Here is a 64,432-nt window from a genome sequence, read left to right on the forward strand (position 1 = left end):
AAAATTGAGCGAGGTGGTGGGTAGAGCTGATTGTCATTGGCGTGCACTTGAAAGCTGAACTTATGGCTGCAGATGATGTTGCCGAGATAACATATAGATGAGGAAGAGACAGACAAGGATGAATCCTTTGGTCTCCATTAAAAACATTGGGGTGGGATTGCATTGCTAGAAATTCTGTGGCTATGATTGAATAGGTAAGAGCAGATCCACGTGAGGGCAGTGTCCCTAAAAGGAGCAACAGATTAAAGGTTTTACTTCAAGGGCTCAATCTTGGGCTTCGACTGAATGTTTTTACCTCAACAGTTGGAGAAACAGTTCAACTACATATATGCATTCTGAGCGTGTGCCATTTGCAGAATATCCCAGCACGCAGCATGTCGAATGTGTACCCTTCCTCCTGTACACATTTGAAAGTTCCTTTGCTTTTTCCAAAAAAATTTGAAAGAGATTGAATTCTTAAAGTTTTATTTTAGGCAAATGATTTAACAAATGCTGTTTCCTATTGTGAACTGCTCAGACGACATCTATGATCAACAGGAGCTGTGATTAGTAGCACGTGAGATCAGGTTTTGTGTGTTGCTGGTCAGAAAAAGATCGGTTTTAGGATGGGTATCTTTTTATAAATCACTTTCCACTATTTTAGTTGTACATTCAGCTAAAAAAATCTCTCACCTGAACCATTTGAGGTTTAAGGAATTTTTTATACATTAAAAACTGAGACACTGCATAAACATTTAATGTTTTATGAGGTTAGTTTTCTTTGTTTATGAAAATGTTATGTCTTTAAAGACCGTTTAAGCCAGCAAACGCCATAGAGTGCAGTAAAGTTTTCACTTTTGAGCTCCTGGCTATATAATTTTGCCACTTGGGAATAAAGCAATGTTAAATTAATACTTAGTGACCTTTATAACAGTCAAATACCTAGAAGCACGGAAGTAGTGATTGGAAACTGTGAGATGGGCTATTGCATATTGAAGCAGGAGCAGAGAATTGCAAGTGATGTAAAGATCTATAAATCTTAATTTATAATAGTGAAACAGAGTGGCAAACTTTGCAGCGAGCTAGGGTGAAAGAGTGATGTCAGCTAAAGCTGAAAGTGGGGCTGGAAAGTGAAAGCGGGCTGAAGCATATTTGTGTATCGGGAGATGGTTCGCTCTCACTCACATTTTGGGTATTGCGATCATGGGTGTAGTTGATGAATGGGCTTAAACCTATGGAAAGAGGCCAGAAACAAATTGGGGATTGATCACTTGGTACAAGGATTAGATCCCTCGAACCAGGAACCTGCAAACTACAAATTGTATACTACAGTACTGAGACGGATAATGATCAAGAGAGATCCCTAGTCCTCCTCTAGCCCAGAGACACATAAACTATTTGTTGCTCAATCATAGCAATCCTGGTTTGACATTTGCTAACTGAACAGACCAGGGATTGTACTTGAGAATTCCTAGTAGGTATGGCTAGCCACCACACCACATACCGGTCTACGCACTAAGCTATCGGAGAAGTGACTTTTGTGGCCTTTTTCATTGTTTTATTGTAGGCCACAATCAAGGGAGTTTGAGGGATATGCATAAGCAATCAAATTCTGTCCGAGGTAGATGGGATGTATGGGGTTCATATGCACTGACTGAACTCCTGTATTCAATCTCCTGCTATTGCTGATCCAGCAGTGGTGTGTACAGTGTATGCCTCTAACCTGGTAATCAAGCCACCAAAGTTTGGAATCCTATTTTTCAGGGTCCAAACAATTAGACATGTGGCACAAATCAGGTATTTTTGTAGGGGTAAATTCAGCTGTCAAAGGCTAGTTTACCCTCAGATTAATTTTTCCAATGGGGAAAGAAAGTGCAATTTTCTGAATGTGGTAAAGACTACATTACAACATACATAAGTTTCTCTCCCCATCCCAATGTTAACAGGAATGATTTTAAAAAAAAGACAGGACAAAAACTTAAATGCAAGATGCTGCATCACTCCATTTTATTTCCAACACTACAGATTAATACTCAGAATTTTAAATACACCCCAAATCAAAGTACTGTCTACATAATAACTATACATCCTGTTCTCAATTTTATTTGTACATTAAATACAACCAACTGTGCATTGTGAGAGACATGATTCCCATTTTATTAGGGGACAAAGATCAACAGGTCCAAATAATTTCTTCTGAAGTCTCAGCATTTTGATGTTTTATCATTCAATATAAGTCATTATATTCACTATGAAACAAGATTAGTTACATGCACTACAGGTCCTTCTTAGTTAAGTGGCTTGATACTTGTGTGAATACACATCCCCTTCAGGAGATAGAAGAAAATCAAGTATAAAAGTATAAAAGAAAATGACTGCCATCCTTCAATATATCTGAGGAAATTATGTAGGAAAAACCTTGAGGCACAGGAAGGCTAGTGGCAGTTTGTTTAAAAAACACCTTCAGTAATGTTCCCATTACCACCTCTTCTTCATTAAGCTGGCCGAAGCATTTCCCCTCAAATTCTTACCCACTTAAAATGGCCAAAAGCACTTTCCTCGCCACATTCTTTTTTTTTAAAAAGGGGGGGGGGGGGTGGGGGCCGGGGGAAACAGGCAGAGAAGGTGTAAAAGTGAAAAAAAAGTTCTCTGTATAGAGGTTTACACCATTCCCTCCTTTTATAAACGGATTTTGGGATGTGTAACGAAAGAACAAATCGACATCCCTAACTTAACACTTAAATAACCCCATTCAAGGCCAGAAATACGGGTACAAATGTTTTGAGTTTGGCAGTTTATAGTGAAATCAAATCAGACTGCTATTGTTTGGGTCATCAGTACAAACCTGACAATGAGCTGTACTGCTCTTCAGGGTAACTCAATGTTAAAATGACAAATTTAGATCAATTGAAAAAGGAGAAAAATATAAGGTTTAATATTACAATGAGGCTTCCTATCTCAACATATAGCTGGCAAATCTGTATTCTAAAAGAAGATTCTGTGTCTTCATTTGAGTGTGGTTTATGAGAACACTTGCATAGCCACGAGTTAATTACAGCATGCCAAAGCCTTTTGAGTATGTGATTGCCTTAAGAAGCCTTTCCTTGAGCTTGTCCTTGCTGGAGTAATCTGGAAGCAGGAGTACATTGAAGCAAGTATGTGTTGTTGGTAGCCTGTCAGGAAAAAAAAACACACCATGGACATTGGAAATGATTAATTCCAAGTTCTTATACATGTACAATTTGAATATTTTGGCTATGGAGGGTTTTTAGAAGTCAAAATGTTTTAAGTGGGAAATATAAATCTTATACTCTAATCCAGTGGTTCACAAAAAAAACTTGCATTTATGCAGCGTCTTTCACAACCTCACAATGTCCCAAAGCGCTTTACAGCACATGAATTACTTTTGAAGTGCAGTCACTGTTGTTATGTAGGGAAAGGTGGCAGACAATTTATGCACATCTAGGTCACACAAACAGCAATCAGATAAATGACCAGATCATCTGTTTTAGTGATGTTGGTTGAGGGATAAATGTTGGCCTGGATACGCTGTGAAGCACACCCCATTTGTGTGGCACAAGGACTGTCCAGGTGGGAGAGAAGAGAAAAAAAAATCACAGAGAAATCCACCATCCAATGGTAATTGCAAGACTGCACATTTCTTGAAACAAGCCAGACGGAAATCCAAAGCTGCACAGAAATAGAAAAATCCATAGGCTTTACATTTTATTTAAGCAAATGATTTCCATTTCGGGTCTTCAATAAATAGGAGAAACCTCCAGCTAATCGCTTGCAAGAGAAAGTTCTACCAGTGGAGCTGAATCTCAGAACAATTTACAGGCAGTGGTGGGAAACCATATGTGTTCTCTGTAATTAGTCATAGCATTCAGCTTAGCCTGTGACCAGGTGTTTGATATCAGCAACACCAGAGAATTTTGGAATCTACCTAAAAAAAACAATGAAAAAAGAAATGGCAGAAAAAGGGACAACAGCAACTAAAAGGCACTTTGAGTGATATCATAGCATGTTACAGCACAGGAGGCGGCCATTTGGCCCATCGTGCCTGTGCCGACTCTTTGAAAGAGCTGTCCAATTAGTCCCATTCCCCTGCTCTTTCCCCATAGTCCTGTAAATTTTTTCCCTTCAAGTATTTATCCAATTCTCTTTTGAAAGTTATTACTGAATCTGCTTCCACCACCCTTTCAGACAGTGCATTCCAGATCAAAACAACTCTGCATAAAGAAAATGTTCATGTTCTTTTGCCAATCACCTTAAATCTGTGTCCTCAGCACAGGTTCTCCTTATTTACTCTCTCAAAACCCCTCATGCTTTTGAACACCTCTATCAAATCTCTTAAGCTTCTCTGCTCTAAGGAGAACAACCCCAGCTTCTCCAGTCTCTCCACATAACTGAAGTCCCCCATCCCTGGTACCATTCTCTTCTGCATCCTCTCTAAGGTTTTGACTCCCTCCCTAAAGTGTGGTGCCCAGGATTGAACACAATAGAGCTGAGGCCTAACCATTGTTTTATAAAGGTTTAGCATATATTCCTTGCTTTTGTACTCTATGCCCCTATTAATAAAACCCAGGACTCCATATGCTTTTTTAACAGCCTTCTCAACTTGTCCTGCCACCTTCAAAGATTTGTGTACGTACACCCTCAGGTCTCTCTGTTCCTGCACCCCCTTTAAAAGTGTACCATTTAGTTTATAAAAACAGAAAATGCTGGAAATACTCAGCAAGTCAGGTGGAGAAAGAAACAGAGTTAATGTTTCAGGTCGATGACCCTTCATCAGAACTGGAAAAAGTTGAAGATTAAACAGTTTTAAAGCAAGTACAGAGCCAGGGAAAGGGTGTAGGGGTGGGGGGGGGGGGGGGAGGAAGGAGAAGAAAGAACAAAAGGGAAGGTCTCTGATAGGGTGGAGGGCAGGAGTGACTAAATGACAAAAGGGATGATGGTGCAAGGCAAGGAGGGTGGGAATGGGACAAAGAAAGAAACAAAAGATGGATCGTATGCAACTAACTTGATTGAGTTCTTTGATGAAGTAACGGCAGAGCTGTAAAGGACAACATCAGAACCATTAGCAGCACTTGTAAGAATTTCCAGTATTTTCTGTTTTTAATTCCGATTTCCAGCATCCGCAGTATTTTGCTTTCCGTTTAGTTTATATTGCCTCTCCTCTTTCTTCCCATCAAAATGTATCAGTCCACACTTCTCTGCATTAAATTTCAGCTGCCATGTGTCTGCCCATTTCACCAGTCCATGTCCTCCTGAAGTCTGTAACCAGCCTCCACATTCCTAAGTTTTGTGTCAACTGCAAACTTTGAAATTATACCCTGTATAACCAAGTCCAGGTCATTAATATATATCAAAAAGAGCAATGGTCCTAATACCGTTCCCTGGGGAACACCACTGTATACTACCCTCCAGTCTGAAAAACAACCGTTCAACACTACCCTCTGCTTTTTGTCCCTTAGCCAATTTTGTATCCACGCTGCTACTTTCCCTTTAATCCCATGGGCTTTAATTTTGCTAACAAGTCTATTATGTGGTACTTTATCAAATGCCTTTTAAAATCTATATACACAACATCAATCGCACTACCCTCATCAACCCTCGCCATTACTTCATCAAAGAACTCAATCAAGTTAGTCGCATACGATTTCCCTTTAACAAATCCGTGCTGACTATCATTTATTAGCTCATACTTTTCCAAGTGCCATTTAATTTTGTCCCAGATTATTGTCTCAAAGTTTCCCCAACACTGACATTAGGCTGACTGGCCTGTAATTGCCAGGTTTATCCCTCTCCCCTTTTTTTGAACAGGTGTGTAACATTTGCAGTCCTCCAGTCCTCTGGTATTGCCTCCATATCGAAGGAGGATTGGAAGAATGTGGCCAGAGCCTCTGTAATTTGTACCCGTACTTCCCTCAGTAACCTAGGATGCATCCCATCTGGACTGGGTGGCTTTTCTACTTTGAGTACTGCCAACCATTTAAGTACCTCCTCTTTATCTATCTTTATCCTAGCCAATATCGCTACTACTTCCTCCTTTACAGCTACAATGGCAGCATCCTATTCTCTAATGAACACCAATGCGAAGTATTCATTTAATACCTCAGCCATACCCTCTGCCTCCACAAGAAGATCTGCTTTTTTGTCCCTGATTGGCCCCACCCTTCCTTTGACTATCCTTTTACTATTTAGATGTTTATAAAAGACTTTTGGGTTCCCTTTTACGTTGGCCGCTAATCTATTCTCATACTCTCTCTTTGCCACTCTTATTCCTTTTAGATCTCCTCTATACTTTCTGTATTTATCTTAGTTCTCTACTGTATTATGAACACTACACGTCATAAGCTTCCTTTTTCTCTTTCATTATAATCTCTGTATCTTTATTCATCCAGGGAGCTCTAGCTTTGGATGCCCTTCCTCTCCCCCTTGTGGGAATGTGTCTATTCTGTACCCAAACCAACTCCTCCCTGAAGACCTCCCAGTGTTCAATTACTGTTTTATCTAGCAATTTTTGATTCCAATCCACCAGGGTAAGGTCCCTTTTTAACTCACTGAAATTAGCCCTCCTCCAGTTAAGTATTTTTATGCTTGATTGTTCCTTGTCCTTTTTCATAACTGTGCTGGAAAGGAAACGGCCTTACATGATGAAACGTAAAACTAAAAAACTTTACACACACCTAAAGGCTGCTACTTTGATCCATCTTTAGAGGAAAAACATGAATAATTCAACACTACAGTGAATTACAATAGACAATATTTATAGTAACAGGATTAATATAATGATGTACACCATTGCAGGATTAAATTCACATGTATGGCTAACATGATTAGGAAGCACAAAGGCCAGTTTGTAACAAAGTCAAAATGAGCAGCAAAGTATGAATTTACACACCATTGTTACATTATTACCGCATACATCTTTAAATAGGCAGATGAACTCAGGGCATGGATGGGTACATGGGACTGGGATGTTATAGCTATTACTGAAACATGGCTAAGGGAGGGGCAGGACTGACAGCTCAATGTTCCAGGGTATAGATGCGATAGGAAAGATAGAGCAGGAGGTAAGAGAGGAGGGGGAGTTGCGTTCTTGATTAGGGAGAACATCACGGCAGTAGTGAGAGGGGATATATCCGAGGGTTCGCCCACTGAGTCTATATGGGTAGAACTGAAAAATAAGAAGGGAGAGATCACTTTGATCGGATTGTACTACAGACCCCCAAATAGTCAACGGGAAATTGAGGAGCAAATATGTAAGGAGATTACAGACAGCTGCAAGAAAAATAGGGTGGTAATAGTAGGGGACTTTAACTTTCCCAACATTGACTGGGACAGCCATAGCATTAGGGGCTTGGATGGAGAGAAATTTGTTGAGTGTATTCAGGAGGAATTTCTCATTCAGTATGTGGATGGCCCGACTAGAGAGGGGGCAAAACTTGACCTCCTCTTGGGAAATAAGGAAGGGCAGGTGACAGAAGTGTTAGTGAGGGATCACTTTGGGACCAGTGATCATAATTCCATTAGTTTTAAGATAGCTATGGAGAAGGATAGGTCTGGCCCAAAAATTAATATTCTAAATTGGGGAAAGGCCAATTTTGATGGTATTAGGCAGGAACTTTCAGAAGTTGATTGGGAGAGTCTGTTGGCAGGCAAAGGGACGTCTGGTAAGTGGGAGGCTTTCAAAAGTGTGTTAACCAGGGTTCAGGGTAAGCACATTCCTTATAAAGTGAAGGGCAAGGCTGGTAGAAGTGGGGAACCTTGGATGACTCGGGAGATTGAGGCCCTAGTCAAAAAGAAGAAGGAGGCATATGACATGCATAGGCAGCTGGGATCAAGTGGATCCCTTGAAGAGTATAGAGATTGCCGGAGTAGAGTTAAGAGAGAAATCAGGAGGGCAAAAAGGGGATATGAGATTGCTTTGGCAGATCAGGCAAAGGTGAATCCAAAGAGCTTCTACAAATACATAAAGGGCAAAAGGGTAACTAGGGAGAGAGTAGGGCCTCTTAAGGATCAACAAGGTCATCTATGTGCGGAACCAGAAGAGATGGGTGAGATCCTGAATGAATATTTCACATCGGTATTTACGCTTGAGAAAGGCATGGAGGTTAGGGAACTTGGGGAAATAAATAGTGATGTCTTGAGGAGTGTACATATTACAGAGAGGGAGGTGCTGGAAGTCTTAACGCGCATCAAGGTAGATAAATCTCCGGGACCTGATGAAATGTATCCCAGGACGTTATGGGAGGTTAGGGAGGAAATTGCGGGTCCCCTAGCAGAGATATTTGAATCATCCACCGCTACAGGTGAGGTGCCTGAAGATTGGAGGGTAGCAAATGTTGTGCCTTTGTTTAAGAAGGGCGGCAGGGAAAAGCCTGGGAACTACAGACCAGTGAGCCTGACATCTGTAGTGGGTAAGTTGTTAGAGGGTATTCTGAGGGACAGGATCTACAGGCATTTGGAGAGGCAGGGACTAATTAGGAACAGTCAGCATGGTTTTGTGAGAGGAAAATCATGTCTCACGAATTTGATTGAGTTTTTTGAAGGGGTAACCAAGAAGATAGATGAGGGGTGTGCAGTAGACGTGGTCTACATGGACTTCAGCAAAGCATTTGACAAGGTACCGCATGGTAGGTTGTTACATAAGGTTAAATCTCATGGGATCCAAGGTGAGGTAGCCAATTGGATACAAAATTGGCTTGACGACAGAAGACAGAGGGTGGTTGTAGAGGGTTGTTTTTCAAACTGGATGCCTGTGTCCAGCGGTGTGCCTCAGGGATCGGTGCTGGGTCCGCTGTTATTTGTTATTTATATTAATGATTTGGATGAGAATTTAGGAGGCATGGTTAGTAAGTTTGCAGATGACACCAAGATTGGTGGCATTGTGGACAGTGAAGAAGGTTATCTGGGATTGCAACGGGATCTTGATAAATTGGGCCAGTGGGCCGATGAATGGCAGATGGAGTTTAATTTAGATAAATGTGAGGTGATGCATTTTGGTAGATCGAATCGGGCCAGGACCTACTCCGTTTATGGTAGGGCGTTGGGGAGAGTTATAGAACAAAGAGATCTGGGAGTACAGATTCATAGCTCCTTGAAAGTGGAGTCACAGGTGGATAGGGTGATGAAGAAGGCATTCAGCATGCTTGGTTTCATTGGTCAGAACATTGAATGCAGGAGTTGGGATGTCTTGTTGAAGTTGTACAGGGCATTGGTGAGGCCACACTTGGAGTACTGTGTACAGTTCTGGTCACCCTATTATAGAAAGGATATTATTAAACTAGAAAGAGTGCAGAAAAGATTTACTAGGATGCTACCGGGACTTGATGGTTTGACTTACAGGGAGAGGTTAGACAGACTGGGACTTTTTTCCCTGGAGAGTAGGAGGTTAAGGGGTGATCTTATAGAAGTCTATAAAATAATGAGGGGCATAGATAAGGTAGATAGTCAAAATCTTTTCCCAAAGGTAGGGGAGTCTATAACGAGGGGGCATAGATTTAAGGTGAGAGGGGAGAGATACAAAAGGGTCCAGAGGGGCAATTTTTTCACTCAAAGGGTGGTGAGTGTCTGGAACGAGCTGCCAGAGGCAGTAGTAGAGGCGGGTACAATTTTGTCTTTTAAAAAGCATTTGGACAGTTACATGGGTAAGATGGGTATAGAGGGATATGGGCCAAGTGCAGGCAATTGGGACTAGCTTAGTGGTATAAACTGGGCGACATGGACATGTTGGGCCGAAGGGCCTGTTTCCATGTTGTAACTTCTATGATTCTATGATTCTATATGCTGTACTGCCACAAGTGTAGACTGCACAGCTTGTAAGTCTGATGCAAGCAAGACAAGTCTGACTGGGAGAAACAAATTCAAGTTTTTAGTCCAGTTTGAAGAGTGCATTGCTTTTTTTGTACAATTTGAAATAAATCTACCTTTTTTGGCAGTAGCATGTGAGTCCAATATGATGTTTGCAGAATATAAAGCAGCATCCTAGAGTATTAAGCAGCAGCACCTCCAAGCATTAGAACGTGCATGACATCATCAGTTGGCATATGTTCCATGGCTGGTTAGAAAATGTGCGAGGATTTGCTTTATTAAACCTTATTTTAGTTCAGTGAATTTAGGTTGATAATGAAGCTAAGAATGTCAATAAATAGAGGATCAAGTGAAGCAGGGCAAGAGCTGGTAACTGGCTGGACATACAATACACAAGGAAACCGTTGTTGAAAATTATATCAAACAAGACTTTCAATAAGTCAAGGAGATCAAGATTTAGTGATTTAAATCATTGTACTGGAAGAGAAATGAAGGTTGCGTGCACTGAAGCCACATGACCTGAGAGTTACTGAATATACTGTGGAATATGATGATTGTGAACTTGTCCCTGCATTATGCTGTCTCCTCCTTCCAGTCCACCTTCCCTTTACTTCAAAATTTGCATGTTCATCCTATTCCCCTAAAAAATTTGTGGTAGCCAGGCTGAAACAGGCTAAGTAACTGTCAGTGCCAGCTGCTGTCCAAGTTTTTTTTCCTCCTCCTCCCTGACACGCTTAGCGAGATTAAGAGGACTCGGGGATCGGAGCCCCTTACTGTTTCTAACCCATATAAATGATCTGGATTCAGAAACACAATGCAATTTGGTCAGATTCACTGATAATGCTAAACCAGGGGGACACAGTTGAGTCACTGAAGAAACTACAGAATAGCAGAGAAAAAAAATTGCAAATCATCAAAAATATGGCAGATGAAATTCAATATGATAAGTGCAAGGTATAACATATTGGAAGAAAGAATATGAAACACATTTATGCAATGAATGATGTTAAATGAGCTGAAGGAAAAGCTGAGAGATAGGAGTACTAGGAGTCTATATTGGACAGGTCCAGTCATTATGGAGCAGGAATCAAAGCCAACAAAGCACCAAACCATACTGCCAATTTAGTGGAGTATAAGTCTGAGGCTGCATTTACACACTATCTTCAATGGTGCAGCAAAGTGGTTCCTATTTTGGTTGTCCCTCCTGGGAATGGTAAAAAGCATTTTAATCTTATGACTTTACCAAACTGTCCCATGCACATGCATTGTAATGTCACGGTGCAACAACACCAACAGCCAGACAAACTCGAAGTACAACTCGGTTCTGGAGGTGCCAGTATGAATTTGGCTCACTAAACCCGAAGCAAACTTGGGAGCGATTTATTTGCTCGCATTTCGCTTGCTGGGGTGTGAAAGCATTATGAGGTCATCATGCTCTGGTAAGACTCCACCTTGAGTACAGAGTTCATTTCTGGTCACAGACATATGATGCAATTGACAAAACTTCCCTCCTACTACAGAGAGTCATTTCAAATGGTCTCACCTACTCTGTTCCTCAGATAGACACTGTCTAAGAACCTTGCTTACAAGGTATGGGAGTTTCATCAAAATGCCTGACTTTCAAAGTGTCCTAACTTGTTTTTAACCCAAAGATAAACAATTCAGCGACATTGCTACCTGGATACTGCTATAGACTTCAGTCCTCAAATCAAATGGTCTACGTCCTGTTTTTGACTTATCTGAGTCAACCTTGAGCTCCATCCTTCCAATTTTCACCTCTCCTGAGTGTGATGATACATGTTGGCATAGGGTTCACTGGGCACCAGCAGCTCTCCACTGTCTTGCCAAGGCACCACTCTTTATGCATGGGGCTAGACCGTGAATATGTTTCCATGGGGGACATCACAGCTAAATAGTCTCTCATCCTCACCTGTTTGGAACTTCTGGCAGGTATCACTGGAGAGCTTTTGAAAGTGGGAAACCTATTATCGAGCTCTGGAACATGGAGGGCAATTTTAGTGTTCCCAGTCAATCCAGCAAAGACCAAGGATTGAAGCCCAGGACTATGTGATTCACCACCATACTAACTTAGCCACATGTACATATTGATATTTGCATCTTGGCTTGTATAATTTTGCCAAGTTTTTTTTGAAAATAGTCAATTTTTTTTAAAGGATGTCAGGACAAGCTGCAATTTAGTGGGAGTCTCGGGTATGATTGATGACAGTAAAAAACGTTTCCTGCTATTGACAGTAAAGTAAAAAATCACACTTGTAGAAGCTACTTTGTTTCTACTTGGAAAGGCATGGTTTAATCAGGGATAGTCAGCATGGATTTGTTCAGGGAAGGTCATGCCTTACAAATCTGATAGAATTCTTTGAGGAAGTGACTAGGAAGATTGATGAGTGTAGTGCAGTGGATGTTGTCTACATGGATTTTAGCGAGGCATTTGACAAGGTCCCACATGGCAGACTGGTCAGAAAGGTAAAAGCCCATGGGATAAAGGGAAATGTGGTGAATTCGATCCAAAATTGGCTCAGGAACAGGAAAAGGATAAAAGTCGATGGATGTCTTTGCAAATGGAAATCAGTTTCCAGTGGTGCACCACAGGGCTGAGTGTTGGGTCCCTTGCTGTTTGTGGTATATATCAGGATTACTACCGGTGCCACGTGCTAGTGAGTATAGGAACAGGAGAATAGACTGGATGAATGTGTGGCTGCAGGGATGGTGTAGGAGGGAGGGATTTAGATTCCTGGGACATTGGGACCGGTTCTGGGGAAGGTGGGACCTGTACAAGCGAGACGGGTTACACCCGAGCAGGACCGGGACCAATGTCCTCGCAGGGGTGTTTGCTAGTGCTGTTGGGGAAGGTTTAAACTAGAGTGGCAGGGGGATGGGAACCTGAGCGGGGAGTCAGAAGGGAGTAAAGTTGAGAGCAGCAAGAGAGGGGAAGACCCAGGGGAAATTTACAATACCAATAGTACAAACAGTTGTTCAAGAACAAGTGAAAGGGAAAAGCGTAGAGCAGCGGAAAGAACGTGTACTTTAGGCACGACAGATAAAGTAAAACTAGAAGGCGTAAGGCGATTAACCCAGCATCAAAGCTGAAGGTCAGGTTAGGGTGTGTGGCCCAACTAAGAGTTCTATATACAAATGCACGGAGTATAAAGGAATAAATTAAATGAACTACAGGTTCAAATTCAAATTGGAGGGTATGACATGGTAGCTATTACTGAGACATGGCTGCAGGATGGTCAGAATTGGGAACTAAACATACCAGGTTATAAGGTCTACAGGAGAGATAGAGAAAATGGAAGAGGGGGAGGAGTAGCCTTAATGATTAGAGATGAAATCACTTCATTGATAAAGGAGGATATAACAAGAGGTAAGCAGCCAACAGAGACCTTATGGGTTGAATTGAGAAATAGGAAAGGATCTAAGACTATAGTGGGAGTTGTGTATAGGACCCCTGGCAGTAGCTCTGAAGTGCTAGATTGTATAAATGCAGAGATTAGACAAGCGTATAAGAAAGGCATAGTGGTCTTAATGGGGGACTTTAATCTTCACATAGATTGGGAAAAGCAGACTAGCAACTGTCAGAAAGGTAGTGAATTTCTTGAGTGTGTCCAGGATAGTTTTCTACAGCAGTATGTCCTAGAGGCAACAAGGGGGCAAGCCATACTAGATTTAGTAATGAGTAACGAACCAGATTTAGTTAACGGCTTAACTGTGCGTGAACATCTATCCAATAGTGATCATAACATGATCGAGTTCAATGTAGTGTTTGAAAGGGTAAAAATTGAATGAACTGCTAAAATTCTAGACTTGGGCAAGGCCGACTTCAATGGGATGAGACAGAGACTGTCCACAGTAAACTGGGCAAATCTGTTGATGGGTAAAATGACTGATGATCAGTGGGAAATGTTTAAAGAAACATTTAACGTGATACAGAATCGGTTTATACCCCTGAGGGGCAAGAACTCTACTTGCCAAAAAAAACAGCCATTGACAACTAAAGAGGTAAGGGACAGTATAAGACATAAGGAAAGGGCATACAAAAAGGCAAAAAATGGCACAGATCCTGGCGAATGGGAAAAATACAAAGATCAAAGGGTCACAAAACAGATAGTAAGAGCTACAAAAAGAGAGTATGAAAAAAAACTCGCAAGGGATATCAAAACCAATACGAAGAACTTTTATAGTTATATTAGGAAAAAGAGGGTGGTCAGGAGATGTGTTGGCCCCTTAAAAACTGAAAGTGGGGATATTGTCATTGACAATGGGGAAATGGCGGACATGTTGAACAATTACTTTGCGTCAGTACTTACAGTCGAAAAAGAGGATAGCATGCCGGAAATCCCAAGAAAACTTATATTGAATCGGGGACAGGGACTCGATAAAATTAACATAAGTAAAGCAACAGTAATGAAGAAAACAATAGCACTAAAGAGTGACAAATCCCCAGGACCAGATGGTTTCCATCCCAGGGTTTTAAAGGAAGTAGGTGAGCACATTGCGGATGCCCTAACTATAATCTTTCAAAGTTCTCTAGATTCAGGAACTGTCCCTCTAGATTGGAAAATTGCACATGTCACTCCGCTTTTTAAGAAAGGAGAGAGGGGGAAACCAGGGAATTATAGATCAGTTAGCCTAACATCTGTTGTGTGGAAAATGCTGGAGTCTATAATTAAGGACTGGGTGACTGAACACCTTGAGAATTTTCAGTTAATCAGAGAGAGCCAGCATGGATTTGTGAAAGGTAGGTCGTGCCTGACAAACCGGATTGAATTTTTTGAAGAGGTGACTAAAGTAGTGGACAGGGGAATGTCAATGGATGCTATTTATATGGACTTCCAGAAGGCATTTGATAAGGTCCTGCATAAGAGACTGTTAGCTAAGATAGAAGCCCATGGAATCGAGGGAAAAGTACGGACTTGGTTAGGAAGTTGGCTGAGCGAAAGGCGACAGAGTAGGGATAATGGGTAGGTACTCACATTGGCAGGATGTGACTAGTGGTGTCCCGCAGGGATCTGTCTTGGGGCCTCAATTATTCACAATATTTATTAACGACTTAGATGAAGGCATAGAAAGTCTCATATCTAAGATTGCTGATGACAAAGATTGGTGGCATTGTAAGCAGTGTAGATGAAAACATAAAATTACAAAGGGATATTGATAGATTAGGTGAATGGGCAAAACTGTGGCAAATGGAATTCAATGTGGACAAATGTGAGGTCATCCACTTTGGATCAAAAAAGGATAGAACAGGGTACTTTCTAAATGGTAAAAAGTCAAAAACAGTGGATGTCCAAAGGGACTTCGGGGTTCAGGTACATAGATCATTGAAGTGTCATGAACAGGTGCAGAAAATAATCAAGAAGGCTAATGGAATGCTGGCCTTTATATCTAGAGGACTGGAGTACAAGGGGGCAGAAGTTATGCTGCAGCTGTACAAAACCCTGGTTAGACCGCACCTGGAGCACTGTGAGCAGTTCTGGGCACCGCACCTTCGGAAGGACATCTTGGCCTTGGAGGGAGTGCAGCGTAGAATGATACCCGGACTTCAAGGGTTAAGTTACGAGGAGAGATTACACAAATTGGGGTTGTATTCTCTGTAGTTTCGAAGGTTAAGGGGTGATCTGATCGAAGTTTATAAGATATTAAGGGGAACAGATAGGGTGGATAGAGAGAAACTGGTTGGGGATTTTCAGAGTTGGGGGCACAGTCTAAAAAGTAGAGCCAGACCTTTCAGGAGCGAGATTAGAAAACATTTCTACACAGAAAGGGTGGTAGAACTTTGGAACTCTCTTCCGCAAATGGCAATTGATGCTAGCTCAATTGCTAAATTTAAATCCGAGATAGATAGCTTTTTGGCAACCAAAGGTATTAAGGGATATGGGCTAAAGGCAGGTATATGGAGCTAGATCAAAGATCAGCCATGATCTTATCAAATGGCGGAGCAGGCACGAGGGGCTGAATGGCCTACTCCTGTTCCTATGTTAATGATTTGGACTTGAATGTAGGGGACATGATTGGCAAATTTGAAAACGACACAAAAACTGGCCGTGTAGTTGATAGTGAAGAGGATAGTTGTAGACTCCAAGAAGATATCAATGGGTTGGTGGAGTGGGTGGAAAAGTGGCAAATGGAGTTCAACTTGGAGAAGTGTGAGGTAATGCACTTAGGGAGGGCAAACAGTAAAAGGGAATGCGCAGTAAGCGGGAAATAATTGAGAGGGGTCGAGGAAGTGAGAGACCTTGCAGTGCACGTGCACAGGTCCCTGAAGGTGGCAGTACAGGTAGATAAGGTTGTGAAGAAGGCATACGGAATGCTCTCCGTTATTAGCCGAGGTATAGAATACAAAAGCAGGGATGTAATGATGGAACTGTATAAAACGCTGGTAAGGCCACAGCTGGAAATTGTGCGCAGTTCCGGTCACCACATTACAGGAAGGACGTAATTGCTCTGGAGAGAGTGCACAGAAGATTTACAAGAATGTTGCCAGGGCTTGAAAATTGCAGTTACGAGGAGAGATTGGATAGGCTGGGGTTGTTTTCCTTGGAGCAGAGGAGGCTGAGGGGAGACTTGATTGAGGTGTAAATTATGAGGGGCCACTTGATTGAGGTGTAAATTATGAGGGGCCTAGATAGAGTAGACAGGAAGTATCTGTTTCTTCTAACAGAGAGTTCAAGAACTAGAGGACATAGATTTAAGCTGATTGGCGGAAGGATTAGATTTTTTACCCAGAGGGTGGTGGGTGTATGGAATTCGCTGCCCGAATTGGTAGAGGCAAGGACCCTCAACTCTTTAAAAGTACCTGGACCTGCACCTAAAGTGCTGTAAGCTGCAGGGCTACAGACCGGGTGCTGGAAGGTGGGATTAGAATGGGCACCTGGTTGTTCTTGGAGCCAGCGCGGACACGATGGGCCGAATAGCCCCTCCTGTGCTGTATCTTTTCTATGGTTCCGTGGTTCTCCTGGAGTTCCATTCTCTGCCACTGATACAGCAGTTCGAAGTAAGAAAACTGAAAATTTGTAGCCTCAGTAGGTGCGTTTATGGAAACTTAGGTGATTACAGGTATTTCGGTTGAAAAGTTGCTTAAATCAATATTTACATCCCTCCACCTAGCTTATCTGCATAGCTTAATACCATCATATAGAGAGTTCAATAAGAACTTATTAGATGAACAAAATATTCACAGGAAGAATATTAGACTAAAACATACCTGTCTGAATCTGGTCCATTCTTGGTTATGATCAACTTAATTTTGCCCAGGCCGCCTACAGGAGCCCGGTCAGAGCCTGTGGTGAACTGCAGAAACTGCCTCTTCTGTTCTTCTGGGAGACTGTGAGTTATGCCCCAGAAATCTCTACAACGGTGTTCAGGAGGGAAGGAGATCAGAGAAAAAAAACATTTTGATTAAACTGAAATCAGGTGAGTTTAATCAAATTTCTGTGCTGTCCAAGCTCTGGGGTATTGTGTGCGCTAATTGCCAGGATTCGTTTTGCTCATGCCGCTTTCTATATTACTTCTGTGCTCACTGTGAGCTGGAATTATATGGGGGAAAATTATGTTTAAAAAATGGATTGCATCTTTTACAAGTCCAAGTTTTGAAATATTAAAATGCTGATTCTATCTTACTCAGTGATTTTAACATTGAAATGAACCATTTAAAAAGAAAAACAAGTAAAGTAAAATGTTGCTGGTTCACTTTGATTCAAACTAAAAAAGTGAATAATTCAAAAACTGATGAATTCTCCAGGGAGCACATTACATGGTCTCCCTGCCGTTTTAGTAATGCAAGACAAATTAATCTGCCTCCTGGGAGTCTGTTGAGGTGGTTACCACAGCATCAGATTACTTATGACTGTGAGCACCATCTTTCCTTTTAAAACGGTCCTACTGAACGCGGTTGAGAATGCAACGAACCCCAGGGTTTAGACCTAGTCTAAAAAAGCATTACGGTTCCATGTTATGTCAAGTATGTGTAAAGATTACATGAGACTCATATTTGACATCAGCGAAGAGCACTCATTTCCATTAAACATTAGCCTGCTGTATTTCTTCTAAGGATGGGGTTAAAAGGCAATGTAGAAGGAGTCTTCGATGTTGGATATGGGAGATGTAAAGATTGTGCTAATATTGGCATGAGGAATCAAAGACAAAATAAATACCTTACTATCCTAGAATCCTTTGTGAATCCTCCATCATACTCTGTGGCCTCTTCAAGTGCATGAAAATCCAGATTCTAGAAAGTAATGAAATTGTAGATTATGAGCAGCAACCAAACTGCCATGTAAATTTGCTGCAGGAAATAAAACAATTTGTACCCCTAATAAAGAAGAATGTCTGAGCGTGCTTTACAAGGAAGAAAGGACACTGAACAGGAGATCAAAATGATTAAGCGAAGGGGAGAAACCAAAAAGATAGAATTTTGATAGGCCTTTGAAGGTTGGGAGAGAGGCTGCAAGGGAATGTGATCTTGAGAAAGTTCCACTGAGCATGCTGAGTGACCAGTTTCTGACAGTAGAAGGAAAATGAGCAGTAATCTGAAGTTGGAAAGCAGAGGGTGAGGGCTCGGACATAAGGCTGGAGAAGATTGCTGAGATAAGTGAAATGAAGGGGTGGAAGAGTTTGTAAACAGGGACAAGGACCTTAGAATATGTTGGCCAGTGCAGCTTGGCAACAATTAGGTAATGGGACAAAAGCAAAATACTGCAGATGCTGGAAACACTTAGCAGGTCAGGCAGCATCTGTGGAGAGAGATGATGTGGAGATGCCGGTGATGGACTGGGGTTGACAAATGTAAGGAATCTTACAACACCAGGTTATAGTCCAACTGTTTCATTTGAAAATCACAAGCTTTCGGAGGCTTTCTCCTTCGTCAGGTGAGTGTGGGAATCGGATTCCATGGAAGGTTGCCGCATTTATAGTCAGAGAACAATACCTGGTGATGACGGACGGACGGACGAAAGGAAGAGAAAGACAGAGAATGACCCGTTGTATTAAAAACAGATAACTTTTTTTCGCTGGTGGGGTTACATGTAGTGTGACATGAACCCAAGATCCCGGTTGAGGCCGTCCTCATGGATGCGTCCACGACACCACACAACCCTGCCACGGCAACCTCTGCAAGACATGCCAGATCATCAACACAGATACCACCATCACACGAGAGGACACCACCCACCAGGTACATGGTTCATACTCCTGTGACTCGGCCAATGTTGTCTACCTCATACGTTGCAGGAAAGGATGCCCCGGAGCATGGTACATTGGCGAGACCATGCAGACACTGCGACAACGGATGAACGGACACCGCGTAACAATCGAGAGACAGGAGGGTTCCCTCCCAGTCGGAAAAAACACTTCAGCAGTCAAGGACATTCAGCCACCGATCTTCGGGTAAGCGTTCTCCAAGGCGGCCTTCGAGACACACGACAACGCAAAATCGTCGAGCAGAAATCGATAGCCAAGTTCCACACCCATGAGGACGGCCTCAACCGGGATCTTGGGTTCATGTCACGCTACACGTAACCCCACCAGCGAAAAAAAGTTCTGTTTTTAACACAACGGGTCATTCTCTGTCTTTCTCTTCCTTTCAGATGTTTCTCTCTCTCTCTGTCTGTCTGTCTTTTGTTCTGGCCGTTTGTGTATTCGGTGGTCCTGTAGGTAACATCTCTCTGTCTGAACACTGATTGCCTTGACAACGGGCAGTTGGAAAGATTATCTGTAATCACCAGGTATTGTTCTCTGACTATAAATGCGGCAACCTTCCATGGAATCAGATTCCCACACTCACCTGACGAAGGAGAAAGCCTCCGAAAGCTTGTGATTTTCAAATGAAACAGTTGGACTATAACCTGGTGTTGTAAGATTCCTTACATTTGTGGAGAGAGAAACAGAGTTAATGTTTCAGGTCGATGAACTTCTTCCAGTTCTGATGAAAGGCAAGAGATTTAACAGTTTTTAAGCAAGAAAGAACAAAGGGAAAGGTCTGTGATAGGATGGAGGGCAGAAGTGATAAAATGACAAAAGGGATGATGGTGCAAGGCAAAAGAGGGTGGTAATGGGACAAGAAACAAAATATTGGTCCAGAGGAGGTGTGAATGGTTACAGTAGAACCATTACCAGCACCTGCGGTCCGAGAAAATGGCAGCAGTGGTTATGATCCAAAGTTGTTGTACTCAGTGTTGAGGCCGGAAGGTTGTGAAGTGCCTAGTAGAAAGATGAGGTGCTGTTCCTCAAGCTTGCACTTGCTTATAAACCGTTAAATCTCTTAATTTCTTCCAGTTCTGATGAAAGATCATCTAACTGAAATGTTAACTGTTTCTCTCTCCACAGATGCTGCCTGACCCAGTGAGGTAATGGGTGTCTTGGCACTTTGAGAGAGGGGCATGGGTTGCAGAGTTCCAGTTCAACTGATGGATGATTGGTAATTATGACATGACTGCCATTTAAGCCTTTTTTAATGCAAGCACTATGTTAGTACCAATACTACTGCAATGCAATCTCACTTCTACATTAAATAATCAGTTTTTAAGGAGTTGTGGATGGCAGCAATCAGCAAATTTGATACAATAAAAATAAATGTCCTCTAGCACAGCTCACTAAGTCAAAGGATGTGCTTTTTTTTAAAAAATAAAGGTCCTCTGAAACAGTAACTGAAGATTTGCATATTTAAATAACTTAATTCAAAAAGCTGCCAATTAGACACATAGTTGAACAAATCACACAGTATGCTTGTATTTGAAATGAGTTGTTTGGTTTTCCCTCAAGTAAACTGCTCAGGAACCAAACACCCTCATCACAGCTACTATAGTACTCCCTGCCCCCAACTAACTTGGGTATCAGAAATTGTCCATTACTGGATATATTCAGCCAAGATGAGAACTTCCTATCTTAGCGAAGGACAAATAAAGAGATGGATCTGGGCTCATTTATATTGAGCTGCTCAAATTGGAATAAGTTTGTATCTTAGACTCTCACTTAGTCTTTTCTCTTACTAGGATTATAGTACCATAGCGCTATACCACGAATATCAACAGAAGGATAATAGCAAAATAAAATGTCCTCCCATTAATGTATAATGTAAGTTTTGGTGAATCTGGATTTGAAACTATTTAAAACACTACTTACCCTGCTGCCACAGATTAGCTGTTCAATTTCTTCTGGTCTGAAAAGGTATTTTAAGGGAGACTCGTTTGTGACCATGTGGAAACCTCGATTGAATGCTCGGAATTGTTTTTCCATTGACTGGTTCAAAATGTAGTTGGTATATAGTTGAACAAATTCCTGAATCAGAAGAGACATATTAGAAGCCTAAATGGGACAGTTAACTTAAAAATGCTTAAAATAGGATAACTTTAGCATCTAATACAACACTTCTTGCCATTACAAAATCATTTGTCATAGTAAAATAAAATATTATTTGCACACTACATAAATATTTTAACACATTTCTAGGCTTACAGGAAGAAATCAATCCCATTCCATTCTATATTTAGATAAAGTATAGCAAGCCTTTGCAATAATTACTCTTACTAGCAACATAATCCAACAAGAGCTGCATTCTTGCAGGTGCCATCTTTTGGAGAAGACTCTAAACCCAGGCTCTGTCCACCTGTTCAGGTGGATGTAAAAGATCCAGTGGCACTTTTTTTGAAGAACAGCAGGGAGCTCTCCCAGTGTGCTGACCAACATTCATTCCTCAACCAATATCACTTAAAAAAAATTCTAGTCATTCATCTCACTGTTGCTTGTGTACAAATTAACTGTTGTGTTTGCCTACAAAAGCAATGACTACACTTAAAAAATAATTCATTGAAGCATTTTGGGATGCTTTTGGGTCATTTTTTTCCTTACTATACTTGTTATATTGCTAGATTGTTTGGAACACAAAGTCTCACACAGTAGCAAGTGAAGATTTGGACAGCTAATACCAAAGAGGAAATCTAGGCTACATCTCTCCTGCACTATTTAAAAAAAAACTCAGTAATGTGGCAGCACAATGAAACAGCAGGTTAGTTCTGTAAACAAATAGACTGAACTACAAGCAGTTAAGATAAAAAATGACTTTCAGATTTCCAATATGCTGTCAGGGTAGTACTAAGCCAAACAAACACAGATCCTTCAGCACACAAAAGGCAGGAAGAATCAACCCCGGTATCTCTTAAAAAATTAAGTTAAGGATAGCTCGAGTTGTTCTCACATAGGCCTGAAAATAGTTTGTAAAACTTCTCAGCCAGGTAATATAAATGACATATAACTGAAGGGTGAGGGAAGGTTGATGTTGATAAATGATTTGTACAATTTATAAAACCTGTTAAAAATGTCAAAGAAAAAATAACTAAAGTAAATGGCAAAGTAAAAGGGCCTTCTTTTAAACTGGGTCCTTTTATTTTGACACAAAGACAATACCAAGCATATTGGAAGTAAACACTTCTCAACAACGTTCAACTGTCTATAAAGCCCAATCTGTCGAACACTACAAAATTTCTCCAGTATGTAATAAGGCTCCAACAGTTCCTTAGCACTTCCAGACAGAATACAAGGAAAAAAAAAAGCTGTTGTCTGATAGGCGGTCACTCTCTCATCTACAGCATTCCCACACCGTCGCAACTTCCTAGTTACCGATACCACTGGGGTCAATACTCCTCTAAACTGTAAGAGAGCATCCCTCTGAATTCTGGGAAAACCCAAAAGGTTATAAGAGGTCTCACAGAAAAGGCTGAGACAAAGGACATGCACATACACAAAATGTAGCATGAAGCCACAATATGATAATGTCAAAATGAAGAACTTAAGTGGCTAATTGATGGATCACGCTTTCCATAAACAACTGTGAAATAAATAGAGGATTTTAATACATTAGTGTTAGAAGTTGGCTTTCTAGTCCCAATTTAGATGCTGGGAAAGCTAGAGGATGTAGCATGTGAACAAAAGCCCTCATCTTCATCAGGATATTCATAATCTGACTAACTTCTGACATATGTCTGCACATTGGAAAAGATGCACGTGATAGAATACATTAACTTGGCTGGTCATTAATATCTGTTCTAAGCGGGATTTGTTTTGTGAAAATAAAAGATACAAAAAGATTGGATTTGGTACCCCTAAATCAGAACATATCAGGATAGACGGTTACAAAGGGTTTTAGAGAGGGCAGGTGGCATTCAGGGAAAATCAAACAGACAGTGTCACAACGTCGATCTACCAGAAGGAGAAAGTCATAAATTTTCCCTCATATCAAGGGGGAGAGCCTGTATATTCAAAGCTGTTAATTTACCAGTGATATGTTGAACACTTTACTAAGGCATATGGGAATCTTGAAACATTAAACATAACTTTGTTACACTGTAATTAAGAGAATCCACTATTCAGCTACTTCTGAGATACTGTGATACACTTAAGTTACATTTGTGCCTGTAATGGTTTGAACTCGTTCAGTTAATAACATCTATCCAAGTACCTAGTGCAATTCTCAATGATTAACCTTGTAACTGTATTAGTTTTATTAACTTGGATGATGTGAATAAAGTAGTATTAGTTAATGCATCTCTGACTTCATCTTCGATGACTGAGGCAAGAAGTTAACTCATTCCACTCCAGGTTGTACTGTAATTCCACGGTCAATGGGTTGATACATAGCTATTAAGATAATTCGAACTTGGTATGCAAAATGGTTCAGAGATGAGCTAAAATTAGGCCTCTTAGAAATCTTAGACGTGCGTGGTGGAAATCCAGCCCAGTTACTATGTTTCTTTTCCTCCCAAAGACGTATACAAAGATTGATCTGGCATTTGCAATGTATATTGGAAATTAGGATGATATATTCCTTACATGCTCGATGTAATTTAGCATCTACCGAAAAATCTTCCTCTCCGACTTCTTCTAAGCCCCAAATATACTGTCCCTACATTTTGAAATCAAAACTAAATCATATAGCTTCCCACTAACTCATTATTTCCTCAACACTGGAACTCCTTACTTCCCTCAACCTTTCCCTCATTCTACAATTTTAATGCCTGATAAGTCCAAGCTTGGCGTCATATAATTACAACTTCTCGATTTACTTAGTCTTCTCCTGTCATCCTTGTGGGTGCCTGCAACATGGGTCTTGGTCCTTCACCATGGCTTCCCAAATGAAAAGTCATAAAAGGAGCTTTCTTCCTGTGTTTTTGTGCTTAGTTGCAGTTTCAAATAAAATCACCAACTCTGAACTAGAGTTTTCAAAAATAAGAGCAACATAGCCAGATTATATTTAAATGTATAGCAATCTCAACATTAATTAGAAGGGGGAAAAAATTTCACTTGTCGCATTCTGTTCCATACCAATGAATAACTGCAGTCTACATACAGATAATAAGTTAATACACATTAATCCTCTTAACATTTTTAATTCAATTAAATCCTTTGCAAAAAGTCACAACATGTCAGGCAGGGCTCTGAATTTACAACGATGTACATTAAAATTCAATCCTGCATTCTCAATAATTGATCTATATTCAGAATCCAACAATTTTACTCCAGAAGTAAAATTTCTTTGCAGCTATTTCACCAAGATGGGAGGAATCACATAACATATTGAATGAGTAACGTGCTATCTCCTGTCCTAGCTACATTGAGTAAAAGGTAGAAATCAAATTATTCAAACAAACAAGAAGAACAGTGGGTTTCACGCTCCGGAAATGAGTATATTATTTCTTGCTGCCCTGTGTCTCCCTGCACTGTACACTCTTTCCTAGTCAACCTATATCCACAGCTCTTCCAATACCTCTAGATCAGGCTGTGAGGTAATGTGCAAGAATATCCTGGGATAAATTACTCATTAACAGTCTGTCTCACCACTTCCTGACAGAGAAAATAAAAAAATGTTACAGGAAACCACAGGAATTGATCCTCTTCCCATCATTCCAAGACATATTGCTGGAATGTAGCATTGCATCAACTTAATTCTGTCCATTTTAAATTATAGGCCTACTTGCTAAATGTAGGTAAGGTCAATGTAATGCTAACCTTTTTATTTTGATTTGTTACTGGAATCTCATCACCGTTTTCTTTTAGATTGTGGATAATTGGCACCCCAAACAGGTCGCTATACGATACTTGAAAGGTGATCATCATGTCTTCTTCTACATTCCCTTCATATTCCAGAACTTCTTTCAAACTTCGATACAGTATCTGCAAAGAATTGGTTTCATATAGATTAAGCAGCATGCCCAAATAGTCAATATGTACAACATTTCAAAGATTGACCATCAAATGCAAAAACAACTTGCATTGATATAGCGCCTTTAACGCAGTAAAAAGTCCCAAGGCGCTTCACAGAAGTGATCAAACAAAGTTTGACGTCGGGCCACATAGAGAGCTATTAGGCCAGGTGACCAAAAGGTCAAAAGAGGTAGTTTTAAGGAGGGTCTTAAAGGAGGAGAGAGAGAGGTAGAAAGGCGGAGAGGTTGAGGGAGGGAATTCCAGAGCTTAGGGCCTGGACAGCTGAAGGCACGACCACCAATGGTGGAGTGAAGAAAATCGGGGACATGCAAGAGGCCAGAATTGGAAGAGCGCAAAGATCTTGGTGGGTTGTAGGGCTGGAGGAGGTTACAGAGATAGGGAGGGGCAAGGCCATTGAAGGATCTGAAAACAAGAATAAGAATTTTAAAAATCGAACCGTTGCTGGACCGGGAGCCCATGTAGGTCAGCGAGCACAGGGGTGATGGATGAACGGGATTTGGTACGGGCAGCAGATTTTTGGATGAGCTCAAGTTTACGGAAGGCGCAAGGTAGGAAGTTGGCCAGGAGAGCATTGGAATAGTAGAGTCTAGAGGTAACTAAGGCATGGCTGAGGGTGTTAGCAGATGAGCTGAGGCAGGGGCGGAGATGGGCGATGTTACAGAGGTGGAAGTAGGCAGTCTTGGTGATGGGGAGGATATGGGGTTGGAAGCTCATTTCAGGGTCAAATAGGATGCCAAAGTTGCGAAAAGTCTGGTTCAGCCTCAGACAGTGGCCAGGGAGAGGGACGGAGTCGGTGGCTAGGGGATGGAGTTTGTGGCAGGGACCGAAGACAATGGCTTCAGTTTTCCCAATATGTAACTGGAGGAAATTTCTTCTCATCCAATGCTGGATGTCGAACAAGCAGCATGACAAATCAGAGGCAGTGGTGGGGGTGAGAGAGGTGCTGGGTGTCATCAGCGTGGAATCGGATGCTGTGTTTTCGGATGATATCGCCAAGGGAAGCATGTAGATGATAAATAGGAGGGGACCAAGGATAGATCCTTGGGGGACTCCAGAGGTGATTCTCTGACTACAACTGGATAGATAGGAATGGAACCAGGCGAGCGCAGTCCAACCTGCTAGATGATGGAGGAGGATGGTGTGGTCAACTGTGCCAAAGCCTGCAGATAGGTTGAGAAGGATGGAGGAGGGATAGTTTACCACGGTCACAGTCACAAAGGATGTCATTTGTAACTTTGATAAGGGCTGTTTCAGTGCTATGGTAGGGCCGGAAACCTGTCAGGGATTCAAACGTGGAGTTGCGGGAAAGATGGGCATGAATTTGGGAAGCAACAACACGTTCAAGGACTTGAGAGGAAAGGGAGGTTGGAGATGGAGATGGAGTTTACAAGGACAGAGGGTTCAAGGGTTTTTTTTTTTTTTGAGGAGGGGCGGGGAGGGTTGATGATAGCAGATTTGATGGGGAGGCACTAAGTGTTGCCTAACTCCATCCAGAGTCTCATAAATGGTAACAATTGATGATAGTAAATTGTTTCATTGCAACACCACTTCTGAAATTTAATTCCATTCTCTACTGAATAGGTGTGCTTATTTTTTTTCTAATTACCAAACATGAGAGATCATATGTATGTTTTATCTGCATTTTAAAAGGTTAATTACATCCAGCTTAACCTATAAAGCTTCTTCAATTTGTAAATACAGGTATTCTAAAACAAAATCTTTCTGTACAAGTTTTTTCTCCACCTCCTTTCTCTACCCTCCTTCCGAAGTTGCTGACCTTTTGTTGGGGCAGGGTGGACTGTTGACATTGGCTGCCTATTAGGTCACGGGGGAGGGGAATCATCATTATTATAGCCAAGCGTGATCCTGGCCTCACCTATAATTCCAGATCGTGATCAGGAGCAGGAACCCTGGCCTGTTTTCCTCTTCCTAACCCAAAACCACTGAAGCAAACTGCAGTGCCTCAATCCAACTAATTGTAAACAATTTTACAACACCAAGTTATAGTCCAGCAATTTTATTTTAAGTTCACCTGAGGAAGGAGGAAGCCTCCGAAAGCTTGTGAATTTAAAATAAAATTGCTGGACTATAACTTGGTGTTGTAAAATTGTTTACAATTGTCAACCCCAATCAATCCAACTAACTCAGCAAAGACCAGGCACTGAATCAAAGACCTTCATGATCTGCATGGTTCAGCTACTCACCGAGTCACTGGAAGAAATGTGGTATTCCTAATATTGTTCAGCAGTTCAAATGCTGCACATAATACATTTCACAACAAAACTGTACTGAAAATTTCCATGGTTGACGGGTTCTTTAAATGATAAAACCACATTTTGGTAGTTTACAAACACAGAAATTGACTGGAGATAGTCATTTTTTTTCTCCTATATTTTAGTTATACAGGGTCCCAGTGCTAGAATACAACTTCTGTATAAACTGAATACTGTACATACGATTAGTACTGGGCTCGAAATTACAACTACAGAATCAGCAGCTGACAAGGGACTAAATTATGGACAAAACCAAGTTTCTTATGCATATTTACATTTAAAGATGTTAGTTTGCAAAACATTACAAGAAGCTTCTAGCGTGCAATCAGCATACTGGAGTCAGAATCGTTAACTACCAAAACTCCCATATAGTCAGAAATATTTTTTAAAATATACTGGCCTGTGTTTAGAGTGAAGGAATCAGCCTGCACCCTCATCTTGGAGATCAGCCTGTCATCCTTCAACACCCTGGTTGATCATCTATTATATGGCTCCTTGCTACAACATTTATTGCCCATCCCTAGTTGCCCTGGAGAAGGTGGTGAGCCTTCTATACAACAGAGTGGCTTGATAGACCACTTCAGAGGGGAGATAAGAGTTCACCATTTTGGTGTGGGACCAGAGTCACATGTAGGGCAGACTGGATAAAGACTGCAAGTTTCCTTCCCTAAAGGGTATTAGTGAACCAGTTGGGTTTTAGGACAATCTGACAGCTTCATAGTCACTTTTACTGATATCAGTTTGTCCATTTCCGGATTTTTAAAACAGAATTCAAATTCCTTTGATCTTATAAAAGATATTTGCCTTATTCCAAAACACTTGGATTTAGCTGCTTCAGTTTAAATCACCATAGATATAAATCCTCCTGAGAGAAGAATGGATAACAGTTTGTTGTCCTTCTACACTTGATCCTCCATCCCAAAGGTTCAATGTCCTCCAGCAAAAGAGAACTAGGTGAATAGTCCAATAAAGGAACAGAGAGTAGTTGCAGATTGGAGGGAGAGAAATGCAGTGGGTAGGAAAGAGAGAAAGATAGCATGGAGCAGGCAGGAGATTTTATCCTGTCAAAATAGCAAACCAAAGAAGTGGACAAAGGATCTAGTAATTGCAGTGTGCAGCTGGTCTCTTTCAAAAACTGCTAATATGTTTTGAGTACCAGGAGTATTTTCAAATTTTCCTTTAAAAAAAGAAACCTGGTAAATCCATGTGACAAAGAACATTGATTTAAATGTAGCAGGAACATACCTAACAAGCATGACACAACCTGCAATTTCGCAGAGTCCTGAAACTCCAGATCAGCTCTCAACACAGTCCAAAGTCACAGCCCTCACTGTTTGCAATTGCACTGGATTGGAAATACTAAAGGGCATGGGCTGGGCCTTTGTGCTGAGGTTGGATGGAGGGAGAACCTTGAAGGAGTCGTAAATGAGGACAAAGATACTGAATTCAACGTGTTGGGGAACATTGCATGTCAGTGAGGACGTGGATGATGGAGCGAGAGTAGGTGTAGGGCAGGATGTGAGTGTCCAAGTTTTAAACTAGTTGGAGTTTGTACAGGGTGGAGGTCGGGAGGCCAGCAAGGAGAAGTCTTGTGTAGAGGCAACAAAAGAGTATTTAACAGTTTCAGCAGTGGTGGGGGTGATGTTTCAAAGGTGGAATTAAGCTATTAAGCTATCTTGGTGATGTACAGGATGTGGGTTTGAAGCTCAGCTCACTACTGAATAGGACATTAAAGATGTACATTATTTGTTCAGCCTCAGGAAGGGCAAGGGTAGAAAGATTGTGGAAGTTGAAGATAGCATTGGTTTTTCCAAGTTCAATGGATATTTTTAAAAATCAGAATGTTGACAAGCACAGTTTTCTCCTCTAGAAAATAAGGAGTACTTTTAATAAAAAGGTACTCTCCTAGAACATAAGAAATAGGAGTAGGAGGCCATATGGCCCCTCGACCCTGCTCCACCATTTAATAAGATCACGGCTGATCTTCAACCTCAACTCTACTTTACCGCCAGATCCCCTTATCCCTTGATTTCCTTAGAATCCAAAAATCTATCGATCTCATTCCTGAATATACTCAACAACTGAGCATCCACAGCCCTCGGGTGGAGAATTCCTAAGATTCACAACCCTCTGTGTCTTAGGATAAGGGGTCAGTCCTAAATATCTGACTCCTTATCCTAAGACTATGCCCCCTAGTTCTAGACTCTCTTACCAAGGGAAATAGCCTCTCAGCATCTACCCAGTCAAGCTCTCTCAATCTTATGTTTCAATGAGATCACCTTTCATTCTTCTAAGCTCCAGACAGTGTAGGCCCATTCTACTCAGTCTCTCCTCATAGGACAACCCTCTCATCCCAGGAATCAATCTAGTGAATCTTCGTTGCACCCCCTGTAAGGCAAGTATATCCTTCCTTAGGTAAGGAGACCAAAACCACACACAGTACTCCAGGGTCGAGGTGTGGTCTCACCAAAGCCCTGTACAATTGCAGCAAGATTTCCTTACTCTTGTACTCCAACCCCCTTACAATAAAGGCCAACATACTATTTGCCTTCTTAATTGCATGTACCTGCATGTTAACTTTGTGTTTCATGTACAAGGACACCAAATCCCTCTGAACACCAACATTTAATAGTTTCTCACCATTAAAAAAAAATTCTGTTTTTCTATTCTTCCTACTAAAGTGAATAACCTCACATTTCCCCACATTATACTCCATCTGCTACCTTATTGCCCACTCACATAACCTGTCTATATCCCTTTGCAGACTTTGTGTCCTCCTCACAGCTTACTTTCCCACCTAGCTTTGTATCGTCAGCAAACTTGGATACATTACATTCGGTCCCTTCATCCAAGTCATTAATATAGATTGTAAATAGCTGAGGCCCAAGCACAAATCCTTGCAGCACCCAATTAATTACAGCATGCCAACCTGAGAATGACCTGTTTATTCCTATTCTCTGTTTTCTGTCCATTTACCAATTCTCTATCCATGCTAATATCCCCCAATACCCCCCAACCCCACCTTTTGTGTGGCCTTTTGAAAATCCAAAAATATACGACATCTACTGGTTCCCCTTTAATCGACCTTGCTAGTTACATCCTCAAAAAACTACAGCAGATTTGTCAGACATGATTTCCCTTTCATCAAACCATGTTGACTCTGCCTAATCATATTATGATTTCCCAAGTGCCTCGTTACCACGTCCTTAACAATAGATTCCAGCATTTTCCCGATGACTGATGTCAGTCTAACTGGCCTGTAGTTCTCTGTTTTCTCGAATAGTGATGTTATATTTGCTACCTTCCAATTCACTGGGACTGTTCTAGAATCTAGGGAATTTTGGAAGATCACAACCAATGCATCCACTATTTCTGCAGCCACCTCTTTTAGAACTCTAGGATTTAGGCCATCAGGTCCAGGGGATTTGTTGGCTTTTAGTCTCATTAATTTCTCCAGTACTTTTTCTTTACAAATATTAACTACTTTAAGTTCCTCACTCTCATTAAGACCCTTGGTTCCCCACTATTTCTGGTATGTATTTTGTGTCTTCTACTGTGAAGACAGGTACAAAATATTTGTTTAACGTCTCTGCCATTTCCTTATTCCCCATTATAATTTCTCCTGTCTCAGTCTCTAAGGGACCTACGTTTGCTTTCGCTACTCTCTTCCTTTTTACATACTTGTAGAAGCTCTTACAATCTGTTTTTATATTTCTTGCTAGTTTACTTTCATATTCTATTTTCTCCCTCTATCAATTTTTTGATCATCCCTTACTGGTTTCTAAAACTCTCCCAATCCTCAGGCTTAGTACTCTTCTTGGCAACATTATAAGCCTCTTTTTTTAATCTAATACTATCCTTAACTTCTTTAATTAGCCACGGATGAATCACTTTTCCCGTGGGGTTTTTATTTCTCAATGGAATGTATATGCATGGAGAATTATGAAATATTTCTTTGAATGTTCGCCATTGCTTATCTACAATCATATCTTTTAAATCTAATTTCCCAAACAACCATAGCCAACTCGCCTCTCAAACTTAAAGCCAATTGCATAGGTATAAGACTCTAGTTTCGGACTTAAGTACGTCACCTTCAAACTCAATATGATATTCTATCATATTATGATCACTCTTCCCCGGAAGATCCCTTACTATGAGATTACTAATTAACCCTGTCTCATTACACAAGACAAGATCTAAAATGGCCAGTTCCCTGGTTGGATCCACGACATATATTGTTCTAGGAAACTGTCTTGAATCCATTCCATGAACTTGTCATCCAAACTACTTTTGCCAATTTGATTTGCCCAGTCTATATGAAGATTAAAGTCCCCTATGATTGTTGCATTACCTTTGTTACAAGCTCCTCTTGTTTCTTGATTAATACTCTGTCCAACAGTATAACTACTATTGGAGCGCCTATAAACTACTCCCACCTGTGTTTTCTGCCCCTTGTTATTTCTTATCTGCACCCAATACTGATCCTATTTCCTGATCTTCTGAGCCAAGATACTTTCTCACTATTGTCTTTATGTCATCCATTATCAGGGCTACCTCCCTCCTTTTCCATTTTGTCTGTCTTTTCAAAAAGTCAAATACCCTGGAATATTTAGTTCCCAACCTTGGTCACCTTGCAATCATGTCTCAGTAATGGCTACTAGATCAAACCTATTTATCTCTATATGTGCCATTAATTCGTCTATCTTGTTACGAATGCTTCGTGCATTCCGATAAAGCGCCTTTAATTTTAGCTTTTTACTATTTTTCCCTGATTTGACCTTATTCACTGATGCACTATTACCGTTAAACTCTGTCTCCTCTTGACACACTGCTTATCTTTATCCAAATCACTACACAGCCTTGACTTTTCTCTTTAGATTTATAAATTTATCCTGAGCTGAACCCTCCTGGTTTTTCTTTTAATCCAGACTAGGGTATGCAAACTGACAATTGATAATCTATTTATTACACAGTTGTAGATTATAGATGCAACAGAATCCCTACACATACATGTAATCTGTTTTTTTAGTATGATCACAGACGTGACTGATAGCTCTGTGGAGAACGGTTATCTGAATAAACTATAGTTCATTTAGCATAACACACAACTGTGCAAATCACTGAACACACAATAAAGACATCATCTCAAACATTGTTAAATGTATGAAAAATGTGCTAGATGGGTGAATAGGCTTTTCTTTTTCCTAAAGGTTTGAATGACAACAGCCTTGAGGAGCTGGAAGAGGGAAAAACCACAATGGCAAGGTCCTATGATGAATATGCCCAGTCTGGTTATGATAAATGACTTCCTAACCCATCTGAGATCCCCTTCCAATATGTAATTTAAGTGCATGTACAAGAATATTTCATCTACTGTCTTTGCACCAAACGTTCACCCTCCACATTTGTTGATTCAGAAATGTTCCCATTTCTTTGACTGCTCCATGGAGCTCATGTTTACTGTATAAAGTAGCAGGCTGTTCCTTACATCAACAACCTGGAGAACTCATTGCATTTAATTAACTTCAGTTGTTATGCACATAATCTACCCTAAATATGGACATTGCTTATTGAAATCCATTAGCTACCACAGCACCACTTGATTCACTGATAATCTGTAGTTCATTTTATCATTAATAGCTATATTTTATTTATTTAAATACTGATGAAAAATTACCTCAAGGCAGTAGTGACAGTATTAACTTACTGGATGTGAGTCAGCAAGATCTTCTAAAGTTCCTTTCTTGCCCATCAACTTCCTGTAAACCACCATAGGGAAGTGGACATCAAGGATGCAGTGATTGTAGATTGCCAGACCCAGCACTATTCCAATTAGTGTGAATTGTCCGTCATTCTCAAAAGAGGTAGGGTTGAACCAAAATTGTTTTGTGTGGCTATCATAAGCAAACATTCCTACAAAGAAGAAAAAAAAACTTCAAGTATTTTCCTTTGGGGAATAGGGAAATGTTCAATTCACTACTAACCATTTACCTGAATACTTGGGGCAACAGGATCTTTAACTGATCCACCCTCCTTTACTCACCCATTACGGTTTGATAACGTTTACTGTATCAACCACATGGAATTTGTGTTTATTCATCTTCAGTTAATGCCTGTCGAGCAATCCTCTTCTCAATTATGATTCAAACTCTTCCCCTCTGCCCCACCACGCCCCCACCCCAAGCCCATTTGAATCTCTCTGGAAGCACCAAGTATGATTAATAGCCAAGCACAATCCCAAGTGAATGGTAAATGTTTGAACAGGGCTTTTCAGCATACTGTATCGCAAAAGAATATCATTGTTTCACCTCTTGGACCCAGCGGAATCCAGTCTAAAAACAGATAATTGATCGAACAGATGTAAGGCTCTTAAGTGAAAATTGTTTGTGGGCGTCAATCCAATAAACTATGAGCACAAAACTGCCTAAAATTGACACTAATCAGCAGTCGCCCAGAGAAGCCAAAAGGACACATATATGAGAAATGGAAGTGAAGTGCCACACTGATGCAGTAGGCAAGCCTGGAAAACTGGAGTTCAGGCACTTTTTGGGGAAATGTACAGTGCTTCATTGCCTAACTTACTTAATACTTGATGACACTGTGCACAAGAGGGGAATTCCATTTTCTGGCAGCAACATCATAAAACAAATCAATTCACAGGATATATGACTCCTTGGAGAAACATTTTAGCTTACAACAATATTTCAAAACAAATTCTCTATTTCAGATAGTTAACCTTTCTTCCCATCTTAAGGTTATTATTAACACTGTAAATCCATTATGATGGCAAGTTTGGCAAAGCTCAAACAACAAAATCTCCAACTCTTTTATACAGAATGACCACTTCAGTTTCAGATGGCATTTCCTTACTTCACACGTTTAACCAAGCAGCCAGCACCGTATCTGCTCTTTTGGGTTATGTTTACTAAGGAGACAAAGATCACTGACTAGGGAAACTTCTTTCAGTCTTTATTCCCAGTAAAGGGGAGGAAATTTCATTAAACATTTCACCTGACCAAGGGTGGCGGGGGCGGGGGGTTGGTAAATCTGTATTCACAGATTGATTATTTCAATGATGTACTGAGATTTAAGGAATACCTATATCTGGATTAAAAATCTCCTCAACAACCAGCTGAAAGAACTCCTTGGAAACTCCGCCTTCATCCACTCCTTGTTCCCCCTCGAACTCCACATAAAGCTGCTTTTTCAAATCTGCAGGATTTTCCGTGGCAATCATTTCCAACTGAAAAACAACACAAATAAGGTATTTTAAACAAGAAACTTGGTCAATGCACTAGGAAAGGCAACATGTCAAAAGACCACGCTCATGGTAGTGTAGGAATCTTAGTAATAAAAGTCCACTATGCCACAACATTCTGTTCCATTCTGCACAATTCCATTTAAAAAAAGAATGGAAGTCACATCCTTTACAGTGGGTACATTTACACCAGCAACTTGCAATAAGCACAGTCTGCCACAGTAACACTAGAGCTTAAAATGAAGCTCATACTGTTACTACACACGAGGCAGCAAATGTCATATAGTTCACAGCAAATAATGGATGGTCCATTGTTCAATAAACTAAAGATCAGTGTTAAGACAATTGACAATCCTTCAAAACTGTTATCCTTAACTCCCTTGTACAATATGGATAAATTCCTTTAGCATTTGAACAGTTTCAGACAATGGGCCGGAACTTGCTCCAATTGGCGTGGCAAGGCTGTCTGCACATCCTGCGGACAAACACTACGAAAATACTTACCTCGTGGTCTCCGACGTCCACTTGCTCCCTTTTCAATTTTTTTTTCAGTTCAGCACTGTGAAATCAGCGCAGGTTCCTTCGTATCGATAGAGACTGTGGGAATGGAAGCCACGCCCACAGAATCTGTCAAGAAGAGAAGACACGCCCACAAGCAGGCAAGTACAAATCATTCATTTAAAGTAAACTTTGGTATGTTAGTTTAAATAAAAATATAACATTTATTATAAAAATCCAAGCAAATGATTTAATTTAATGAAACATACAGAAGTTAAAAGTAAAAATAAGTTAATTTTTAAAATTTATGATCAAAAAATATTAAAAGAAGTAATTTGACATTCCACATTTTTAAAATTTAATTTTTTGTTGTTTTGCAGTCATCAACAGTCATCGTGCTTTTAAAAAGTAATGTAGAGCTGGTATTTTCCAGCGTACCTTTTGGTGGTGTAAGTATCTTCGTTCCTGCTGGGCAGATGGGTAAGTTTACGAACGTTTAACGATTTCTATGATTTTAGCGTACCATGTCCCTTTAATTCGGAACTGTCAAACCACCGGCGAACTAGGTTCGCGAGTTCAAGGTTTAAGTGCACATTCACGAACTTATTCCATCGATTCGCTGGCAGTCGGAGGGGACGCCATTGCAATACGGCGTCCCGAGGTGAGTAATTTATGGGCCATTATCTTTTATTTTTGGTTCTTAGAATCATTGAATAGTTGATGGCCAAGCATAAACAGTCAACAATCATAACCAGAACATGGATAGATGGACTAAACATATATTTCAGGTTCTGAAATCCTTTTATCAACTGATGGATCCACGGTGGAGAAAAGGGAAGGAGGAAACTATAAATACTTACATGAAATGAAAAAAAGACAGCATTTTTACTTTTATGCCTCTGTCAGTGCCCATAATGGAAACAAACAACAGCAAATGCACTGATAAAATTCAAAACTTTCAATTTAAAACTGTGCGTAGAAATCAGAATCCTATTTAAAAGATGATTCAATAACAACTTGCATTAATATAGCCACTTTAACGTAGTAAAATGTTCCAAGGCACTTCACAGGAGCATAATCAGACAAAATTTGACACTGAGCCACGTAAGGAGATATTAGGACAGGTCAAAAAGCTTGGTCAAAGAGGTAGGTTTTAAGGGGTGACTTAAAGGAGGAGAGGGGGGTTTAGGGAGGGAATTCCGGATCTTGGGGCCTAGACAGCTGAAGGCACAGCTGCCAATGGTGGAGTGATGAAAATCGGGGATGTGCAAGAGGCCAGAATTGGAGGAGCGCAGAGATCTCAGAGGGTTGTAGGAAGTTACAGAGATAGGGAGGGGCAAGGTCATGGAGGGATTTGAAAACAAGGACGAGAATTTTAAAATCGAGGCGTTGCCAGAGCGGGTGCTAATGTAGGTCAACGAGCACAGGGGTGACGGGCGAACGGGACTTGGTGCAAGTTAGCATACAGGCAGCAGAGTTTTGGATGAGCTCAAGTTTAGGGAGGGTGCAAGGTGGCAGGCGATAGCCATTTAAAAAACATAGATGGTGTAACAAGCAGGTGCAGCCACAGCCAAGTGGCAAGGTCAAATTAGTGAAAAATTTGACCACATGATTACTCAGAGCTGTAAGAACAGCCAGTAATTGTTTCAATAGGTCTCTTCACCAAGAAAGGAAACTACAGAAAAATTATCGATATCTCAGTTTTAACACCAGTGCATATATTGTGAAGTACTATTATTAAAGTGCTGATCTAATTGATTCCTTTACTTTTAAACATAGTTTAAAAAAAAATCAAAAATAGCCATTGGAACAATGGGTTCCAGCAATAAGAGCATCAAACTCAGAAATTTCAGCACAGAGGCCATTTAGTCCATGGTGCATGTGCTGATGGTAGCTACTATAATCCCATTTGTCTGCATCCTTTACAGTTTCTTTAACTATTTAATTCTTTCTTAAGTTTATGATTGGCTCACCAGCTACTTGTAGGAACGTATTCCATATTTTACAATCCTTTGCAAGATAGACATTCTTCTACCCTCCCTATTTACACTTCTAGTACTAATATTAAATGTATGCCTCATTACAGATTCACCAATTAGTTACCCTCAAAATTCTGAACACTTCTATTACAACTACTAAAACTTTTCTGCAGTAGTAAAATTAGTCCTAGTTTTTCTTTATCTCTGGTATCACCCCAGTTGATGTACACTTCTTTTGTTTCCAATATCCTATCTATAATACGACCATAAAAGATAGGAGCAGGAGTAGGTCACTTTGTCCTTCAAGCCTGCTCTGCCATTTAATGAGATCATGGCTGATCTGATTTTTTACCTCAACTCCACTTGCCCACCTTTTTCCCAAACCAATCCCAATATCTTATTATAGGCTCAACATCACCTTCTTGCAATATCTCTACATAAAAACAAAGAATCTCATCTTGCTTTTTTTTAAAACCTTTTTTCCCACCAGTTTTAAAGATTTGTGTATATGCAGCCCTAACTCTTTCATTTCTCTGCTCCATTGGGAATTTTACCATTCAGGGTATATTTCCATTCTGTGTTCTTATCCTCCAAAATGTAATACTTTACTTTTACCAATGTTGAACTACATTTGCAAATATCTGTCCATTTCTCTTGCAGTCGCCCATATCTTTCTCACTGTTTGCTGGGTTCTAATTCAGAATCACCAAAAAATGTTGAGATTCTCACGATGCCCATGTCCAAATTGTTTGTTTATGTATATGGGAAACAAGAGTGGTCTGAGCACAGATCCCTGGGGCATAGCACCAACTACATCTCAATCTGAGAAACGGCCATTCACTTCTATTTTCTATCTTTCAGTCACTCCTCTTCCGTTAAAATCATGGGCCTTAATCTTCACAACAAGTTTCTTATGTAACACTTACCAAAGGCTTTTCCAAAGCTCAAATATGCCACAACCACTGCATTCCATGTCTATACACTCTAATTTCCACAGAAAACTGCATGAAATTAGTCACACATGACCTGTGCTTTACAAATCCATGCTGATGTCCCTGATTAGTAAATACCCTTCTACTACTAACACAAAGCTAACTAGTCTATAGTTATCTGGCTTACGCCTGTCCCCTTTGTAAAAAGGAACGTAACTTGTGCCAACCTTTAGCTCTCTGGAGAAATTGCAATACATAATTTTGGAAAATTATGGTTAGGAACTCGGCTTTTTCATCACTAACCAACATTATAATTGATGATACTGGCCTGCAGAATAGAAGGAATTACAATAAATCACGCGTTATATTGAAAAAAAAAGACAGTTTAATGGCGGTTGAGCATTCTGGGTTAAATCTATTAACAGTTGCTGCTAAAAGAATAATTCACAAAAGTGCTTGTAATACAGATCTCTCAGCAAGAAAAATATTGGTACATACCCGCACAAGAGCATCATCAATGATATGATCACGCCTTACTTTCAGTCGGAGATAAGGCTGAACTTGCTGTCCTTGTACCAAGTTGTACAGCACAGTTATACGTCGTTCACTGAACATTCGAATTCTGTTGTCATAATAGAGGCCTTGGCTTTTAGTATAGGGGGTAAGGAGGAATGGACAGGTCAAGAAAGAAAACTTCTTCTCACTGTCTACTTTAAAAAATATGTAGTCCTTATCCATTGCAAGAACATTGTTTAATGATTCATTAACAAATTCATCATAAGGTATCACTGGTTGACAGCAGTCAATAGCCCTAAAATGAAGCTCTTTTTCCAAGGGATCCACCCGGGGACCCTTCTTGTAACGGGTGTCCTCGATCAAAAGATTTTGATTCAAATTCCCCTCGCTGGCTTCTTGTGAGGATTCCTCATCGTCATTCTCTATAGTCAACATGCCACCAAGCAAATTTGCATAGTACACCAATTTTAGACATTTGGCTGCTGCAACCACAACATCATCTTCATTTGCTAAATTTCGGCAACTATAATCATTGCTTATAACTTTATACGTGATAAGCTGCTGAAAGACCTCAACCATTCTGCGGATATCACTAGAGCTGTATGTCGACCACAGATGGATCAATTTGGCTTGTGCTGTCAAAGGAAGCTTGCACATTGCTTTGCAGAACATTGGTAAGGCTCCTTCCAGATACTCAGGACTATGTAGGTTGTGATTTTCCATGACAATTATGAACAGGTTTAGGTAGTTTGAATCTCTGGTGTATGCATTGTGATAACTTAATTCACATTCCACATCTGGTGATAGATACATCAAAGCATTAATCAGTGCAGTTTCTATCCGGTTATGTGCCAGCAGTTTTTTGTAGACCTTCCGAACAGATTTGACATCAACAGTTAATTCTTCGGGCTTAAATGATTGCCCATGGCAATCACAAGGTTTCTGTTGAGAGCAGCAAGGTGCTGAATTATCACATTCAGCTACTGCAAGTATTTTAGCACCTTTTTCCAAATTATCCAGAGCATTATCTGGTGAACAATTCAAGCAATTTCTCTGCATCTCAGGTTTCCTAAAGCTCTTAACCAGCGTTTCCGCACTGGAGAATATCCGGCCAATAACACGCACCAGTGGTGAGAAGTCTCCAGTTTCACTGCAGACACTTAGAATTTCATCCACTTTTTCTTCAGTAAGGTAGTTGATATCTAGAAATAGAAATAAGTCAGTTAATCAGACAGTAAAGCATATAATTGAAAGATTTCTTCCTTTCCCCACCTATCAAGATAAATGACAATTACAATTTTTCACCAAAACAAAAGTTGTACTTTTGATCCATCTGTAATGAAGCTAATTCAATTTTTTGTACACATGCCACTATTATCAAAAGCTGTTGTCAGACTAGGCTAATGTCAGTAAGCAAGGGTTACCATTGGCCATATGATGGAGTTTTTTTTAAAAAAAGAGCACTTTAGCATCCCAGTTCACTGAGCTCCTGCAAACCTAAAAATATTGCAAATGAAAATTTACAAATGTAGCTTTATAAATAACGCCCTTTTGGTTAATCTTGGAACTACTGAAATTTAAAATGGACTACTATAGTCCCTTTCACAATATTTTAAAAATTCCCTTTTCTGGCCTACTCCTGCTCCTATTTCTTATGTTCTTCTAATAATGCCAGATAAAGAAATCAACTCAAGGTCATCAGGAGCACTATTATGAAAGCTAACTTAAAGCTGGGGGTACAGCAATAGAAATCAAAACAAAACCTGGGGAAGCTACAAAATATATGAAGCATTACACAATGCAACTACCACCTGCACATTTAAATTAAAAGCCAGCAAATCATGCAAAAAAATCCATTAATTCAACCTTCTCCAGGGAGCACATGAACAGCTGAAGTGACAAGATCACTGTTTGAAAGAAAAGGGGCAAGAACTTCCAAGTGTATTTATTTCCAGAAATGCTCCATGCGGTAGAATGTAATAAATAAACCAATTTGTTATTTCAAGGTCTTCTGCAGAGTTCAGAACATTGAAATGTTTATGTAGTAGATGGCAAAGACACTCAGGAATAGAGGTCAAAAATTAATTTTCATTAATAGATGATGTGATTGGTTAATCATCTGAATTCTTTAAGAAGCTGTCATACATACGAAATTGTGTTTTTAAGTTCACAATTAGAGTTCTGAATAATCATTTCCTCATAATTGCAATGCTCTTATACAAAGTTCTTGCCAAAGTTAAAAGGTGAAAGCTCTTGCCCTGAAATTGAATTAGTGTCTTAAATAACATTTTTGCAGAGAAAAAACTTACCACATATGAAATTCTACAATAACCTAACCTTGGAAAAAGCACAAGTAGATTTGGTATTTTATTATCTTATGGGGTAAAAATGCTGCAGACAACAAATACTACCAAAACAAAGTATAATCAAAACAATGATGTTCAAGTTACCCAGCAGCTGCACTACACTTTTGGAAAAAAAACATTTTAATTTCAAGAAGCTAAAATTATACCTAGGTACCAACTCTGAACTAGTTTTTGGTTGAAATGAAGAGTGATGGAGTATCAACATTTTAGATAATTAAACTGATACCTGTCTTATAATAAAAAGGTGCTACTTTCCTTTGGAAAATACACATAACAATAACTTGCATCTATATAGCGCCTTTAATGTAGAAAAAATATTCCAAGGCACTTCACAGAGTCACAGTCAGATTAAAATGCATGCTGGGACAAAGGAGGAGATATTGGGAGTGGTGACCAAAAGCTTCGTCAAAGAAGTGGGTTTTAAGAATGGCATAAAGAGGGGTGGAGAGGCAGGGAAGGTGTGGGGCTTAAATGGCTGAAGGCACAACTGCCAATAGTGGAGTGAAGGAAGAGGGAGATGCACAATAGGCCAGAGTCAGAGGAATGGAGTGTTCCGGCAGGGTGGTGGGAGGAAATTGTAGGGCTGAAGCAGGTTACAGAGATAGGGACGGGCAAGGACATGAAGGGATCTAAACACAAGGATGGGAATTTTAAATTTAAGATGTATTGGCTCCTGGTCCCCCAACAAGTCAGCAAAGATAGGGTTGAAGTGGTGAACAGCATAGGATATGGACAGCAGAGGTTTGGTTCAGCTGATATTTATAGAGTATGGAGGATGGGAGGCCGTAAAGAACAGCATTGGAACAGCTGAATCTGGAGATAACAAAGGTATGGATGAGTTATCCAGTGGCAGATGGTCTGAGGCAGAGATAGAGGCAGGTGCTGTTGTGGAAGAGGAAGTAGGCAGTGTTTGTGATGGAGTATATGGGGTTGGAAGCTCATCATGGGAACCTGAGCGGGGAGTCAGAAGGGAATAAAGTTGAGAGCAGCAAGAGAGGGGAAGACCCAGGGGAAATCTACAATACAAATAGTACAAACAGTTGTTCAAGAACAAGTGAAAGGGAAAAGCATAGAGCAGCGGAAAGAAAGTGCACTTTAGGTACTTTAGGCACGACAGATAAAATGAAAACTAGAAGGCGTAAGGCGATTAACCCAGCATCAAAGCTGTGGCAGGGGGTTGGGAACCTGAGCAGGGAGACAGAGGAAAGCGTATCAGGAAGGGACAGAAGGTATAGAGTTAAAGGTAAAGTGTTAAAAAAGGAAAAAGCAGGAACTAAGTGTCACAAAACATATTTGAAAGTTCTTTATCTGAATGCACGTAGCATTCGTAACAAAATGGACGAGTTAACGGCACAAATAACGACGTATGGGTATGATCTTGTGGCCATTACAGAAACATAGCTGCAGGGTGACAACGACTGGGAATTAAATATGCCAGGGTATTTAACAATCAGGAAGGACAGGCAGGAAGGAAGGGGAGGTGGGGTGACTATGTTAATAAGGGAAGGAATCACTGTAATACAGAGAAAAGATATTGGGACAAAGGATCAGGATAATGAAACAGTTTGGGTAGAGATAAGGAATAATAAGCGGCAAAAAACACTAGTGGGCGTAGTATATAGGCCTCCTAGTTGCAACTCTGCTGGAAGAAGTATTAATCAGGAAATAGTCGGGGCATGTAATAAGGGAACAGCTATAATTATGGGGGATTTTAACTATCATATTAACTAGACAAATCAAATTGGGCAGGGCAGCCTTCAGGAAGAGTTTATTGAGTGTATTAGGGATGGATTTCTTGAGCAGTATGTAACTGAACCTACAAGGAGGCAAGCAACCTTAGACCTGGTCCTGTGTAATGAGCCAGGATTAATTAATAATGTCCTAGTTAAGGATCCCCTTGGAATGAGTGACCATAACATGGTTACATTCCATATCCAATTAGAGGGTGAGAAGGTTGGCTCTCAAACAAGCGTACTGAGCTTGAATAAAGGAGACTATGATGGTATGAGAGCGGAATTGATTAAAGTGGACTGGGAAAATAGTTTAAAGGGTAAGACGGTACATGAACAGTGCTGTTCATTTAAGGAGTTATTTTACAACTTTCAAAAAATATATATTCCACTGAGGAAAAAAGGGTGTAAAAGAAATGACAGCCATCCGTGGCTAAGTAAAGAAATTAAGGATAGTATCAGACTAAAAACAAGGACATATAAGGTAGCCAAACTTAGTGGGAGGATAGAAGATTGGGGAGTCTTCAAAAGAGCAAAAAGTAACGAAAGGATTGATTAAGAAAGGGAAGATAGATTATGAAAATAAATTAGCAAAAAATATAAAAACAGATAGCAAGAGTTTCTACAGTTATATAAAAAGAAAAAGGGTGGCTAAGGCAAACATAGGTCCTTTAGAGGATGATCAGAGAGCAAGTTATTATCTTAATGGTGAGAAACTGGAAAGTACTGCAGTACAAAGGGATCTGGGGGTCCTAGTGCAAGAAAATCAAAAAGTTAGTTTGCAGGTGCAGCAGGTGATCAAGAAGGCCAACGGAATGTTGGCTTTTATTGCTAGGGGGATAGAATATAAAAACAGGGAGGTATTGCTGCAGTTATATAAGGTATTGGTGAGACCGCACCTGGAATACTGCATACAGTTTTGGTGTCCATAGTTAAGAAAAGACATACTTGCTCTCGAGGCAGTACAAAGAAGGTTCACTCGGTTAATCCCGGGGATGAGGGGGTGGACATATGAGGAGAGGTTGAGTAGATTGGGACTCTACTCATTGGAGTTCAGAAGAATGAGAGGCGATCTTATTGAAACATATAAGATTGTGAAGGGGCTTGATCGGGTGGATGAGGTCAGGATGTTCCCAAGGATGGGTAAAACTAGAACTTGGGGGCATAATCTTAGAATAAGGGGCTGCTCTTTCAAAACTGAGATGAGGAGAAACTTCTTCACTCGGAGGGTAGTAGGTCTGTGGAATTTGCTGCCCCAGGAAGCTGTGGAAGCTACATCATTAAATAAATTTAAAACAGAAAGACAGTTTCCTAGAAGTAAAGGGAATTAGGGGTTATGGGGAGCGGGTAGGAAATTGGACATGAATTTAGATTTGAGGTTAGGATCAGATCAGCCATGATCTTATTGAATGGCGGAGCAGGCTCGAGGGGCCGATTGGCCTACTCCTGCTCCTATTTCTTATGTTCTTATCGCGGGTCGAATAGGACACTGAGATTGGAAACAGTCTGATTCAGCCTGAGACGATGGCTAGGGAGGGACACGGGAACAGTGGCAAGGGTACGGAGTTTGCGGTGGGGGCCAGAGACGATGGCTTCAGTCTTCCTCGTGTTCAATTGAAGAAAATTGCAGCTCATCCACTACTGGATATGGGACAAGGAGTCTGATAACACAAGAGGCAGTGGAGTGTCGACAGATTTTGGAGAGATAGAGCGGAGTGTCTTCAACGTACATGTGGAAACAATCCCCAAGTCTGCAGATGATGTTGCCAAGGGGCAACATGTTAATTATGAAGTGGACAACGACAGATCCTTGGGATACTACGGAGATAATGTTGGGTAGGGGGAGAAAGAGATGAGAAGCCATTGCTGGAGAGGCTCTGGCTTACAATCAGATAGGTAAGATTGTAAGTGAGGATTTAATATATAATCCGAGCAAGGGCAATCTCATTGAGCTGGACAATGGAGGAAAGTATTGGGAGGAGGAGGGTTTTTTTTTAATTCGTTCGCGGGATGTGGGCGTCGCTGGTGAGGCCAGCATTTATTGCCCATCCCTAATTGCCCTCGAGAAGGTGGTGGTGAGCCGCCTTCTTGAAGCGCTGCAGTCCGTGTGGTGACGGTTCTCCCACAGTGCTGTTAGGAAGGGAGTTCCAGGATTTTGACCCAGCGACGATGAAGGAACGGCGATATATTTCCAAGTCGAGATGGTGTGTGACTTGGAGGGGAACGTGCGGGTGGTGTTGTTCCCATGTGCCTGCTGCTCTTGTCCTTCTAGGTGGTAGAGGTCGCGGGTTTGGGACGTGCTGTCGAAGCAGCCTTGGCGAGTTGCTGCAGTGCATCCAGTGGATGGTACACACTGCAGCCACTGTGCGCCGGTGGTGAAGGGAGTGAATGTTTAGGGTGGTGGATGGGGTGCCAATCAAGCGGGCTGCTTTATCTTGGATGGTGTCGAGCTTCTTGAGTGTTGTTGGAGCTGCACTCATCCAGGCAAGTGGAGAGTATTCCATCACACTCCTGACTTGTGCCTTGTAGATGGTGGAAAGGCTTTGGGGAGTCAGGAGGTGAGTCACTCGCCGCAGAACACCCAATCTCTGACCTGCTCTCGTAGCCACAGTATTTATATGGCTGGTCCAGTTCAGTTTCTGGTCAATGGTGACCCCCAGGATGTTGATGGTGGGGGATTCGGCGATGGTAATGCCGTTGAATGTCAAGGGGAGGTGGTTAGACTTTCTCTTGTTGGAAATGGTCATTGCCTGGCACTTATCTGGCCCGAATGTAACTTGCCACTTATGAGCCCAAGCCTGGATGTTGTCCAGGTCTTGCTGCATGCTGGCTCGGACTGCTTCATTATCTGAGGGGTTGCGAATGGAACTGAACACTGTGCAGTCATCAGCGAACATCCCCATTTCTGACCTTATGATGGAGGGAAGGTCATTGATGAAGCAGCTGAAGATGGTTGGGCCAAGGACACTGCCCTGAGGAACTCCTGCAGCAATGCCCTGGGGCTGAGATGATTGGCCTCCAACAACCACTACCATCTTCCTTTGTGCTAGGTATGACTCCAGCCACTGGAGAGTTTTCCCCCCGTTTCCCATGGACTTCAATTTTACTAGGGCTCCTTGGTGCCACACTCGGTCAAATGCTGCCTTGATGTCAAGGGCAGTCACTCTCACCTCACCTCTGGAATTCAGCTCTTTTGTCCATGTTTGGACCAAGGCTGTAATGAGGTCTGGAGCCGAGTGGTCCTGGCGGAACCCAAACTGAGCATCGGTGAGCAGGTTATTGGTGAGTAAGTGCCGCTTGATAGCACTGTCGACGACACCTTCCATCACTTTGCTGATGATTGAGAGTAGACTGATGGGGCGGTAATTGGCCGGATTGGATTTGTCCTGCTTTTTGTGGACAGGACATACCTGGGCAATTTTCCACATTGTCAGGTAGATGCCAGTGTTGTAGCTGTACTGGAACAGCTTGGCTAGAGGCGCAGCTAGTTCTGGAGCACAAGTCTTCAGCACTACAGCTGGGATGTTGTCGGGGCCCATAGCCTTTGCTGTATCCAGTGCACTCAGCCGTTTCTTGATATCACGTGGAGTGAATCGAATTGGCCGAAGACTGGCTTCCGTGATGGTGGGGATATCGGGAGGAGGCTGAGATGGATCATCCACTCGGCACTTCTGGCTGAAGATGGTTGCAAACGCTTCAGCCTTGTCTTTTGCACTCATGTGCTGGACTCCGCCATCATTGAGAATGGGGATGTTTGCAGAGCCTCCTCCTCCCGTTAGTTGTTTAATTGTCCACCACCATTCACGACTGGATGTGGCAGGACTGCAGAGCTTTGATCTGATCCGTTGGTTGTGGAATCGCTTAGCTCTGTCTATAGCATGTTGCTTCCGCTGTTTAGCATGCATGTAGTCCTGAGTTGTAGCTTCACCAGGTTGGCACCTCATTTTTAGGTACGCCTGGTGCTGCTCCTGGCATGCTCTTCTACACTCCTCATTGAACCAGGATTGATCCCCTGGCTTGTTGGTAATGGTAGAGTGAGGAATATGCCGGGCCATGAGGTTACAGATTGTGCTGGAATACAATTCTGCTGCTGCTGATGGCCCACAGCGCCTCATGGATGCCCAGTTTTGAGCTGCTAGATCTGTTCTGAATCTATCCCATTTAGCACGGTGGTAGTGCCACACAACACGTTGGATGGTGTCCTCAGTGCGAAGACGGGATTTCATCTCCACGAGGACTGTGTGGTGGTCACTCCTACCAATACTGTCATGGACAGATGCATTTGCGACAGGTAGATTGGTGAGGACGAGGTCAAGTAAGTTTTTCCCTCGTGTTGGTTCGCTCACCACCTGCCGCAGGCCCAGTCTAGCAGCTATGTCCTTCAGGACTCGGCCAGCTCGGTCAGTAGTGGTGCTACCGAGCCACTCTTGGTGATGGACATTGAAGTTCCCCACTCAGAGTACATTTTGTGCCCTTGCTACCCTCAGTGCTTCCTCCAAGTGGTGTTCAACATGGAGGAGGACTGATTCATCAGCTGAGGGAGGACGGTAGGTGGTAATCAGCAGGAGGTTTCCTTGCCCATGTTTGACCTGATGCCATGAGATTTCATGGGGTCCAGAGTCAATGTTGAGGACTCCCAGGGCCACTCCCTCCTGACTGTATATCACTGTACCGCCACCTCTGGTGGGTCTGTCCTGCCGGTGGGACAGGACATACCCAGGGATGGTGATGGAAGAGTCTGGGACGTTGGCTGAAAGATATGATTCTGTGAGTATGGCTATGTCAGGCTGTTGCTTGACTAGTCTGTGGGACAGCTCTCCCAATTTTGGCACAAGTCCCCAGATGTTAGTAAGGAGGACCTTGCAGGGTCGACTGGGCTTGGTGTTTTGCCGTTGTCGTGTCCGGTGCCTAGTGGTCCGATGGCGGGTGGTCCGTCCGGTTTTATTCTTATTATGACTTTTCGTAGCGAGATTTTACAACTGAGTGGCTTGCTAGGCCATTTCAGAGGGCAATTAAGAATCAACCACATTGCTGTGGGTCTGGAGTCACATATAGGCCAGACCGGGTAAGGACGGCAGGTTTCCTTCCCTTAAGGACATTAGTGAACCAGATGGGTTTTTACGACAATCCGGCAGTTTCATGGCCATCATTACTGATACTAGTATTTTAATTCCAGATTTTTAATTAATTAATTGAATTTAAATTCGTCAGCTGCCGTGGCGGGATTTGAACTCGTGACTCTGGATTTTAGTCCAGGCCTCTGGATTACTAGCCCAGTAACATAACCACTATGCTACCATACCCGTTGTGTGGTCGACCATGTCAAAGGCTGCAGAGTGGTCAAGGAGGATGAGGAGGGATAATGCACTGTGGTCACACTCAGAGGATGTCATTTGTTTCACTTCTGTGGTTGGGACAGAAACCTGATTAGAGAGTCAAACCTGGAGTTGCAACAAAGACAGACACAGATTTATGAGGTTACAACACGTTCAAGAACTTGAGAGGAATGGGAGGTTGGAGATGAGGCAGTAGTTTGCAAGAGGGGTTGGGTGGGTTTTTGAGGAGGAGGGTAATAATGGCAGTTTTGAAAGAGGGACAATACCTGAGGAGAGGGAACGACTTACAATGTTGGCTAGCATGGAGGCCAGGAAGGGAAGTTGGGTGTTCCGCAGTAAATTGGGAATGGGGTCAAGAGAGCAGGAAGTGGGTCTCGTGGACAAAATGAGCTTGGAGGGGGCATGAGAGGAGATAGGAGAGAAACTGGAGAACACGTTGGTTCGCTGCTAGGAATATAATTAGGCCATTCAGACCCTTAAGCCTGTTCTGCCATTCAATTAGATCTTGGTTGATCTGCACTTCAGCTCCATTTACCTGCCTTTGCTCTATATCCAGGCAGGGAGGAGCATGGGAAAGGTTTGGCGGGCAAAAGGAAGCAGCTGAATGGATGGTCTTAATCTTAGTGGTAAATAAGTCCAAGAGTTCCTTGCATCTGTTGGAGGTAAGGGTGGGAGGCAGGGAAGAGGGGTTGAAGGAGATAGTTGGTAGTAGAGAAACGCTGGGTTTATATTTGCTCTCCAGGATGACCCTGGAGTAGTGTTTTGGAAGAGGAAAGTATAGCCCTATATAGTGTTTAATGTGATCCAGCCAGATCTGGTGATGGATGGCTAAATCAGTTGTGTGCCAGATACCCTCAAGTATGCACCCCTTGGACTGGAGGATATAAAGATGGGGGGGGTTGAGCAGAACAGGAGAAAGTAAAGGTTTGCTGGGGACAAGGGCATCAAAGGTGAACATGATAAAGTTATTAAGCAGATTGACAACAGTCGAAGTAATTATAGCAAATCGAGGACCAACGGCTGGAAGCTGGGATTTAGAAAGTTCAATTGTCAGTGATTTTGGGGGGATGGAAAAAAAGAATTTTCTCCCCCCAGAGACAGGCACAGAAGAAAGTGGGCCTGGAAGGGGATGTTGGTGGGGTGAGGGATCGGAGATGGCCTTGTCTGTGATAGAGACCACTGATGTTGAGAGGCCACGTGAGATGGCAAGGTTGGGGGGTTGGTGGGAGGGGGATCATGAACATGGGTAGGAGAGTTCATATGGAGGAAGAGGTTTAGGAAGGATAGGAGGGTAGTGAATTCAGAGGAAAAAGGGTATGGTGAGTTGAGATGGAGATTAAAATCACCAAATACGAGACGTCACAGTGCAGAGGCTAAGGGTGGAAAGGAGGGAGAATATCGATGAGAAACTTGGGATGGGACTTGGGGGGAGGGTTGATAGACAATGATTATTTTAAAGGAGATTTGAGAGGAGTGGAACAAGGTGACGTGCTTGAAGGAGAAAGTACCAGGAGAGTTTTGTTGATGAGGGTCACACCATCACTGTGGTGGTTTGGGTGGGGCAGGTGGAGAGACTTGTGCCACCTGTGAGCCAAGTTTCAGTTAAAGCTAGGATATCAATGCAATCATCCACAATAAGGTTGTGGTTTGTAAGGGCCTCATTCATGAGTGAACAGACATTTTGTAGGGAAATGCAGAGAGGGTGGGTCATTGTTGATCAAAGGCAGCAATGGGAGGTGGGGCGAGAGGGACGGGAAGGAAAGGAGATTAGTGACGTTAGCACCCAGCAAGCGCAATGGCTGATAAGGTCAGCAAGAGAGGAGGATGGTGCAGTTGGGGTTGCTGCTTATAAGGAGCAACAGTTGCCTCGATAGGCTCTGCGGAGAGACAAACAAAGAACACATTTAAAACCAATTTTGATTCAGTATTTGATTATCTCATTGAATATGAATGTTTTAAAATAAGCAATACAGTAACTCGGGTTAAAAAAAACCACAACTTTTTGTCAATTAGTATTTACCCTACAAGGAAAAACAGAGCCTTACTTTGAAAGTTGTCCTGTTGCTGTTTCTTACTACAGATCACATCAAAGTCACTCTCCTCAACAGCCTTGTAGTTTTTATGCTTGTACTTGCCATGTGAAACATTTTGGGAAAGCAAAGATCTTGGCTTCTTAGTGGGCCAAGCCGCACATAGTTCTGCCCTGGTCCGATATAACTCGAGAGCTCTGGCTGCAGCTCTATTATTGTCCAACTGCTTGAAATCTGGGCAGGAAGCACAGTTCTCATTGGCGCAGAACTCATTTCCACAGCCTTTTGTTAATTGACAGTAGTAACTTTCAATCAATTGCTTGGCAGCTTCTCGCTTCCTATAAAAAGGGATAAAAAAAGTGATTAGATCAGCATTAAAGTCTCAACTTCAGTAAAAATATACTAAGGTTTCAGAACATCTATTTGTGGGTAAACTCTTCATGTAAGCAAGTATTCTCTGACTTCAGTACACAGACCACTGTTCAGTGAATGCTAATTATTAGGTTTTACATAGTTGCAATTAAAATCAAATTACTCAAGTTGTATCCAGCCCAGCTGCAATTATGCAAGTTGTTAGAGCCTACGTTTTCACATTGGGATCCAAGAGGGCAACAGATTTCTATATTTTTCTCCATTGGTTCATTTATTAGCATGTTATTTCTGTTACCATACACTAATTAAAAAATAATAGCACTGTTTACTTTGCATAGCTGGCACAATCTTTCAGAAGTTAGGACAATATTTGCAGAAGAGTCCCCCACACAGAGAAATCTGTAAACCACTGAGTTGCAATAAATTTTCCAGGTAAATTCCTGTAAAACAGTAAACTTTAACCAACGCAAGATGCTTTTTCTAGAAAACTTTGAAGCTTAATAGCACAGGTAATATTTACCACCATTTTGACCAGCACAATATAGAAAGGTAAATCCTGTAGCACAACAATGTGAAACACTGGTGTCTACCCATGATTTCCACACAGTTAGGTTCTGAACTCAACTGTGCAGACAGAGATTCCAAATTAAGACCAGATCCTTTCTCAAAGAGAGGAAGAGCAAAAATAGTAGTCATTCCAAGCCACTTGCACCTATCTTCTAGTTTCTGGTGTTACAGCATCATTAGCAAGGGTCTAGAAAATTGTCCCCAGACCTAAATGAAGAAAAACTGAAACTTTTATTTTTAAAAGTTAATTTTGCATTTGTGTATTGCTCAATTAGACTTCCTATTGAAACTGAATTATTGTTCCATAGATTTCATATTGTGTATTTTATACAATAGATTCAGGAGGCACTTCTGCACTAAGGACCTTTGTGAAACTCCTTCCTGTACTGCAGAATTGCAAACCATTGGTCCAGTAACTTGTACAGAAAGAAACTTAAGCAAAAGCACTCAACATTAAGGGCATTTTATTTTAATTTTAAAAATCAGCCAGCCAATGTTAAGGAGCAGTTCCATGGGTACAGAAAACTCTGAAATGTCACAGTCCAGGCAGCTCTCCTTTATTTAACAACATCTTTGAAGGGCTAGAACTGCTGTTCCAATTAGTCAGGAGGATCATGAACATTTATACTGACTTTTAGAGCAGAACAGATGTGTAAAGTTATTGGCAAATTTTGGATTGTAGATATTCCAAAATTGACCAGGAGACATTCTTCTGAAAAGTTATTCCCCACATCCGAAGGAAAATGTTGTAAGATACTAACTCCAATGTCCTTATGTATAATATACCTAATGATGTTTCTTCACCTTTAATTCTTCAGTAACTTTTCTGCAAAGGGTGGGGGTGGGGTGGGGGTGGGAAAGCACTCCACACCTTCATATTTATCTGATTCTGGCTTCTGGCTTTTCGATTAACAGAAATACATAGAGATTACAAAGTGGAAACAGGCACTTCAGGCCAACCAGCCCATGTTGGCGTTTACCCTCCATGTGAGCAAAATAGTTCTAATCATATTTCCCATTTCCCTTCAAACTCCTTTCCCTCATCCACAGAATTACATTTTACAAATCCTAACCAGTATTTTAAGAAAAATCTGTTCTATAAATCAATTTAAAAGGTCATCATAAGCTGCTAAATAAACTTCAATGGCTGGTACAACTGAAATCGCCTACAAATTAGATAACCAACTCACAAATTCATTAGACACAAATAAGTGGAAGATGCTCCTTATAAACCCTGGACTTCATTGTTCATCGCACAAAACAATTTTACGCAACTTCTTTCCTTAACATTTCTGTTCCTTTCAATTATGCACTAAACAAATGTTCTAGTCACAAATCCACTTCAAATGAACAGCTGACTCAACTAACCAATTAAAACAGTCACTGCATTTAGTTTTGACAACTGAAGAACTACTAATTCTGTGCTTTTGAAAAGATAAGCATCACTAGATGTTGCATCACTTTAATTCATGGTGGACCAATAAAAGTAAGCCAGGCCATGCTCTTCTTTTGTTTGATTTATGATGGAAGAGCAACAGTGTCACAATGACATCGGAACACAATTTTGCAAAGAAATCAACTTCTAAGATTCCCAAAATAATCAGAAAAAAGTAAATGATAACAGAATCATCAGAAAGGCTAAGAGAACCAGGAAGGGGCAGGGAAAAGAGTCAAGAGGAGAACTTTTGTTTACAACCTTTCTCTCTCTCATTTCTCCTCCTCGGTTTCATTCATTTCATGCATCCATGTTACATTTTAATTTTAGTTTTTCAACTGTCCTTCATCTGTTCCCTTTCATCTTTACATTTAGCAGTGAGAATCAAATACATAAAACTTTTATAAGGAATCTTACAACACCAGGTTATAGTCCAACAAATTTATTTTAAAATCACAAGCTTTCGGAGATTTCAGTGCAAAGTCTTGTCGAGACATCTGCCATCATCAACAAGCATTTGGCAGACTTTGAAGAAAAAAAATGCAAAAAAAAACTCAATGATCCATTGACCTTCAATTTAAGTTATTTTTGTAAGTGTACACATAGACCAAATGCTTTTAGTAACATTTTGTTTAAAACTCATACAACACAAATTCTTTTGCATCCTTATTTCCTACTAATTGAAACATTGCTTTTTAGAATTCTTCAGATATGTTTTGGACAAATACCACTCTTCTAGTCATCCAATTATAATCAATAGTGATTAGGTGTAGGGGAAACATTCATTTGCTTAGATACTTGCTGAACTTTAATTGGGCATAACTTTAGAGGTAGCACGCTTGCCTCTGAGTCAAAAGGTTGTGGGTTTCAGTCCCACTCCAGGGACTTGAACACATAATCTAGGTTGGTACTTCAGTGCAGTAGAGACAGGAGTGTTGCACTGTCAGAGGTGCAGTCTCTTGGATGAGACAATAAACCAAGGCCCTGTCTGCACTCTCAGATGGGCAGAAAAGATCCCATGGCACTATTTGAAGAACAGGAGAGTTCTCCTGGTGTCCTGGCCAATATTTATCCCTCAACCAACTCCACATACCAAAAAAACCCAGATTATCTGGTCACTTATCTCACTGCAGTTCAAAAAAAGTCCTGGAGGTTGTGAAAAGGGCTAAATAAAATGCAAGCTCTTTATTCGGGGGAAGGAAGATCTTTTAAAGAGTGATCTTTGGGACAAGTTTGTAATTAGACAAGATCTGCTGAGCATAAACACGAGCACATCGAGAAGGGAAATACTAAACTCGCATTATTTCAATTAATTTGGTGCCTTCTCGTTAAGTTGAAGCAAAGACGGCCTCGAGTCTTCCGGGTTTACTAATCTTTCACCGAAAAGGAGCCGGGCAATGAAGCGGACGTGACTGTAACTACGTTGCCAGCAGCCTGGAAACTCCTAGATTTCTGCAGCAAGAAAGTGAAACAATTCCTACTCTTCAGACGCTGAGACCTGATCCGTTATCGGCCGCCCTGCCCTGGCCCTGGCCCTGGCCCTCCCACCCAGGCCGCTGCAAACGCGGCTCTGTTTCAGGCAGTTGAAACCCCGGCTGGGCCGGACGGGCTCTGCGTGCTCGATTTCTAGCTCTATCCCCGATCGGTTAAGGCCTGGCTCGGGCTCGGGCTCGGGCTCGGCTCGGTTGAAGACAGGGCCACTCACCGCTTGAGACTCGCCGGGTTAGGCGCGAGCAGCGTGACGGAGGCGTTAGTGTCAGGGGAAGTCATGCGAGGCCGGTGAGGGAGGCGGCGGCGACCGAGCGACAATCACACGAGCCGACAGCGGCCGCGTCCACCGTAAACATCCGACACGTTAACAGCCCGCGGCAGCGCGGCCCCGCCCCCTCTCACAGCTTCCGTCCGTCCGTCCGCCCGCCCGCACCTGCTCACTGCGGGGTGTCGCTGCAAATCGCAGCGCTTCAGTCATCACTACTCCGGTTAAACCCGCTATTCCAGGGTGAGATTTAAAGGGGGGAGGAGGGGGGGGGGTTTACATTTACCACAAACCCCGGGGCTCCCCGCCCTCAGGCTGATCATCCGGACACCAAGAGACCCTCACACACCCCCCCCGCCGTTCTCAGTACTCCACCAAATAGACTTCTTCCATTTGCTTCCCAAAACCTGCATCTTCTTCTCGCCATGAACATGAGCTGACTGAACTGCTTCCACAGCAGACTTCATGGCCTCTCCCACCTGAAACCCTAGTAATGTTGTAATCTTGTTGATCCTGCCCAATTTCAGTTATGTTCAATGTAGAGTGTAAGTATACTTGGCATTGGTCTTATCCACATGCATAACGCTGCACTTATCTAGGTTAAATACCATTTGCCAGAGTTTGGCCCATTCTCCCAATGCATCTAAGTCTATAGCGACTTTCACGTGCTCAGGACATCCCAAAGCTCTTCACAGCCAATTAAGTACTTTTAAAGTATAGTCATTGTTTGTAATGTAGGCAAACACAGCAGCCAATTTGTGCACAGCAATGAGTAAAATGACCAGATAATTTGTTTTGATGGTGTTGGTTGAGGGATCTTTTACATTGAGGGCAGATGTGGTTAGAATCATAGAAAGTTTACAGCAAAGAAGGAGGCTGTTCGGCCCATCGAGTCTGCGCCGGCTCTATGCAAGAGCAATCCATCTAGTCCCACTCGCCTGCCTTATCTCTGTAGCCCTGCAAATTTTTTACTTTCAAGTACTTATCCAGTTCCCTTTTGAAGGCCATGATTGAATCTGCATCCACCACCCCTCAGGCAGTGCACTCCAGATCGTAACCATTCACTGTGTAAAAAAGTTTTTCCTCATGTCACCTTCGATTCTTTTGCCAATCACCTTAAATCTATGCCCTCTGGTTCTTGACCCTTCTGCCAATGGGAACAGTTTTTTTCTATCTACTCTGTCTAGACCCTTCATGATTTTGAATACCTCTATCAAATCTCCTTGCAACCTTCTCGGTTCCAAGGAGAACAATCCCAGCTTCTCCAGTTTATCTACGTAACTAAAGTCCCTCATCCCTGGAATCATTCTAGTAAATCTCTTCTGCACCCTAAGGCTTTCCTAAAGTGCAGTGCCAAAACTCCAGTTGTGGCCAAACCAGTGTTTTATAAAGGTTCATCATGGCTCCCTTACTTTTGTACTCTATGCCTCTATTTATAAAGCTCAGGATCCCGTATGCTTTTTTAACTGCTTTCTCAACCTGCCCTGCCACCTTCAACGATTTGTGTACATATACCCCCCAGATCCCTCTTTTCACATCTCATCTGAAAGTTGGCACCTCTACATCACTACTGCATTGAAATGTCAGCCTATATTACATGCTCAAATTGCTAGAGTGGGGCTTGAACCCCTTCTGACGCAGGTAAGAGTGCGACCACTGTGCTAATTTAAAACACAAACAGGATGCTGCGCAGGCAGTTAGTTTTTGAAGCAGGAAGGCTTCGAAGATAGTCAGGTTTGCTAAGGAGAAAGCTGTGAGGCCTTTCGCTGAGATGACGAGTTAAAAATGCTGGAAAATAGAAGCCATTTTATTTAAGTCAAGTAAGATAACCCACTCATGGGGTAACATGGTGTGTTGTTTATTTTGCTTTATTACAAAATAATAAGTTATAATATTTGAATTAAGTGAGTCTGATCATAACCACTATTCTGCACATTCACCGTACTGTGAAATAAAAATGCTTAACAATTCGTATCTGGCCTGATCTAATCGTTTGCTTGGTCCACCTTCACAGAGATTGAAGAAATATAGAGAAGCATTAGCCAAAGCAAATAGGGTATTAGGTTGTCCAGTCAATATAGAATAAAGCACTCTATTTTGTCCTTGTACAATACCTTGGTTAAACCACATTTAAGATACTGTGTAGTTTTGACCCCCTCATATGGTGGGTGATAGAGGCTTTGGAAAAGGTTCAGAGGAGTGCCACAAGAATGAATCCCAGCTTAAAAAATCTTAGTTACTTCGACGGGCTTAAAAAGCCGGGTCTATTCACTTTAGAGATATGTGGATTTCGAGGTGATTTAAAAGTACATAAAATAGTTGAAGAATTAGGTTGTGTTCCTACTGATAAATTATTTCAATTTGATAGATTGTGGAAGACCAGGGGTCATGCGTTTAAGTTATGCAAGGATAGGGCTAGGTTATATGTTAGTCAGTTCTTCTGTTCCCAGAGGATAGTAGACCTATGGAATAAGTTATAGCTCATGCAGTGAATGCTGACTCTGCGTAACTTTAATAGTGAGCTGGATCAATTCCTAGCTGGGGCAGAGATCACGTCTTATAAAAAATAGGTGAAATAGCAGGTAATGTAAGCATGGTCAATGTGGTCTCCTGGACTAGTTTTAAATCGCCTAAGCGGGTCAGAGAGGAATTCTCTGGATTTACCCCCATAATTAGCTGTGGGTTTTTATTTTTGTTTTCCTTTCCCAGGAGATTACAACACTGCTGGTGGGTAAAGGGTGTCTAATCATGATGTTTCATACATCACGACTGTGGGGCAGGCTTGATGGACCAGATGGACTTTTCCTGTCTATCATTTTTGTATGTTCGTCTATAAATACAAGTTACTTTCTTTCTTCTTTCTCTCTCTTGCTGTTGACAGCCAGAAAAGAGTTCAGTGACTTTTCAATACAAGAGATGTGAGGTGATTTTCATCAGCAATATTTAGTTCTTCAGAAAGACACTTTGCACCTTGGTGTTGGCGAATCCTTTTAATCTCAATCTATGACAGAGTCTTTAAAATGAGCACAGACACAAGAGATAGTCAAGCAGCAGCAGGCTGCACAGGGAAAAGATTCTGTCCTTGACAGTAGGCCAGGGTGAAGAGCGACCATTCCTTTAAATTGAGCAAGATGACACATTGGTGTGGGCTAATGTTCACATGTTCTTTGTTTTTGTAATAGTGCATGAGCAGAAAGTAGCACCAATTGTAGCAACTCTGATCATACTCGTCCTGTCTCTTTTATCAGTTGTGGAATAAAGCAACTTATCTTTTGAACTGAACTTTACCTCAACTACTGTTAATTCCGTCTGCCCTCGGAGAGATTGAAGATGTACACATGTGTAAGACACGGAAATCCAGTCCAGATCACAAGAGAGTTTTATGGTTACACTCTTGGGTTCTGCTATCGGACAAGTAGATATAGGGCAACGTCCATAAAAAGTTAGTGCTCAAACTGCTTACGGGAGCAAATGATACATTGAATTTGAGCAGATATCTACAGTGGACCCAAATTCCTAAAGTCTTTCATTCGAAAGTCTTGCAAAAGCACTGTGGGAGAACCTTCACCACACAGACTGCAGTGGTTCAAGAAGGTGGCTCACCACCACCTTCAAGGGCAATTAGGGATGGGCAATAAATGCTGGCCTTACCAGCGATGCCCACATCCCATGAACGAATAAAAAAAAATGATCATATGGTTTAAGTTCTAAAGATGGTTTTAGTCATTTGTGGACTGATTTCTATCTTTTTTGAAGTACTGCATTATTAGTTTCATGCTGTGTCACTGCTTCTGTATCATATCTCATTTGTAAATTAATCTATTAGTTTTAGTCTGAACATAATGGTCTGACAGTATTTATTACTTTTTATACCATAATTGAGGGGTAACTCTTAGTCCTGTGGTATGCTATCCCACTCATGGCAGCATTAGGGTGTAAGTTTCAGTTCATAGCAGAAATAGTATGTTTATGGAAACTGTTCTTCTGCTGTGAGCATAAGATAAAAGTCACGCTATCTTCTGCTTGCAGAAACAGAAAAATGTGGTGGGTATGCCATGTATTCTTTAGTGATCAATATACCCTGATTACACCTCTTCTCTATTGTTCAGCTCAATGGGACTGCCCTCACTAGGTTCCACTTTTATCAATCAGATTGTAGCCAGAGTATCTCTAGCAATTTTCCCACCACCAATTCATCTCCAGGATTCATCATTGGTCATCTCCTCTTCCTCATCTACATGTTGTCCCTTCCCAACATCATTTGCAGGCATGGGGCCAGTTTCTGCATGTAAGCTCATAACACCCAGCTCCAGCTCTCTCGACCCCTCCACAGCCTCTGTACTGTTAGATTGCTTGTCCGACTTCCAGTCTTGGGGTGAGCTGCAATTTCGTCCCGATAACTATGGGGAAGACCAAAGCCACAAACTCTGTACTATCACTATTGACTTCATCCCCTTCCCTAGCCACTGTTTTAGACAGAACCAGACTGATCACATTCTTGGTATCCATTCTGATCCCAAGCTGAGCTGCCAACTCCCAATCACAAAGAACGCCTACTTTCACCTCAGTCACCTGCCTCCTCAGCCCATCTGCTGCTGCTGAAACTCTCATATCTACAATTGTCAACTACGAACTTGATTATCACAATACACCAGTCTTCAGCCAATTCGATTCACTCCACGTGATATCAAGAAATGGCTGAGTGCACTGGATACAGCAAAGGCTATGGGCCCCGACAACATCCCGGCTGTAGTGCTGAAGACTTGTGCTCCAGAACTAACTGCGCCTCTCGCCAAACTGTTCCAGTACAGCTACAACACTGGCATCTACCCGACAATGTGGAAAATTGCCCAGGTATGTCCTGTCCACAAAAAGCAGGACAAATCCAACCCGGCCAATTACCGCCCCATCAGCCTACTCTCAATCATCAGCAAAGTGATGGAAGGTGTCGTCGACAGTGCTATCAAGTGGCACTTACTCACCAATAACCTGCTCACCGACGCTCAGTTTAGGTTCCGCCAGGACCACTCGGCTCCAGACCTCATTACAGCCTTGGTCCAAACATGGACAAAAGAGCTGAATTCCAGAGGTGAGGTGAGAGTGACTGCCCTTGACATCAAGGCAGCATTTGACTGAGTGTGGCACCAAGGAGCCCTATTAAAACTGAAGTCAATGGGAATCAGGGGGAAAACTCTCCAGTGGCTGGAGTCATACCTAGCACAAAGGAAGATGGTTGTTGGAGGCCAATCATCTCAACCTCAGGACATTGCTGCAGGAGTTCCTCAGGGCAGTGTCCTGGGCCCAACCATCTTCAGCTGCTTCATCAATGACCTTCCCTCCATCATAAGGTCATAAATGGGGATGTTTGCTGATGACTGCACAGTATTCAGTTCCATTCGCAACCCCTCAGATAATGAAGCAGTCCGTGCGCACATGCAGCAAGACCTGGACAACATCCAGGCTTGGGCTGATAAGTGGCAAGTAACATTCATGCCAGATAAGTGCCAGGCAATGACCATCTCCAACAAGAGAGTCTAACCACCTCCCCTTGACATTCAGCGGCATTACCATCGCCGAATCCCCGACCATCAACATCCTGGGGGTCACCATTGACCAGAAAGTTAATTGGACCAGCCATATAAATACTATGACTATAAGAGCAGGTCAGAGGCTGGGTATTCTGTAGCAAGTGACTCACCTCCTGACTCCCCAAAGTCTTTCCACCATCTACAAGGCACAAGTCAGGAGTATTATGGAATACTCTCCACTTGTCTGGATGAGTGCAGCTCCAACAACACTCAAGAAGCTCGACACCATCCAGGACAAAGCAGCCCGCTTGATTGGCACACCATCCACCACCCTAAACATTCACTCCCTTCACCACCGGCGCACCGTAGCTGCAGTGTGTACCATCCACAGGATGCACTGCAGCAATTCACCAAGGCTTCTTTGACAATACCTCCCAAACCCGCGACCTCTACCACCTAGAAGGACAAGGGCAGCAGGCACATAGGAACAACACCACCTGCACATTCCCCTCCAAGTCACACACCATCCCGACTTGGAAATATTCATCGTCACTGGGTCAAAATCCTGGAACTCCCTTCCTAACAGCACTGTGGGAGACCTTCACCACACGGACTACAGCGGTTCAAGATGGCGGCTCACCACCACCTTCTCAAGGGCAATTAGGGATGGGCAATAAATGCTGGCCTCGCCAGCGATGCCCACATACCCATGAATGAATAAAAAAAATCTCCTATCTTTCCTCCCATTCTCCACCCTTGTTAAACTTCAGCTCATTCAAAACTCTGCTGCCTGTATCCTTTGCACACCAAGTCCTACATACCCATCACCCCTGTGCTCACTGCCCTACATTAGCTACTCATCCCTCAACACCTTCAATTTAAAGTCCTCACCCTTGTGTTTAAAAACGTCAATGCCATCACTTCTTTTTATCTCTGTAAATTCTCCCAGCTTAACCACCCCTCCCGAATTCTTCATTCCTCTGACTCGACCCTGTCATCATTCCTCCCCTTCCTTTGCTCCACCATTGGTGGTCGTGCCTTTAAATGCCTAAGTCTAACTAAAATTCCCTGCCTAAAACCCTCGTCTGCTTTAAGATCCTCCTTAATATGCAACTCAATAACCAAGCTTTTAGTCACCCCTTCTGATCTCTCCTTTGGCTCGGCATCTTGTGTTTTTTCTCCCCACGCCTCCGTGAAGTGACTTGGGATGTTTTCTATATTAGAGGTGCTATGTAAACACAAGTTATTATTGTTGATTAAAGGTTAAATTGTTAAACTTGAGCATGATAACCCATACATGACATGTACAAGAGTGTAGATTTAGATTTATAGGAGACCAAGTATGCTTTTGGAAACTGTCATCTATTTGCGAACTTGAAACAAAATGTTGGGGATAAATCTGAACTGTAACCACTTCCTCATCTCCATTCTCCTACATGCCCAAACCATTCCACCTCTGTCCTCCAACTTACTATCAAGCATCCTATCATACTCCGGCCTCCTGTTTTTTCTGGACTGCTACCCACAATGACATCAGTGCTCCCGTCAATATCCTTTACAAAAGTCTAACCGCCACCTTTGATGCTCTTGTTTCACATCGATCCCGGTTGGTCTCTAACCCCAATCACTCCCTCCGGTACAACAAGCAACGCCGGCTGATGGAGGAGAGGGTCCTGGCTGGTAAGGTAACCAGAGTCAGGGACTTCCTGGGATGGCGGAGGGGCAGGCTGGATGGCGCCGGGGAAACTGGCCACATGGATGTCCTTGCGCCATGTCTGGGACGCGGCCGCCGCCATCCGGGAGTTGAAAGTGGCACTCGGCCTTGACTCCACTCAGTGTGTGGAGTCATCCCGTCCGATCTGACCCCCGTTCAGACGGAATTCCTCATCGGCGCCAAGCCCGGAAACCTCCTTTGGGGGGCTGTGCCTCACAACTTGAGCCGTCACTCGAAAATCCCCTCCGTGCCATTTCACTCTGCGCGGAGGGATTTCCTGTACGGGCTGCTCCTGCACACTTTCCACTTCCTCGCCTTCGTCTCGCGCCCGGACACGCCCTGGCGTACCATCTTGCCGTCTGGCGGAGGCGGGGGTCCCCAGTGGAGGGCTCTCTAATCGGGGATCCTCCCATGTGTCATTGGGGATCTGGGGTGGAGAGTGTTGCACGGAGCAGTCGCAATCAACAGGCGTTTAAGCTATTTCACGCACTCCCAGGCCACCTGAAATTTCTGTGGCCTGGATGAGTCCGTGTTTCATTTATTCATAGGGTGTGGGAGGCTGCAGCCCCTGTTCCACTATTTAAGGGGGCTGCTCCTCAAATTCTGGCTGCACTTCAGTCATACTCTCCTGATCTTTGGCCGCCCGATGGTGGTGGGGGAGGGGGAGTGTGGCGGGCAGGTCAGTGGACGTCCTCGTGGGTCTGCTCCTGGGCCTGCCCAAGGTGGCTATCCACAGGTCTAGGTTAGACGCGGCCCGTGGGGGCTGTCTGCCTTTCTTCCACGGCATTCTCCGTGTCCAGGTGGCCCTGGAGAGGGAGCACACGGTGTCTGCTGGTACGCTTGAGGCTTTCCGCAGGGGCTGGAGTGCATCCTGGATCCTCAAAATAAAATTATAATTTGACACTGTTATTTGGTTTGATTTGTTTTAAATAAAACACACCCTACCCCCCCTCCTTCTTATAAAAGGGGGGCCTAAAACACAAAAGAAAAAAATAAGCAACGCCGTGGCCTCAAATATGTAAGCACATGTGCCTTAAGCTTACATGCGCCAGGTACACTCTAGCCTGTGGCCCTCAGCTTTAAGGTGGAAGTGGAAACAGTTGATGTTAAGGTAAACAAGCAAGTGATCAAAGATGGCCTTGTTGGTGATAAAAACCTTGGAGGCAGCAACATGTCGCAAGATGATGAGGTCAAGGGGGTGGGTATTGATCTTTAGTTGAGATTGATTATTAAAAATTCATTCTCGGGCTATGGGAATCACTGGCAAAGATAGCATTTATTGCCGATCGCTTGTTTCCCTTGAGAAGGTGGTGGTGGATCGCCTTCTTGAACCGCTGCAGTCAGTACGGTGAAGGTACTCTCACAATGCTGTTAGGTAAGGAATTCCAGGAATTTGACCTGGAGGACAGGAGTGGAGTGAAATCGGAGCAGAGGGCCTAGGGGAATTTAGAAGATTGAAATAACTAAGGATGAGAAGTAGCTCAGTGTAGAGAAAAGAAGTGGAGATTTCTTACTGCAGTGTGTCTCTCACAGTAGTGGGTGAATCTATCACAACTGTCCCTTTGATGGGACAATAAAAATCTTGTTTCTCTGAGTCCTTCAAAGGTACTTTGTTCATGCCTCTTTGTTCATGTCAAATTAACAGTTACCATCAATACCTTTGTTGACTCTAACTGTAGTCCTTTATGTATTGATATTCTTAACATCACTAACTCCAAGTGTAATTCCCACATTTCCATTGTTGCTAAAGCTGCCTCCAGGAACTTTTAATTCCTTTTTCATATCAGAAATGTATTTACCGTAATTCATTTTTCTAAATCTTTAGTTCACAAAATTAAGTGGCAGCACAAGGAAATCATGAATACACTTATTACAGGGAAGTAAGTATTTGGTGGCATCCGCATATTTTGAAATTGTACTTCCGAGTCCCGAGTAAAAATCAGTAACTGACATAGAATGTATGGCCCAACTGGTCCCTGCTGGTGTTTATGCTCCACACGAGCTTCCGCCTACCCCTCTTCATCTAACACTATCGCCCATCATTTTCTATTCCTTTCACCCTCCTGTGTTTATCTAGCTTTCCCTTAAATGCATCTATGCTATTCACCTCAACTACTCCTTGTGATAGCGAGTTCCACATTCAAACTACTCTCTGGGTAAAGAAGTTTCTCCTGAATTCCCTATTGGATTTATTAGTAACTATCTTATATTTATGGCCGCTAGTTTTGGACTCCCCTACAAGTGGAAACATCTGCTCTATATCTATCCTATCAAATAATTTTAAAGACCTCTACTAGGTCAACCCTCAGCCTTCTCTTTTCTAGAGAAAAGAGCCCCAGCCTGTTCAATCTTGCCTGATAGGTATAACCTCTTAGTTCTGGTATCATCCTTGTAAATTTTTTTCCCAGTGCCTCTATATCCTTTTTATAATATGGAGACCAGAACTGTGCCCAGTATGCCAAGTGTGGCCTAACCAAGGTTCTATACAAGTTTAACATAACTTCTCTACTTTTCAATTCTATCGCTTTAGAAATGAACCCCAGAGCTTTGTTTGCCTTTTTAATGGCCTTATTAACCTGCGTCGCTACTTCTAGTGATTTGTGTATCTGTACCCCGCTATACCTTTGCTCCTCTACCCCATTTAGATTCTTATTTTCTAAGGAGTATGTGGCCTCCTTATTCTTCCTACCAAAATGCACCACCTCACACTTACCTGTATTGAAATTAATTTGCCAATTACACATTCATCCTGCAAGTTTATTCATTTCATCTTGTATTTTGTCGCAGTCTTCCTCATTATTAACTATACCTCCCAATTTGGTGGTCCACATATTTTGAAATTGTACTTCTGATTCCTGAGTCCAAATCATATATGTAAATGGTGGACAACAGTGGTCCCAGTACCGATCCTTGTGGAACACCATTTCGCATCTTTTGCCAGTCTGATTAACTACCCTTAATTTGCATTTATATAGCATTTCTCATGAAAAAGAACACCTCAGAACACTTAAGGGAAACAGGTGGAAATGGAGCCGGGGGAAACTAAATTGAAGGAAGGTTCCAAGAAATGAGTTTTAAGGAAGCCTTTAAAGGCAGGATGTAGTCATTGA

At 42.0% G+C, this 64,432-nt stretch overlaps 1 protein-coding gene across 1 annotated transcript; it reads right to left on the reverse strand.

The window, feature by feature from the left end:
- Positions 1-1,957: 1,957 nt before the first annotated feature.
- LOC137323973 (ubiquitin-protein ligase E3A-like) lies at positions 1,958-54,226 on the reverse strand. The gene is made up of 10 exons (XM_067988138.1): positions 54,030-54,226; positions 49,966-50,288; positions 38,471-39,690; positions 34,404-34,548; positions 33,013-33,218; positions 24,817-24,981; positions 20,938-21,093; positions 17,973-18,046; positions 17,024-17,167; positions 1,958-3,152 (listed from the first exon to the last, which is right to left on the reverse strand). The coding sequence occupies exons 1-10, from the start codon at positions 54,092-54,094 to the stop codon at positions 3,032-3,034; spliced, it is 2,619 nt and encodes an 872-aa protein (XP_067844239.1). The 5' UTR covers positions 54,095-54,226; the 3' UTR covers positions 1,958-3,031.
- Between the last annotated feature and the right edge of the window lie 10,206 nt (positions 54,227-64,432).

Source organism: Heptranchias perlo, chromosome 1, assembly GCF_035084215.1.
Source record: "Heptranchias perlo isolate sHepPer1 chromosome 1, sHepPer1.hap1, whole genome shotgun sequence".
Taxonomy (NCBI): Eukaryota; Metazoa; Chordata; class Chondrichthyes; order Hexanchiformes; family Hexanchidae; genus Heptranchias; species Heptranchias perlo.

What these genes read in the sequence shown, in the direction of transcription:
- LOC137323973 (XM_067988138.1), bottom strand. Translation starts at nt 54,094, where the DNA reads ATGACTTCCCCTGACACTAACGCCTCCGTCACGCTGCTCGCGCCTAAC. An exon ending in ATCTTGCTGACTCACATCCA is followed by an intron (nt 24,982 to 33,012) that starts GTAAGTTAATAC and finishes AATTCTTTGCAG; the next exon opens with ATACTGTATCGAAGTTTGAA. An exon ending in AAGGATTCTAGGATAGTAAG is followed by an intron (nt 17,168 to 17,972) that starts GTATTTATTTTG and finishes ACACCGTTGTAG; the next exon opens with AGATTTCTGGGGCATAACTC.